At 37.9% G+C, this 72089-nt stretch overlaps 2 protein-coding genes across 5 annotated transcripts; one reads left to right on the top strand and one right to left on the bottom strand.

Moving 5' to 3' along the window:
* Nucleotides 1–22587: 22587 nt before the first annotated feature.
* On the top strand, nucleotides 22588–24202 carry LOC135599108 (probable cytokinin riboside 5'-monophosphate phosphoribohydrolase LOG4). Of its 2 annotated transcripts, XM_065093849.1 has the most exons (7): nucleotides 22588–22861; nucleotides 23167–23264; nucleotides 23339–23369; nucleotides 23459–23558; nucleotides 23638–23708; nucleotides 23787–23964; nucleotides 24053–24202. In XM_065093849.1, the coding sequence occupies exons 1-6, from the start codon at nucleotides 22727–22729 to the stop codon at nucleotides 23943–23945; spliced, it is 594 nt and encodes a 197-aa protein (XP_064949921.1). In that variant the 5' UTR covers nucleotides 22588–22726; the 3' UTR covers nucleotides 23946–23964; nucleotides 24053–24202. The 2 variants fall into 2 exon arrangements, with proteins under 2 accessions (XP_064949921.1, XP_064949922.1); XM_065093850.1 differs by having other exon boundaries at nucleotides 22721–22861; nucleotides 23039–23264; nucleotides 23787–24202.
* Nucleotides 24203–24804: 602 nt separating this feature from the next.
* On the bottom strand, nucleotides 24805–28415 carry LOC135599107 (guanylate kinase 1-like). 3 transcript variants are annotated; one of them, XM_065093846.1, is made up of 12 exons: nucleotides 28178–28415; nucleotides 27672–27708; nucleotides 27423–27524; nucleotides 27251–27327; nucleotides 27035–27164; nucleotides 26265–26627; nucleotides 26009–26130; nucleotides 25760–25895; nucleotides 25592–25637; nucleotides 25408–25513; nucleotides 25181–25324; nucleotides 24805–25066 (listed from the first exon to the last, which is right to left on the bottom strand). In XM_065093846.1, exons 2-11 carry the CDS (start codon nucleotides 27672–27674, stop codon nucleotides 25219–25221), a joined length of 1191 nt encoding a protein of 396 aa, XP_064949918.1. In that variant the 5' UTR covers nucleotides 27675–27708; nucleotides 28178–28415; the 3' UTR covers nucleotides 24805–25066; nucleotides 25181–25218. The 3 variants fall into 3 exon arrangements, with proteins under 3 accessions (XP_064949918.1, XP_064949919.1, XP_064949920.1); XM_065093847.1 differs by lacking the exon at nucleotides 28178–28415 and adding an exon at nucleotides 27916–28165; XM_065093848.1 differs by having other exon boundaries at nucleotides 24865–25066; nucleotides 28261–28373.
* Between the last annotated feature and the right edge of the window lie 43674 nt (nucleotides 28416–72089).

Raw genomic sequence — 72089 nt, forward strand, 5'->3', positions numbered from 1 at the left:
AATGGATGTTAAAAGCGCTTTTTTTAATGGCTTTATTTCCGAAGAAGTCTATGTTGAACAACCTCCTGGATTTGAAAATAATAGCCTCCCTAATCATGTGTTTAGATTAACTAAAGCTCTATATGGTTTAAAACAAGCCCCAAGGGCTTGGTATGAGAGACTTTGTTTTTTTCTTATTGAAAATAATTTCACAAAAGGCAAGGTTGATACTACATTATTCATCAAGAAATTTGAAAATAATTTTCTCATTGTTCAGATTTATGTATTTATGTTGATGATATTATCTTTGGTTCCACGAATGAATCTCTTTGTGAATCGTTTGCTAAAACTATGAGTCTTGAATTCGAAATGAGTTTAATGGGAGAATTTGTTAGGATCGAGAGCACTAAGAGGGGGGGGGTGAATTAGTGCAGCGGAAATCTTTCAGCGATTAAAAACGAAAGCTACGTTCGTTCGATAAAAACTATTTTGATGTAAAAGCCGATTCTAAGATTACTTATGATTAAGTGCAGTTTACGTCTAAACACAGTTTGCGTCTAAGCGCAGTTTACGCAGTTTCGTCTAAATGCAGTTTGCGTCTAAATGCAGATTGCGTCTAAGCGCAGTTTGCATCTAAGCGCAGTTTGCGTCTAAGCTCAGATTGCGTCTAAACGCAGTTTGCGTCTAAGCGCAGTTTGCGTCTAAGCGCAGTTTGCGTCTAGGCGCAGATTGCGTCTAAGCGCAGTTTGAGATTATAAATTGAATCAAAACGTAAACGTAAACTGCAAAGAAACTCGTTCGTAAAAGCGCATAAGACAGTTTGCAGTTATAAATAGAATCAAAAGGTAAATGTAAACTACAATGTAAATATCGTACGAAAACACCGATTTACGTCTGAATGCAGATTCGGAAAGATCAGAACTTAGAAACTTGTTCTTAAAAGCGCAGAGAGCAGTAGCTATGTAGGAGGTTTGCAGTAATGATAAAGTGCTCAAAATAAAAGCAAACCAGAGATTTAGAGTGGTTCGGTCAGTCTTGACCTACTCCACTTTTGGCTTCCTCCACCGACGAGGTCACCGACGTCAACTAGAGGCCTTCCTTCAATAGGCGAAGGCCAACTGCCCTTTTACAGTTTCACTCCTTTTGGCGGGCTTAGGAGACAACCCTTACAGAAGTTTTCTCTCCTCTCTTTACAACTCAAACTTGAAGAATAGAAAGAGGAGAACTAGCAGTTTTGAGCTCTAAGAAACACAGAAAGATAGCAAGATTTCGAGTGTGTTTTCTGTGCTTTCAGTGCTGAATGGGTGGGGTATTTATAGGCCCCAGCCCAGTTCAAATTTGGAGCTCAAAACGATCAAATCCCGGAATTCCGGGATCAGGCGGTTGCACCTCCTGACTGGAGAGGTTGCACCGCCTGGCAGAGCTCGAAGACTGAGCCTCTGGGCGGTGCTACCTCTGTCAGGGGCGGTTGCACCTCTCTGCCAGAGCTCGAAGACTGAGCTCGGGCGGTTGCACCGCCTGACTGGAGAGGTTGCACCGCCTGGCAGAGCTCGAAACTTGAGCTCTAGCGGTGCTACCTCCTGACAGAGGAGGTTGCACCGCCCAGTCTCGCTCGGAGACTGAGCCCTGGGCAGTTGCACCTCTTGGCTGGGGCGGTTGCACCGCCCAGTCTCGCTGGGAGACATAGCCTGGGCGGTGCTACCTCCCTGCCTGGGCGGTTGCACCTCCCACAGCAACCTGGGTCCGAATGGGTTGAACCATTCGACCCAATTTGAGTTCTTCAGGGGCCCAATTGCCCCAGGATTAAGCTAATGGGATCACCTCCCATTTCTAACTTAATCAAAGTGCTAACTATGATTATTTCCTAAGACATATTCTGCAGCTTGCTTCGGTGCGTCACTCGCTTCTTCCGGCGAGTTTCCGGCGAACTTCCGTCAATCATCCGATGAACCCTCGGTGATGCTCCTGCGGACTTCCGGCAAACTCCTGGACTGCGACGATCCACTTGGCAAGTTCCGACGAGCTCCTTTAGCAAGCTTCTGGACTTCTCGGATTTGTTCCCGCAGAACCTCCGACGACTGTCCGAACTTCCGTCGAGCTCTCGAACTCCCAACGTGATCATTGTCATGACTCCGGCGCAACTCCTGCTGCATGTCTTACTTTCATCGTAGTTAATCCTGCACATGTAAAACAAAAACTTCGATCGAGAAAATTAATCCTAAGCAATTAACCAAGTTGTCCGGAATGTCATTGGTCCCTCGACGCTTCGTCCGATTCTTCGGCGCATCATCCTTTCCTGTAGCCTATTGCCCAATCGGCCTGTTGACTCCGCAACTCCGATATCCTTGGCACAATACCCACTCTTCTTGGCCCGATGCCCGAGTCCACGACCCGAAGCCTTCTGTCGATACGTCGACCGATCCACCGGCCCGACGTCCAATCTTCTGACATGTTCCTCCGGCACAACATGATTTTCCTGCTTTAATTGTCTCATCCAGATCGAAGCATCCTGCGTCACTCAAAACGCAGATTAAATCATAAACATATATCAAGTAGTTTCATCATCAAAATACGAGATTCAACAATCTCCCCCTTTTTGATGATGACAACCACTTGATGACGGAGTTAAACTTAACTCCCGGAGTTTAAACAAACTCCCCCTATCAATATGCCATATTGATAGAAACTCTTAGATTCAAAAATCTAAGCAACATGTCATCATAAACGGATTTAACCTTAACTCCCAGAGTTTAAACAAACTCCCCCTATCAATATGCCATATTGATAGAAACTCTTGGATTCAAAAATCCAAGCAACATGTCATCATAAACTTATGCATAGCATGTCATGTCATCAACATACTTCTCCCCCTTTGTCATCAACAAAAAGGAGAAGTACCACAATCAAGTATTTGTGATGTAAGTTTAACTTATTGCATGAAAAACATAATATCTATTGTTATCATCATGCAAGTTTGCTATCATCAAATGGTAAGATATCAACATGTAAAATTGCGATTCAAGTTCTTGATATCTTAACATGATATGACATTCATAGCACCTATTCATATGAATGCTGCTTTTGATATCTCATCATAATATGTCATTTATGACATCTATTCATATTCTTCAAATATGGCACTCATAGTATCAATTTATATATTTCTCCCCCTTTGTCATCCACAACAAGGAGAACGATATAAGCAAATTTTAAATATAAGTGCGATGTCATAAGTTGGTTTATGTCATTTTCCAACAGAGAGTGATAGGATACCAATTATGCAAACATCTCGAGGAAAACATGACATGGAGATAGCTTTTATTGCTTCTTCCTTTTTATTTGTTATCTTTTTACATGAAGGAGGAAAGCCATATGTGAAGTTCAAATTGATAAGATATTAAAGCACACTTCATTTTTGCAAGGATTAAGATATGTAAGTGAGTCAAATCTTTGTATGTAAAAATATCTTCCTTTTATAAGAGGGAATCATCAAATATGTTTCTCGAAAAATATTTTTCACATGATAAGTGCATTTGCTAGATGATTCCATATGTCAAAAATCAATGATGTGAGTTAAACTTGATATGACATATGCTTGTTAAATTCGGAAGAGGATAATGTATCAAGAAAATCCAATTGTTAGGATCAAGAAAATCCGAAAATGAAATTTGACACTTTCATACATCCGGACAGGGTTTTACTAGAGATATTCAATTACAATCATGAAGGTAAAACATGCTTATTATCATGGAAATTTTTGTATTCAAGCACATAATTTTCAACATGTAATCATGGCAAGTAATTGTGTAAAATTATTATGGCAATCAAGTGATTTGATCATTTAATCAAAAAAGTCCGAAAAATAATTTTAACAGGTTTAATCATTCGGACAGATTTTTGCCATAGTTTTTCAAATATAATCATGAAGATAAGGCATGCTCATCATCATGGTAGTATGATAGCAAGTTTACCATATACAAGCTAGCAAAAAATTTCTACATTTTAAGGCCCGCAAGCTAGCAATTTTGAGATGTTCAAGAAAGCAACTTTTGCTTCTTGAAATATAAGTTTTGCTAGATGTGCAAGTTAACTTTTTGCTTCTTGAGATAGGCAAGACAGCATTCCTTGGTGATGTTCAATATAGCTAAGTTCTACATCATGCAAGCTAGTGAATTTTATAACATTTTAGAACATGCATAATCACCAAAGCATCATAAATTTTAATGATGTGCAAAATTACAAATTTTGCATGATTGCATTTGTGTGTCTTGAGATTTGCAAGATAGCACTTCTTGGTGATGTTCAAGATAGCAATTTCTTCTCTTTTGAGAAGTGCAATTTTTGCTTTCTTCTTGAATTGTGCAAGCTAGTTATCTCCCCTTTTGTCATTGTCAAAAAGAAGGGAAAAACCCTTTACATCAATTTTTAAATCATGACAAAGGTTAGTATCAATCTCATTTGTGCATCATTATATTTTCAAATTAAAACATGCACATTTTCAAAACATATAAACTCATTATTATATGCATGATTCCAAATCATCATTCATATTATTTCAATAATTATTTCACTCATCACTATAGCTTATCATGCATAATATGTAAAACCATCTAACATGATATAAACATTTATTTATTTAATTTTTTTTTAAGCATTCATGATACACATCATACATTATCATAATAAAAAGCATATGCATCATTCCAAATCATAAATATTTCAAATCATCATGGTATTAATTTGTCACATTGCATCCTACCATGCATGATTGAAACTTCTTATTTGCATACATCAAAATAAATTCATGAATATCTCATGCATTCATATCATCACTTGAGGAATATTGAAAAGAAATAATTGGGTGATGAGATAAATATTTCATGAATACAAAGAATTGCATAAAAATCATATCATGAATACAAGGAATACAAGTCACAATCATTCAAGAGAAAAATCATTATTCATTTTCAATTCATTCAATTTGATAAATCAAGATCATGATTTTGATAAAACTCATTTCAAATTTAAATCATCAAAATCATTTTTATGGCTCACATAGATTCATGATTTCATTGATAATATATTTTCCCCTTTTTTAAGTGTTTCATTTTAAGTGGTCGATTTCATGTTAGCATGCATTTTCATTTATGAAAACATGCATCAATTTTTTAAAGCCACTGTTATTATCATGAAAATCGATAATCAAGAATCATCATACATAATTTCAAAAATGTATACTCATTAATCATAACTTCAAATTGAACATGATTTCATATACTCAAAATCGAGAAATAACAATGGAAATCAACATAATACACATTATTACTTCTCAACCACATATAGCATGATTTCATAAGGTATTTTTAATCAAAATCATTTTGTTTATCATAAACATGTAATTTTCATGATTATTTTCAAAATTACTAGAATGATAAGCATGATTCCTAATTGTTTGTATTTTCATTATAAAATTATTAAACATGTAACTTTCAAGAAAATTAAATAAAAAAGAAAAATGCTTTATGAAAAGCATCATGTAATTTCAAAGTAATTTAAAGGTATTTTGATTACCTCAGCGTCGAAAGGCGTAAAGGCGTAGTTTGCCACCTCGCCTTTGTTGATTTTCTCCTCGTCTTCGGAGGAGCTTGATTCATCCCAATTTTTGTCCTTCTTCTTGCGTTCAAAGCAAGTAGTTCCGTTCTTTTTACTTTTTAATTTTTGTTTCATTTGTATTTTAAGTTCACCATCACTTGAGCTTATGCTCGAGTGGTCTTCAAATGTTCTATGTCCCAAATCCTTCCTGTTCTTTGGAAGGTGGTTCTCAAATTCTTCACGTGCATTGCACGTCATTTCATATGTGATCAATGAACCAATTAGTTCTTCAAGTGGAAATTGGTTCAAGTTTTTCAATTCTTGAATAGCAGTAACTTTTGAATCCCAAGTTTTAGAAAGTGAGCGCAAAACTTTGTTAACGAGTTCAAAATCCGAAAATCTTTTACTAAGTGATTTTAAACCATTGACGACATCCGTAAAACGGGTGTACATGTCAACAACGGTTTCGCTTGGTTTCATATGAAAAAGCTCGAAATCATGCAGTAAAATATTAACTTTCGTGTCTTTGACTCTACTGGTTCCCTCGTGCGTGATTTCAAGAGTGCGCCAAATAGCGAAAGCCGTTTCGCACAAAGAAACCCGATTGAACTCATTTTTGTCCAAAGCGCAAAATAAGGCATTCATAGCCTTTGCGTTTAAAGAAAAATACTTCTTCTCTAAATCCGACCATTCGTTCATCGGTTTAGAGGGAAGTTGAAAATCGTTTTCAACGATATTCCTTAAATCCAGATTTAGAGAAATCAAGAAAACTCTCATTCGAGTTTTCCAATAAGTGTAGTCCAATCCGTTAAAGAACGGTGGACGAAAGACCGAAAAGCCCTCTTGAAGAGCCATTTCTCTCGGGTGTAAATCCGAAATGAGAAATACCCCGCTCTGATACCAATTGTTAGGATTGAGAGCACTAAGAGGGGGGGGGTGAATTAGTGCAGCGGAAATCTTTCAGCGATTAAAAATGAAAGCTGCGTTCGTTCGATAAAAACTATTTTGATGCAAAAGCCGATTCTAAGATTACTTATGATTAAGTGCAGTTTACGTCTAAACACAGTTTGCGTCTAAGCGCAGTTTACGCAGTTTGCGTCTAAATGCAGTTTGCGTCTAAATGCAGTTTCCGTCTAAATGCAGATTGCGTCTAAGCGCAGTTTGCATCTAAGCGCAGTTTGCGTCTAAGCTCAGATTGCGTCTAAACGCAGTTTGCGTCTAAGCGCAGTTTGCGTCTAGGCGCAGATTGCGTCTAAGCGCAGTTTGCGGTTATAAATGGAATCAAAACGTAAACGTAAACTGCAAAGAAACTCGTTCGTAAAAGCGCAGAAGACAGTTTGCAGTTATAAATAGAATCAAAACGTAAATGTAAACTGCAATGTAAAGATCGTACGAAAACACTGATTTACGTCTGAATGCATATTCGGAAAGATCAGAACATAGAAACTTGTTCGTAAAAGCGCAGAGAGCAGTAGCTATGTAGGAGGTTTGCAGTAATGATAAAGTGCTCAAAATAAAAGCAAACCAGAGATTTATAGTGGTTCGGTCAGTCTTGACCTACTCCACTTTTGGCTTCCTCCACCGACGAGCTCACCGACGTCAACTAGAGGCCTTCCTTCAATAGGCGAAGGCCAACTGCCCTTTTATAGTTTCACTCCTTTTGGCGGGCTTAGGAGACAACCCTTACAGAAGTTTTCTCTCCTCTCTTTACAACTCAAACTTGAAGAATAGAAAGAGGAGAACTAGCAGTTTTGAGCTCTAAGAAACACATAAAGATAGCAAGATTTCGAGTGTGTTTTCTGTGCTTTCAGTGCTGAATGGGTGGGGTATTTATAGGCCCCAACCCAATTCAAATTTGGAGCTCAAAACAATCAAATCCCGGAATTCCGGGATCAGGCGGTTGCACCTCCTGACTGGAGAGGTTGCACCGCCTGGCAGAGCTCGAAGACTGAGCCTCTGGGCGGTGCTACCTCTGTCAGGGGCGGTTGCACCTCTCAGCCAGACCTCGAAGACTGAGCTCGGGCGGTTGCACCGCCTGACTGGAGAGGTTGCACCGCCTGGCAGAGCTCGAAACTTGAGCTCTAGCGGTGCTACCTCCTGACAGAGGAGGTTGCACCGCCCAGTCTCGCTCGGAGATTGAGCCCTGGGTGGTTGCACCTCTTGGCTGGGGCGGTTGCACCGCCCAGTCTCGCTGGGAGACATAGCCTGGGTGGTGCTACCTCCCTGCCTGGGCGGTTGCACCTCCCACAGCAACCTGGGTCCGAATGGGTTAAACCATTCGACCCAATTTGAGTTCTTCAGGGGCCCAATTGCCCCAAGATTAAGCTAATGGGATCACCTCCCATTTCTAACTTAATCAAAGTGCTAACTACGATTATTTCCTAAAACATATTCTGCAGCTTGCTTAGGTGCGTCACTCGCTTCTTCTGGCGAGTTTCCGGCGAACTTTCGTCGATCATCCGATGAACCCTCGGTGATGCTCCTACGGACTTCCGGCAAACTCCTGGACTGCGACGATCCACTTGGCAAGTTCCGACGAGCTCCTTTGGCAAACTTCTGGACTTCTCGGATTTGTTCCCGCAGAACTTCCGACGACTGTCCGAACTTCCGTCGAGCTCTCGAACTCCCAACGTGATCATTGTCATGACTCCGGCGCAACTCCTGCTGCATGTCTTACTTTCATCGTAGTTAAACCTGCACATGTAAAACAAAAACTTCGATCGAGACAATTAATCCTATGCAATTAACCAAGTTGTCCGGTATGTCATTGGTCCCTCGATGCTTCGTCCGATTCTTCGACGCATCGTCCTTTCCTGTAGCCTATTGCCCAATCGGCCTGTTGACTCCGCAACTCCGATATCCTTGGCACAATACCTGCTCTTCTTGGCCCGATGCCCGAGTCCACGACCCGAAGCCTTCTGTCGATACGTCAACCGATCCACCGGCCCGACGTCCAATCTTCTGACATGTTCCTCCGGCACAACATAATTTTCCTGCTTTAATTGTCTCATCCAGATCGAAGCATCCTGCGTCACTCAAAACGCAGATTAAATCATAAACATATATCAAGTAGTTTCATCATCAAAATACAAGATTCAACAGAATTAACATTCTTCCTAGGCTTACAAATCAAACAACTAAGCAATGACATCTTTATTAGTCAAACTAAATATGCTATGAATTTATTAAAAAAGTTTAATATGAATAACTCAAAGGCTATTAACACTCCTATGAGCACCTCCACTAAGTTAGAAATTGATAAAGTGGAGAAAGCTTCGATCAAAAAACTTATAGGGGTATGATAGGAAGTTTACTTTACCTCACTGCAACCAGACCAGACATCATGTTCAGTGTAGGACTTTGTGCTAGATTTCAATCAAACCCTAAGATATCTCATCTCAAAGTAGTTAAAAGAATACTTAAATATCTTAATGGTACCATAAATCTAGGATTATGGTACCCAAAATCAGAGAATCTTGAGTTAATGGCTTATGCTGATGTGGACTTTGCTGGCTGTAGACTAGATAGAAAAAGCACATCAGGATCATGTCAATTTTTAGGACATGCCCTTGTTTCCTGGTCATCTAAGAAATAAAACTCGGTTGCACTATCAACAACCGAAGCTGAATATATTGCAGCAAGTGCATGCTGTGCACAAGTTGTATGGATAAAAAACACCTTAGAAGATTACAAAGTTCATCTTAAAAATATTCCCATTAAATGTGATAACACAAGTGCAATATGCTTAACCAAGAATCCTATACAACACTCAAGAACAAAACATATTGATATTAGACATCACTTTATACGAGATCATGTTACTAATCATGATGTAACCATAGAGTTCATTGATACTAAACATCAACTAGCTGATATTTTTACAAAACCTCTGAGTGAAGAGCAATTTGATTTCATAAGAAGAGAATTAGGAATGTTGATGTGTCAGAATACATAAACTAGTTAAAATTATTTTTCGGACTTTATTAAATGCTCAAATCACTTGATTGCCATTACATGCCAAAATAACATGTTGGAAATTATGTGTTGAAATGTTTTGTCTTCATGATTGTATTTGAAAATCTATAGCATAGTCTTGTCCGAATGCATGAAAGAGTTCATTTCATTTTTCGGATTCGCTTAACAATTGGAATACTAAAAATCAAATTCTCTCATACACTCTTATGCAAAATATTTTTTTCTGAAATGGATTTGATGAAATGATTCCTGAATTTCATCTTGAAATATGGATGATAGTATTTTTACTTGCAAAAAGCTGTTTCACACACATTTCTTGACTCAAAGTAAACTCACAAATAGCTTTCCTCCTTCATGCAAAAAGGATTATAACAAAAAAAAAGATGAAGAAGTATTCAACGTAATCTACGTATCATGCCTTCCTTTATATGCTTGATAATTTGCTGGTATCACAACTACCATGCTTTTTGTTGATGACAAAGGGGGAGAAATATATGAATTTATGCTATAAACACTGATGCTATGATTATGCCATGCTTGCATCACCAAGAGATATATGAACAGATGCCATGCAATAATTTGCATTATGCCTTGAGTTGATATCTTACCATGTGAAGAAATACAATACGTGCTAAAATATTTGAAATGTATACATCATGTAATGATATCAAAATCTTACTTCACAGCTTTACATGTTGATATCTTACTATATGATGAATTGCTACTATTACCATCATTCAAACTTGTTATGTAAAATTTGAAAATGAATGTCAAGCCTTGACATCATCTTCAGAGAGATACATCATGATGGGAATCATGATGGGAGTATTGATAAGTTCAAATGATTTTAACTTATCAATATGTCTCTTGAATTCTTAGGTTTTGAATTCAAGAATGACTTATCTCAAGTATGGCATATAGACAGGGGGAGTTAAGGTTAACTCCATTATCAATTGATTGTCATCATCAAAAAGGGGGAGATTATTGAATCTCGGATTTTGATGATGAAGTCAATTGTCATTTGTTATCTAATCTATATGTTGAGATAAGTGTACAGGATTAACTACGATGAAAGTGAGACATGCAGCAGGAGTTGCGCGGAGTCAAGACAATGATCACGTTGGGAGTTCGAGAGTTCGACGGAAGTTCGGACAGTCGTCGGAAGTTCTGCGGGAACAAATCCGAGAAGTCCATAAGCTTTCCAAAGAAGCTCGTCGGAACTCGCCAAGTGAATCGTCGCAAGTCCAGGAGTTTGCCGAAAGTCCGTAGGAGCATCACCGAGGGTTCATCGGATTATCGACGGAAGTTTGAATGTTCGTCATGACTCTAGCACAATATTTGCTTCATGTCTTACTGCTTCGTAGTTAATCCTGCAAATTTTCTCAAAATATAGATTAGATCAAATAATTTACCAATTGATTTCATCATCAAAATCCGAGATTCAACAATACACGCAAGGTAGGGCCTTTAACAAAGGTAGTTGGATTTTGGTGAGAGCAACTCATAAGTCCAATTCTACCTCTTCTATAAACGTGACCCTTATTGGTAATGATTATATTCAAGGATTTGCTACCAACCTTAAACTTTTCTAAGGTTTCTTTGAGTAGCAAGATTTCCTTCTCGAGTGCCTCCAAGTGTTCACACTTAGTGCATGGAGGCAAAGAAGGATTATCATGCTTCAAATTTTCAAAATCAACATTTAAAAGGGTATGCTCCTTTTTTAAAGAATTATACATTTCAATCAAAGTTCTACATTCATCAAACAATTCATGTAAAATATTTAAAAGCATATCAAAAGATAAATTTGCAGCTAATGAACCACTTACCTTATCTCCGATAGCCATTAGTGTGTTGTTGGTGATCTCCTTAATGTTTTGTTCTTCACTTTTGCAATCGCTCGAGTCATCCCACAACGCTTTTATTGAATCTTGAATTTTAATGATGAAATCAATTGATGTGTTTGTCATCTAATGTGTGTTTAAGTGATGCAGGAAGCTTCGATCAGGGAGAGACAATTAAAGCAGGAAGAATCATGTTGGGCCAGAGTGGAACATGTTAGAAGATTGGACGTCGAGCCGGAGGATCGGTTGACACATCGGCAGAAAGCTTTGGGCCATAGGTTCAGGCATTATGCCAAGAAGAGCAGAAATTATGCCAAGGAAATTGGAGTTGCAGAGGTCAATTGGCCGATTGGGCAATAGGTCGCAAGAGAGAACAATACGCCAAAGAATCGGACGAAACGTCGATAAACCAATGATATGCCAGATAACATTTGATTAGCTTAGTAATAATTATCTAGATCGGAGTAAGTTTTAAGTGTGTAGGATTAACTACGATAGCGATCAAAGCATAAAGCAAAATGAAGTCATAGAGTGAAGAACCATATTTCGTTGGGAGTTCGAGAGTTCGTTGGAAGTTCGGACATTCATCGGAAGTTCTGCCGGAATTAACCGAGAACTCCAAGAGCTTGCCAAAGAAGTTCATCGGAACTCGCCAAGAAGATCATCGTGAAGTCCAGAAGCTTGCCAGGAGTCCGTTGGAACATTGCCGAGAGATCGTCGGAAGTTCGCCGGAAGCACGTTGGAAGAAACCTAGACTTACCGGACTTATTTAGCTTAGTGTATGCCTTAAAATTTATAGTTAGCATATAATTGGGTTGAAATTGGGCTAACTTAATTAGGGGCTAATTGGGCCCAAGATTATGCTGTGTTGGGCCAAGTAAAAGGCCCAAACAGTGACCCAACAAGTGGAATCATCGTGGCATAGTCTCCGAGACTATGTCAAGTAGTGATACCACCAGTCTAGGTAGTGGTACCGCCTAGACACAGTCTCCTCAAGTGGTGGTATTGCCAGAATAGGTGGTGGTACCACCCAGTGGCAAGGTGTCAAGCAGTGGTACCACTAGACTGGGCAGTGGTACCACCCAATGTCAATGTTGTAGGCGGTGGTACTGCCAATACCCCGAAAATCGGGGATGAGATATTTTTAGGCTCCAAGTATGTGATGCTTACTGATGCAGGGAAACTAGAGAGTTACCAGGAAGCAGTTAACAGTGAGCAGAAAGAGAAGCAGTTGCAGCTTCAGAAAATTCACACAGATGACAATGGAGCAGACATGTTGACAAAGACTTTACCAAAAGAAAGACAGGAGATATACCGACAGCTGGCCGGCATGGCTTCACATTGAGAAGTCATGGGACAGCCTCCTTTATGGGCTGAAGGGGGAGGTTTTTGAGCTGACAGCCCATATTCAGCCTAATGTGGGTTTTATCAGCCCACACCCCCTCTTAACCTAACCCTAGATCAATATAAGGGGGGTGAGGTGGCTGCATTTTGGCGTGAAGGTGGCTGCATTTTTTGGGCAGAAAAGGGCAGCAACGTGGAGAGCTTTGCAACAGCAAAGAGGAGAAGAAAAAGGCAGAAAAACAAGAGAAAGAAAGGGAAGAAAACAAGGACAACGCAGAGAGACTGTTCTCAATCATCTAGCAATGTTCTCATCTCAAGTTAGATCAAATCTATAGTAGACTCTTTCTGTAATTACTTGGGGAGGTTTTAGATATTGTGGACAGTGATGTGATCCTTGTATCCCAATTATTCTCTTGTGATTGTTGCTAGGGTTTAGGGCAAGAGATTGAGATTTGTATATTCATTATTCTCATAGTGGATTATCTCTAGTTTGCCCCGTGGTTTTTACCCTTCACATTGGAGGGGTTTTCCATATATAAAGATATCTCTAGTTTGATTGTGATTTCATTTAATTCCGCTGTATATCATGGCCTGCTAGTATTTGTTCATATACAAAAGTTATTCCACTTTATATCTCATCATCCTCAAGTGGTGGTACTGCCAGAATAGGTGGTGGTACCACCCAGTGGCAAGGTGTCAAGCGATGGTATTGCTAGACTATGCGGTGGTACCACCCAATGTCAATGTTGTAGACAGTGGTACTACCAGTACTCCGAAAATCAGGGATGAGATACTTTTAGGCTCCAAGTTTGAATCCACTTAGGCCTATAAATACCGTTCTTATCCCTGGTTAACATACACAAGAATTGAGTGCAAAAAGAAACAAAAATGTTGTTATAATCTTGTGAAAACTCCTCTTAAGCTCTAAGTATTAGTCTTGTTTAAGAGAGGAGTGAAGGAGGTTGTAAAGGTTCTCTCGTGAACCTATCAAAAGAAGAATCTATTTGTAAGGGTAGGACCGAACCACTATAAATTGGTTTACATTTTTGTTTTATTATTTACCTTTATTGCAATCTACTTTATATTGTAAATTGATTTCTTACTCTCACTACGCTCTCATACGCTTTCAAGTTAACATCTTCCGATATTGGTTTTAATCGTATGAAAGATTTTTCAAAACCAATATTTTTATCCACTGCACTAATTCACCCCTCTTAATGCCAACTTGATCCTAATAGTTGGTATCAGAGCCACGTTTTTCTCGTTTGGTTTAACACCCAAGAGAAATGGCTCTTTTCAGCTTTCAAGAGGGCTTTTCTATCGATCGTTCTCCCATGGTCAATGGGACGGACTATACTTATTGAAAAACTCGAATGAGAGTTTTTTTGCTTTCCTTGAATCTCGATTTATGGAATATTATCGAAAACGGATTTCAAAAGTATTCTCTTCAATGAACGATTAGAATGATTTGGAGGAGAAGACTTTCTCTTTAAATGCCAAAACTATGAATACTTTATTTTCCGCCTTAAACAAAAATGAATTTAATCGTGTTTCTATTTACAAAACTGCACACGATATTTGGCACATACTTGAAATCAGCACTAGTAGAGTTAAAGACTCTAAAATTAATCTTTTGATGCATGATTTCGAGTTATTTCATATGAAACCAAGTGAAACCATTGGAGACATGTACACCCGTTTTACGGATGTTGTCAATGGTTTAAAAGCACTTAGTAAAAGTTTTTTAGATCTTGAACTTATTAATAAAGTTTAACGATCTCTTTCTAAAAATTGGGATCCTAAAGTAACGGTCATTCAAGAGGCCAAGGATTTAAATACTTTCCCTCTTGAAGAACTTATCGGGTCTTTGATGACCTAGAAAATGACTTATGTAGCACATGACAAACATGAAAATAACTTTCTAAAAAATAGGAAGGATTTTACATTTAGAACAAAAGAAGACTACTCGAACGAAAGCTCAAGTAATAGTGAGCTTAAACTTCTCACAATTAAGCTTAAAAAGTTTTTAAAACATGAAACTAAGAATAAAATTGAACTTAAAAAGAAAAAGTTACCAAAGAACAAGAAAGCACTCCAGGTGACTTGGGACGAAATGAGTGTATCCGAAGACAAGGAACAAATCGATGAAGACGAAGTGGCGAACTTTGCTTTGGTGACTCTCGACAATGAGTTAAATAACTCAAACGAAACTCCTTTACTTTATTTTGAAATTACTTGATACTTTTTTATGAGTTATTTTTAAATTATTTATTAAAATAAAAAAAATATAAAAAAATATATCATGCTTCTCTTTCTAAGTGATTTTAAAAAAATTAAAATTTGAGCATGACAATTACATGTTAATTCCTAGCACTAAGCATGAAAAGTTAGATTCACTTAAAAAGAAAAATGCATTACTATAACAAACAAAATGATTTTGATTGAAAATATATTATGTTCAATGAAATCATACTTGATGTTTCAATGACATAATGATGTAAGACATAATGAAAATGTTAAAAAATTTGAAATCATGTTTGATGAGTTTATATTTTGAAATTATGCATGATAATCTTTGTGATGATGAACTTTGCTTTTAAACAATGATGAATGTTTTGATTTAGAATAAAAACTTGGGCATGCTCGTAAGAAATCAAATCACTTAAATTGAAACAACTAAAAAGGGAATGCATTTTAAAATTTTCTCTATCTCTATCTTATTAATTTTTTTCCCAACAAGAAAATAATAAATCTATATATGTGATTGTAAATTTCTTGAAAGTAATTTTGATGATTTGATAATTTGAATGAGTTTTATCTATATCAATTCTTGGAATCAAAACTTGATATTTTTTTTAATGTGAATCAAGATCTCTTCTTTATTCTTCTATGTTTCTTCTTACCATTTACTAAAGAGGAGGTTTTCTATATGAATCATAAGATTTCTTATGCATAAATTGAAATCGTTTTTCTCCTATGATTCTTTTTGTGATTTACTAATGAGAAAATAAATGATGAATATTTGGTACCAACAATCATGAAGTGATAAATGCTTAAAAATATTGATTTAATGTTTGGTATCATGAATGCTTTAGTATCATGCATGAGAAAATAAATAATGAATGTTTTGTATCATTATCAAATTATTGATTTAAAACATGAAGTGATAAATGCTTTAAAAAAAATTTAATGTCTTAGCATCATGAGTGTTATGCCTAAAATGATTTATCATGAATGCTTGAGTATCATGTATGATATGCCCATAGTGATGATTGATTTATTTTTGGTATCATGCATGAAGTAAGGATGAAATGTAAGGTCTTGAAATTGTGCATGTTTTAATTCGAAATTATAATGATGAACAAACATATTACAATAAGAATGACACTTTATCTTTATCATAATTTAAAAATTGATATAAAAGAAAATAAATTATACCATTATTTTATTATTCTCCTCTTTTTGCCAATAATAAAGGGGGAGAAAAGAATTGCTAGTGTGCATATCTTAAAAGAGAAAGATTTACTAGCTTGCACAATTCAAGAAGATGCAAAAACATGCTAGCTTGCTCATCTCAAAAGAGAAGCAAAGATTGCTAATTTGCATATTTCAAGAAGCAAATGTTACTTTCTTGAATATCCCAAAAATTACTAGTTTGCAAGCTCTAAAATGATGTAAAATTTGCTAGCTTGCATGTTCTAAAATGTTATAAAACTTGCATATCTCTAAAACTTGATAATTGCACTTCTCCTTTTTGTTGATGACAAAGAGGGAGAAGATATAATGATATGAGAATCATATATGGTAGGATGTAATATACTTTGATATTTTGATATCATGATGATTTGAATGATGTATGCAAAACTTATGATAATGATGCATGCAATGCAATGATATGCATATAATGTATTACAAATATTCATGATGAAATATTGCTTTGACTTGAATTCAAGGTTCTATCAATATGACATATTGATAGGGGGAGTTAAGGTTAATTTCGTCATCAATTGATTGTCATCATAAAAAAGGGAGAGATTGTTGAATCTCGGATTTTGATAATGAAATCAATTGATATGTTTGTCATCTAATATGTATTTAAGTGATGCAGGAAGCTTCGCTCAGGGAGAGACAATTAAAGGAGGAAGAATTATGTTGGGCTGGAGTGGAACATGTCAAAAGATTGGACGTCGAGCCGGAGGAACGATCAACGTATTGATAGAAGGCTTCGGGCTAAGAAGAGCGGAAATTGCACTAAGAAAATCGGAATTGCGGAAGTCAACTAGTCGATTGGGCAATAGGCCGCAAGAGAGGACGATGCGCCGAAGAATCAAATGAAGCGTCGATGAACTAATGACATGTCGGATAAAATTTGATTAGCTTAGTAATAATTATCTAGATCGAAGTAGGTTTTAAATGTGTAGGATTAACTATGATAGCGATCAAGGCATCTAGCGTAGAATTATTGAGGGAAACCACTAGTGTCTCTCAACTTTCTAGTAATGAACAAAGAAGTAACAATGCTTATAACTCATCATTAAGAGAGATTTTTATAGAAGATAACTGGTTAGTAATACTCTGCATTTTATTCAAATGCTCAGTAATAGAAGCACCTACTTTATATTTTAGGTTCACAAGTTTTTTGATCAAGAAAGCTTTGTTGCCAACCCTTTTTCTTTCATAGAGATCTTCCAAATTTTTCCAAAGAGAGTATGCATAAATTTTAGTAGAAACATGGTGAAAGATATTGTCATCGAGTCACTATCAAATAAATTCGACTGTTTTTAGATCTAGCCTCTTCCACTCATCATCTGTCATAGTCGTGGGCTTTGCACTATCCCCTTGTAAAGGTCCATACAAATCTTTACAATATAAGAGATCTTTCATTCTTTATTTTCATATCATCTAACTATTTCTGTTCGAGCTAATCATGCAAGAAACATTACTGACCTTAATGTTCGAACATAAAAATTAAATCACTAAAACCTTGCTTTGATACTAGTTGATGTGATAAAAAGATAACTTTGTATATGAACAAATACAAGTAGGTCGTAATACGCAGTGAAATTAAATGGAAATCACAATAAAATAGAGTACCAAGATTTATATTGAAAACTCCTCCAATGTAAAAGGTAAAAACCATGGAGTAAGCTAGAGAAAATCCATTATAAGAATAATGAATATACAAATCTCGGAGTCTCTTAAGCCAAGAAATAATCACAAAAGAATAACTAGAATACAAGGATTATGTTACTGTGCATAATATCCTAAATCTCCCCAAATGATCACAACAAGAATCCACTATAAATCTAATATAACTTGAAATGAAAACACTGCCTAGATAATTGAGAACAACTTTTGTATTATCCTTGTCTTCTTTCCTTTTCTTCTTCTCTTGTTTTTCTACCCTCACAACAGCTTCTCTCTTTTTCACAGCCATTATTATCCTTTTTTAAATCTTGATTAAAAGAAGAAAAACTTATGACTAAAATAGGCTGTGTTATTAAAGTTCAGGTCTGAACTAATGTTTCATGTGCCAACAATATTAAGCCATGCTCACGAAGAAAAAAAAATTCCGTTTGATCTCTTAGAACCAACACTACCCTTTTTTTTTTTTTTAATGTATATAAAGATAACAGAGTTTCTGCTACCAAATCAATCAAAAGCTAGGGATTATTCAATCGACCATAATTGACATGTACTTTTCAAACCTCATTTTTTTTTTTTCGGGGGGACAGAGAGAGAGAGAGAGAGAGAGATCCAACTTGTTGTTCATATTTTATCAACACCGACAAAAAAAAAAAAAAGTTGATGTCCGTGAAGAGGATGGTAGCCACTACCCAATGTTTATGGCCTTCCTCTTATTAAACATCAACTTTAATCCTACTTATCTTGTTTCAAGAGTGATATGACTCGACTGCAGAAAATTAAAATAATCTAAGTATTCAGATGAAAAATTCGTTTCAGTTTCAGCAATATTACAAGTAATTGTTTTAGTTGAACTCAGACCTTTGTTTTCTTTCCATTTGTTAAAGTCTACTTTTTTTAATAAACAAATTAGAATGCACTATCGTTATATTAAATATTATAATAATATATTATCACACATATACTCGATAACAATATATTATCAATCGATATGCTAACCAACCCAAATGTCTCGACAAAAACGATTAAAGTGGACTGGGGATGATGTAATGTATTAAGAAATCAAGATAAAATGATTAAAAAAATAGTTATTATTTATTCTCTTTCCCATCTTTCAAATGATTTACAAGCAATTACTCCTATCTATTAATTAGAGGTTTTTGAGTTGATGTTGCAAGAAAAGAAAAGAAAAGTGTAGAATGCCAGAGTAAAAAACAAAAGTGCACAATTGAAGATTGTGTATAGAATTATATTTGTTGGGAGGTTGTGTATGGTCGCATAAGTAATATGTCGGTCTCTCGTATATTATTTAATATAATAAAATATTTTATTTTTTTTTTTAAATATGTATATATTTAATTGCACCAAATATATGATAAAATATGAGATGTAATTATAAAGTATATTTAGATAATGAATTTTGATAACTATTTATACACATTTAGCAGAAAAAATTTTCTTCAAAAATTTCTTCGTATAGATGAAAAAATCTTATCTGCTATCAACTATATATATATATATATATATATATATATATATATATATATATATATATATATATATATATATATATGAATCCTTCAGGGTTAATTCAGTTTTATGGCCTTGATGGCCCAGTAGTCATACTAAAGATATGTAGGACAAGTCCAATTATAGTGATAAAACTCCATTTGCAATTCTATGCATCATGTAAGTTAGCGTCTCATGGAAAGAAGAAGGAATGGATCCTTCACGCTCTTGTATAATTTTGTATGGTATTTATGATGCTCGGTCAGCCATTTTAAGAAGCTTAATTTGCCTCTGTAGTGAAGATGGAAATCAACATATGGTTTCTCTCAAAACCAAAATATACAGATGCAGCACAACCCAAGAACAAGTCTCAGATAATTCAAATCTCTAGTCAAAATATGCCATCAATTACATCACTTTTCCTTTTGCACTCCACATGAGTATTCAGTCAGTGGAGATGCTTCCAGAAATATTTACCTGTTAAGCCGACTGACTGGATGTTCAAGATCAAGTCATAAGAAATAATTTTTTATCCTTACAAAGATAAAAGACTGCACATATAGATTTTTTTGTTTTTGTGTTTTTTTCAGATGCTTCTGCATTACTTTGATTCTCCTAAATTCATCTATCATTTACTAAATAATCAGATGGTCCGGCAGCTAACCTACAGATTATGTGGGATTATGGCTGACACAGTTTATTATTTCTGTAAAAGATGGCATCAACATATCGGTGAGTGGTGTCTTTTCAACTTGGTTGACCTGTGTATCATGCCTCCTCGAGCAATCATAGAAGCCACCAACATTGGAATAAGTTATGATACGGCCATTTATCCTCCATGCCAGTGCTTGTGGACCTATTGAGTGGAGCTCCATGGAGCTCTATTCCAAGGCCCTACCAACTCGACGATTCTGAGAATCTTTCTTTGCTGATTGAAGTTTTGGCACCTTCACATATCAGAGGACATGCTGATTGATTTGTCTTGACTTCCTAATCCAATCTTATTATCCATCTCTTCTTCCTAGTGTCTTCCATATAATTAATCCGTTGAGCGTAGGTTATGCAGATAAGCATAACCTCCGAGCAGGAGAGCTTGATATGCTGACAGTGGATAGATAAATCACAACTTAGTAATTGTTTAGATCCAGATTAATCAGGTGACTGACCCATCGTCCAAGTACTTTAGGTTAATTCTCTCACATGATTAATAATGTGAGGTATTATCTAATCTACTAGTTTAATTTCTATAGCCATATTCAATTACCAGATGGTTTAGATGCTGAGTGTTGGTTCATCAGCTTAATCTTTATCACATCCTCTATAGGAATGTCTTCGAAACTCTGAAATCACATGAAAGTTCTCATTACTGCAGGTATAAATATTATGCAAATATAGTGAATGCAACTCCACTAATCTTTAGGGAAATTCTCTTTGATGTGATATTTAAATGATTTATGGTTGTTAGAAATCAAACAATGAATGGAGGCTGAACATGCATTGAGCTAAACAGGTACTAGCATCCAGAATTTATAGTGGAAGGGGAAGAAATAGTGGCACATTCTGTTCAACAAATAAAAATCCAGCTGCAAGAATTGTCTGTTTGACATGTACTAATTCCCAAGCTTGATGCTTCTTTCTTTGTCCTCATTGATTTGCATAGCACCAAGGCAACCACAAGAGTGGAGCAGCATGATCCTATCAAAGTGCCCCACTAACAGAGTAAGGTGTCCCATGAAACTACTGTGGTTTCATTTGAGATCAATTGAAACATCTTTTGAGTCTAAATTCAATCAGAGAGAGAACACCATAACTTGTAATTCTATGTCCGTGGGCGAAGATACAAATGATGCTATAGGAACATTGCAAGCAATCAGAATCAACTGGATGCTAGCAATCTTAACTTGAAATATATATATATATATATATTGTTCCTCAAATCCACATGATGCAGTTCATAAATATCCTAGCTTTAGTGGAAACAGTGTATTGAGATTGGAAGAATGCATCTGCATAATACTGGATCTGTCACAGGTTTTCTCCCACCTTGCATGAGAACCTCATCAAAAGAATGGCATTGATCAAGCGAATACAATATCTTTTTCTTGGAGCAAATGGTGGGCAAAAGGAGTGGATAGAAGTTTCTTCCATAGTGTGATTTGAGTTCATCAATCTCCTTAAATCTATTACTGAGGTAAAGCAAACTGTTAAGCAGGGTCCATCCTAAACATAAGAATCACTAAATCTGCTTCTTGCTTCACTGAACTAAATGGTGTGCTTTGTAGACATAGCCCCCCATCTTCTGTATGGCTCACATTATTCCATCCTTTCTTTAGCTCCAAATGTACACATCAAGCAGAAACCAACAACCACAAAAACACCAAGCAGAGCACCATTAAGAAAAATTTTGCTGGGCCCTCTGTGAATGCAGCATCCCTTCCTGTATCATTCCAAAACCAATCACTGTTTGCTTTCGAGTCCCTGAGCTAATCCACTGTGTGCTTGTAAACCAAGTGTCCAAGAGAAGAATTAATTAAGGTGGAAGTCGGAAAGCCCTTCTGCACTCACAAATCCACTCTGCTGGAATGGCCTACATGTTATCATTGTAATTCACATATAACAACATCCTCTGGGCTGATAATTTAATTTGCTTCTTTGGTACATGATCTGATGCTATTAGTAGCACCGGTTGTCCTTGATAACAACAACAATTACCATGTGTGAAGTTACTGGAATTTGCTAGAGCTCCAAATGTTCTTTTGTGAAGATTGCTGAGTCTTTCCCTAGCGAAGACTTGTTTAGGTGGTCATACAAGATATGCGAGACATGATGTCCTTTAAGAGAAAAAACTAAGGTTGCCAAGTTCTTTGCTTAAAGGTTATATAAACAGAATATGTCAGGTTTAGACTGTGGAAGAATGAGGTCAGTCTATACAGTACAGTGAACCAAAACCAAACCCAGTGCACTGATTGGATAAGCATAAAAAGAAAGTCATTTGTATGGTTATTCTACTAGATTCAGAATAAGGAACACAGAGAAGAGAGAGAGAGAGAGAGAGAGAGAGAGAGGCAACAAATAGGGAGGAGCAAGGGATAAAGGGAGGTGGAGAAGAATTCATGTTGGTATCATCTCCAACACCAAGTACTTGGTTTTTTTGAGCAGGCAAAAGGAGCTACTAGGGATAAAAGACTGGGGAGGAGGGAGATAATAAGGTGTCGGCTTCCATGCTTTGATATTAATTCTCTATTGCACTTGCGTTAGCCTCCCTTGTCTTCCCTCTTCTTTATCTGGCTTTGTGCATTGCTCCTGCCTCCATCTCTCTTCTCTCTCCTCTTGTTGTGGGGATGGAATCAAATCAACCAAATGCAATGGGATGTGGCGGTAAAGGGAGGTTCAGAAGAATATGTGTCTTCTGTGGGAGTAGATCAGGAAACAACCCCTCCTTCGGTGAAGCAGCTATCGACCTTGGGAAGCAACTGGTGAGACCACTTAGCCATCCAAGTGCCATGAACAATAACTCCACCGAGAACAATGAAAATTTCCTTCGCTGAGAATTTTGTTGCCTGTATATATGTCTATACTTGTGTGAGTTGGTGACATCTCAAGAAATGCTCTGACGCTTGGAATCTAATGATTGTTCTCTCTGTCTTGTGAAGAATGGCTACATGGAAGCAGCTCTTCATTGCTGCAACAATATATGATTCCTTTTTCTTTCCACTCTTTGTTCTCATGTGTTGTTCCTCGCGCTACAATCTTGTTTGCCGGTGCACTGTCTCCTTTTCAGGTAGAGAGGAAGATAGACTTGGTTTATGGTGGAGGAAGCGTAGGGCTGATGGGTTTGATATCCAAGACTGTCCTCGATGGTGGCTGTCATGTGCTCGGGTGAGATTCTCAGTCCACTTATCATCATCATAGATGGAAATCGTTTGCCTTCTAACTCACTGCTTTCATCACAGTGTCATTCCTACATCGGTCTTGCCAAGTGAGGTAAAGAACCACAGAGCTCCTCTCCTTTTTGCTACTTACTACTGAAAGTTCAGCAGCAGCAGCAAACTGAGCTGGTGAATCTTTAGCAGGTATCGGGAGAATCCATCGGAGAGGTGAAAGTAGTTGCAGACATGCATGAGAGGAAGTCAGAAATGGCCAAGCATGCCGATGCCTTTATTGCCCTGCCAGGTGAAACCGAGTCGAACTCCTGCTGAAGCCCCAAAGCCTACATCTTGATCTTTACTCTCCTAAACATGGATCTCTTCAGGTGGCTATGGAACCATGGAGGAACTCTTAGAGATAGTGGCGTGGTATCAGCTTGGGATCCATGACAAGCCAGTGAGTAGTCAGCTCATTCGGCTGGCGCCCTTCCACCATGACATTGAGCTACATGAAGGATTGTGTTGTGTTGTGCAGGTGGGGTTGCTGAACGTGGATGGTTACTACGACAGCTTGCTTGCGCTGTTCGACAAGGGAGTGGAGGAAGGATTCATCGAAGGGTCGGCGAGGCACATTGTGGTCTCAGCAGAGAACGCAGAGGAGCTCATCAGGAGAATGGAGGAGAACGAGACATAGCGCAGAGGAGGCTGCAGGAGTTAGTTAAATGCATTCATTTGCTGAAATCTAGAAGAACATTTGCTTGTAGTGTTGCATCATATGGCTGGTTGCTACATTATTATTAGGTGGGTGGACAGGAAGGTCTTATTTTGTGGGAGACAGGAGCAGAGAGGGTTGCAGGGTAAGGCAGCGAATGATGCGTTGTTGTCTCCACCACCCCATGACAAGCATTGGAAGTGGACCAGCTCTAAAAAAGTCTGCCAAAGTTGGGCATACTTTGATGTCTTGTTCATCATCACTCTGTACATTATTATGGCGCAACATTACTGCTGCTGCCGCCTCCTCTGTGTCGTGAACTCGTGACTGATCTCTAAAAACTCACTCTCGTCCTCATTTAACCATGCACGCGCAGGAGGCATCAAGTGAAGCTGCAATGTCTCGGTTCAGTGGATTTGGCCATTTGCAGACTATGCCATCACCATATAACCCAACAATTGATTTCAATGTTGCAGCAGAGTCACCATCCTTTTACCGTGAGATGGACTATTAGAATTTATCTCGTTCCCTTCTTTCGTCCTCGGTGACAAATTACAATGCATGCATCTCTCGGTTTATTTAAGGTTGATTCCTGGATTGTCGTAAACAATGGACATCGATCATTGACAGTGATCGAGTACTGTTTGTGATCACAAGAAAGCACTCGTTGATTGCTATCTTGTACAAGGAAACAGAGGAGGGAAAAGCCTTCCTTGATCAAAAATGTGATTATCTTTTGTTTTGTTTCTTTTTTTCCATCTGGGTGAAGAATGCAAATTCATTCTATAAATTCTTTGAGAAATTCTTCATTCAGTCCATTTCAAATCTAAACTAAAATCACTTGCAATGCTAAAAGATCTTTGGCCGTGTTTTTCTCATTAATCAGTAAGAATCTAAACAATGATTCAGAAACATCTTGATTAACATAAATCTTTCACTCTCATCTTAAACAAACTAAAGTCACCTTCAAACAATATTGAACAAATAGACATATTCAAATTATCTCTGATGAATGAGGACATAAAGCTGGTCCATAGAATCCCAATTCCGCAAACAATGCCCGGCTAAAGTTCTTCACCCTTACAGAGCATAGGAGCACCTACCTGAATGCAAATTTTACCAGAAGAACATATTTCTCAGTGTAAGAGCTTAAATACTAACAACTCTGTAACATAGTCTAAATCATTCCAAAATCGAGTCAGCGCTTGTGCAGATACCTTCTTCTGCTTTCCTAACTCATAAAATGTCAAAGTTGTCAGATCCCGTTAAGACCATCACCTAGGGATCCAAGTGCATATACACCGAGTCCTCTTGTTCGGCCAGGAGCCCCTCCTTTAAGTGATGATGTGTCAAGCATAAGCCTACCGGAATAACAAGCAGACAAGTCAAAAACGAGATCAGTTGTCGTTAATGTGCAATCTGGTAAAACAAAAGGATAACTTACAAACTATGTGTTGCTGCATTGGTGCCACTAGCGCTACAATGTATAAGAGTTCTATGATCTGCTTTTGATTCCATTCCGGACACATGGGCTTTCAAGATCTTCACAGCTGCATGAATGAAATAATTTATATATACCTATTTCAAATAGTATAATCCTACAAAAGTGTAGGTAGCTAGTAACTTACATGACTGATATAAAGGATCAGCAGTTTCATCTGAAGCAAGTAATTTCTAACATGAATAAACAATCCAATTAGACATGGTTTCATTCATCATATATTACATATCCCAAAAAAAAGTAGAAATTTGGACCAGCACAGGTGATGCTCTTGATGTAAAAGAGAAGGAAGCACCTTAAGATTCTCATAACATGATTCTAGGTCATCATTTACCAAAATATGATTGAAAAGACCAGGAGATTTTGCTTCATCAAGCTCAGCTCTGGCATTTCTTAGTCTCTTCTGGACCTGTTCCTCAGTTTCTGTTCCACTGTGTAGTTTGACAAGAGAATCATTGTGATAGTCTTCCTAGCTTCATTATAAAAGATCTCTGGCAACTGTACGAGTAGAAACATTATAAATTTTTCAAATGAGTTTCCGTACCGTGCACGCAGCCGCTTCTCAAGTTCCTCAAATGATGGAGGAGTAATGAAGATAAATATTGCATCAAGAGAACTTGCCCTCACGGATCTAGCTCCTTGAACATCAATGTCAAGGATGCATCTCTGGAAACACAAAGCCTTCCATACGTTTATATAAAATCAACACCAAACAAATTGTGTAATTGAACTATTGAAGTACCAACATTATATTTGTTTATAGGCATGTATTCACAGAAAACCCGGCAAATTCACAATACCTTTCCAGAGTCTGTAACAACTTCAACTGCTTCAATGCTTGTCCCATAAAGATTTCCATGAACTGATGCGAATTCAAGAAACTTGCCATATCTTATATCTTTCTCCATAATACTTCGCTCTGTGAAGTGGTAATGAACTCCATCCAATTCCTTCTCTCTTGGTGCTCGAGTTGTGTGACTTACAGAAAACCCATATCTCGATGGAAATTCCTTCATAAGTTTGTTTATCAAAGTACCTTTACCGACTCCAGAAGGACCACTGATCACAATTGGTTTTGGGGCATTGCCAATGACACCCTTACTCCAGGCAACTACCTCAGTTCCAAGTATCTTCTTTTGCTCTTTAACAAAAGGGCTATCCACCTACCAAATTATCCAATGAAAAGGTTACCAACAAAAGCAAAATGGACATATCTGAATTCTTTGAGCATGTGTACATAAACAAAGTTTTGCACCAAAATCATTCCAAACGTATGGCACAATCACATAAACATAAGTAGTCCATGAGGGATGGATACCGACTATCCAAATAATGGTCCATATACCAAACATAGATCGGCACAACATGCTAATTTGTCCATATTGTTGTTGAGAACTTCACCCATCTCATTCACATAACATCATTAAATAGCCTAAGAATGAAAGAAATTATTTCCTTGTATGAAACTAAAGCATGTGGTTAATCATTAAAGGAATTCTGAAAAGAAGAGATGTTGAATGATAGTATACAACATAAGAGCAACTAAGAAAACTGAAAACCACATTCTAACCTCAAGAAACCAGATGCAACCGTCCAACGTAGAATCCATCTTGACAATCAATAGCTGTCCATTCTTCAAAAGAAGAGTTGAGTGGCCTTTCAGTTGGACAGGTTTGATACCCAATACAGTAGGAAACACCCTGCCCGATCCAGTATAAGAATTTATCGATCCAATTTTAGGAATAACCTGAGTGACAAATATTAGAACGGAGGATACAGATCACACCATGATCTTGTTAGCTTGTCAAAAATTTTGACGTTGATCCATGACTTGCTTCCATCCTCGGATCCTTCAACTACATACTGAACATGGAAGTAAAAGCTATTAGATCTTGCAAGATATATATTACATTAACCATAAAATTGGCAGATTTATAAAAGCCAGAGTAAAGTATTACCATCTTATTACCAACAATGGTAGCCGTCCGGCAGCCTGTGGATTCAGAATCGCAAGCTGCAAGCTCCAAGCTGTTCAGAACATACTCAGGTGCCTCTTCCCCCTGATGATCAATTTCCAAAAGATCAAACATTACTGCACATTTCTTAAAACAAGGCATATTTGAAAACACCAAGAAACCAATCATGCAAGTAGCAAGGCCGTCATAGTAGGAAGATGAAAATGTGAGTACCACAAAGAATTAACTTACCATCAAATTTGTGCTGCTTCTAATGCGATCTTTGCCCCTGGACAAAAAGAAAAGGGAGCGAAGCCAATCATCAACACAGAAACAGATCACACGGACATAACTAGAAAAATTCAAACTCTATTGCCTGAGCCACAAATAGTCAACAAATCAAATATTTGAACAAACAAATTGCAGATTGAACTAACGAAGAACTATTGCTCCTTAAACTGTATGACAAAAGGCCTAGTTATCGCTGAAAAAACACCTCGGATCAACGAAAACAAAGATCCTATCTTTTCCACACCACGACGGCCGAGTTTCCTCCTTTTCACCAAATCCAGATTAAGAACCGGAAACCAGGCTGAAAATTCCTAAAAACGAAGATATCTTTTCTGTCCAATGTCAATGTGACCTATTACTGAGAAAACATCCTTCCCCCCCTCCGTATTCCAGAACCAAAAACCCCAGCAAAGACACAGAACCAACAACGAAATGATGTAAAACCTGAATCCGAGGTCAGAACCTACCTTGATCTGTCTGAGGGCTCGGAGATTAATTATTTGCCTAAAGGAAACAAAAAATAAAGGGCAGGAAAAGGGTGTCTCAATACAAAGGACGCTGTTGGGTGTCTCGATACAAAGGACCGAAGGCTGGAATGACGAGAAACCGCTCACGAACAGCGAATCGTTTGCTTCTTCCGGTCAATTTCCTTCTTTATACGGACGCTGTTGGGTTTTCTCGAAGAGGAGGCGCTCTCTCTGTGTGTGTGTCTCTCTCTCTCTCTCTCTCTCTCGAACCAGAGAGAAGAGGGGAAAAAAACCGAAAGTGAACCGCCTCCTTTGGACGTTAGTGAACCGGAATATGATCGGCCCAGAGAAGACAAAGCCAAGCGCTGATGCAATCCCGACCGTCGGTCTAATTCGTTCTACTTTGGAGTTGGTCTCGTGAACACAAAAATCGTAGCGTGGTAGAATGGACGGTTCAGATTGACGAACGATGACATGAAAGTTCGTGACGTTTGATGCCTCTTCCATAAACAAATACTAAAAAAGGCTCTCTTCCCAATGCAATGAATTGGAATTTAATCATTGATAGAGAACCGATTTAGAAATAAGTTAAATTTTGAGGAAAGAATGAATCATCATCACCACATCATTATAAAGTACTTTTGCTTGAAACGCGTGATTTAGACAAATGATAAGTATTTGGATGGAAATTGGTGTAATGAGCCAACGTTAAGTCTCAAGGTTTTGTACCCACGGAAGGATGGTCTGTGTATACGATTACGCGAAGGATGTGCTTCTTGATATTATTTGTGAGGACAAGAAGACATAATATTTTAATTTTGATTAACTTAGCATTATCAATTACGTACTATCATGGGGACCATGTAAATTATAGTACTGAGCATCCCTCTAATATAAGGATTATAAGAACTATATATACCTTTCTTCTTTCTTTGATAATATTTCGATCTTCCACGCAAGATCAAAATCAAGATACTAATGTGAAACTTCTGGAAACGTATAACAACATACCCAAAAATATATTCATAGAAATAATTGAAAAGCATTTCTTTGTTACTAAAAGATTGATGAGGATCATATCATGTATAATATATAATTTATATTTAACTTTTTTTTTGGATTACATCTATGATAATTTCCACTAGTAAACTATATATATATATATATATATATATATATATATATATATATATATGATGATTACTATGACATTCGAAAATAAGAGTAATGGTGTCCGGAGAGGACAAGTAGCAATCGATCGGACCCCAACTTTAAGCTACCAAGTTGGGGGAGGGAGGGTACTGAGTTCCCTCGCTGTGCTGCTGTGCCCACCAAGTGATGTGATACATGACATGAAAATGTTGGTGAACGTGAAAAAGGAATTCAATAGAGTGCTGAACTCACCACTTGAGTCCTTAGAATAACCCATTACCATATGAACCACAAACACAACACGGTTGTCCGTCATTTATGTGGACCAGAATTGTGCAAGCTTTTAGTTACTAAGTTTTCATCAACCATCAAAATGAAATTTTAAGAATTCCTACAATAAAAAAAATAAATTTTTCTTGAACAAAAAAAAAAGAAATACCAAAAATTTGGATTCTCTTGTGTTAATGCTAGTTTTAGTTGTGCGCACTTTATTCGATCAAATGGTCCACCAAATTTACTTTTTTATGATTCATTAGAGAATCACTTGTGTTATTAAAAAAAACGTACTTCGGATGAGATGACGTACCTATAGAACTAATATCGAGTTGAGCTTGACATGTAAAAGTTTAAATAACCTTTCATGTTTAAGGTTTTGAAATATTAAGTAAATTTATGTAATGATATGAACATATGATAAACATTAATTTTTATGATTATACAGAATACTACACTCGTAGAATTATGAGGTTGTTATTATCTTGGTGAGTTAGTTTTAGATTTTATGATTCATCGAGTAATACGGTATATAATTTTAAACTACACATGTCTTACGAATTATGAAATTATGGATGTAACTTTAATGTTTTCTTAGTGTCCTTATTTGGATTTTAGAATGAATTATTATTGAATTTTAATATTATCAATTTGGAGAGCATGATATAGATGGTATAAAGTGAAAATGTTTATAACCATTTGAACAAGACCAAAATCTAAGAAATAAAAATAATAATCCTAATGGTATGGCAACATATTATTTTCTTTTGTTTCTTCATCAGTAGCAATGCTATATGCACAAGCAGCAGTGTGGCACAAAACACACAAGCAATGCTCTATGCACAAGTCGAAAGATTTTTCTTCTTATGTTTCTTGATGCATGTCAATGTACCATCTCAGCACGTAATCCATGTTCTCTGTGCAGGTGAGTATGCTAGGGTCCAAAGAGAGGACAAACAGTTCTTCAAAGTGCACCACACATGCCCATGTCTACATGAGTGACAACATTTCTTTGCTTAAGATAAGTATCATCAGTACTTGAATAAGTTTTTCTTTTTCTTTTTTTCTTTATGAAGGACAAGTGGTTGTTGGTATGTTTTTGTCAATGCATGAGTGGCATCTAAGAAGAGCATTTTGGATTAATCCTTCTGGATAGATAGATAGATAGATAGATAGATAGACAGATAGGTCAAATGACTAGCAATCTGAGGCAAAATTGAAGCATATATTCCTCCAAGATTAGTAATTTTGCATTTACCTCTCTTCCAAATCAACATTTCTATCCTTGCAAAATTCAACTTGCCCATATGTCATAGGAGTAGTTAATGATGCTACAACTTCAATTAACACTAGTATCATTAAAAATGGAATTTCCGGGAAAAAAAAAATTCATTTTTAGTTTTTCTCACAAGGGTCCCTTTTTATTTTTTCCAAACCATAATCATCTTTTTTTTTATCCCAAAAATGGATCGATCCATAAGGTAAATCGGTCTAATTTATTTTTTCTATGTAGGCTTATGGTATTTTTATGGAGATGTCAAAAATATCGTAACCTTGTTCAATAATACTATAATTGATATAGAAGTTTTTTTTTTTTTAAACCAATAAAAATATCTATTTAAAACTCTACTAAGGGTAATAGGTTAGTTTTTATTATATTTTGAGCCGTTATTCCTCAATTATACTAATATTTATCAGTGTATATAGAAGTCAAATTTTTAATTATTTTTATTCCCAAACCAATAAGAATACATATTTAGAACCCTAAATATTTTATAAATTATTAATAAATTGAAATTGAGATACAGTATTTTGAAATAGAGTTATGTGTTTTTTTAATTCAGTAACAAGAAACATAGTAACCTATTCAAAACATTATAATTTGATTTGGTTAAACAAAAAAATATTATAGCTTTATGCAAAAGCACTAATGAGTTTCTTTTAGATGGGTGTTAATGAGGGTTGACATATTTGTACACAATTAATTTTAAGAAAGTAAATAATAATTAAGCTTATCCCATCATTAGTTAGCCAATTTACTTTTTATGAGTTCTCCTACCATGAATAACACACCAAAAATTAAAATAATTAATCAATAACATTTCAAAGATAAAAGCATTAACCAATTAAAGTTTCCCTTATTAAATATATATATACATATTTTAACAAAAACCCCCTCAAAACTCATATTATGCAATGACTAACCACAAAAGCAAAAAACAAAAGTAAACGCTTTCCAAAGTGATTAAAGTTGAACCATCAACATCGACCGAAGACCTGCATCGTGATTTAATATATAGAACAGATTTAGGTTTCCATGGATAGGAAAAAGTGTTTGGAAATGGTCAAGTCAAAAGGATTCTTAGAACATAAGAGAGCTTCGTTACGGCTCTGCTCTCTGCGCCGAGACAGGGGCCAGCCTGTTTTCCGCATAAAGCCGTGCCACGGCCATCGGGTTTCGCTGTCGTTACCGTGACCAGAAACGTGTGAGAGGAGAATGCTGAACCCTGCTTCGACCGAGGTAGGAGAGCAGGAGCATCTTCCTGGGTGCCAAGTTGACTGGGAAAAGGATAGGCCGGAGAAGAAAGAGAATTGTTGGCGGGCATTATGCTCTCTTCGATTCTGAACAGCAACCATATTCGACAAATTCATATGTATATCATCTTTTTATATTTGATCAAATTTGTCAGTATGTTAATATATATATATATATATATATATATATATATATATATATAATGTAGTGAAAAGCCAATCATATTATTTTATTTCACCTTTGTGAAAAGCGACCTGAGATCTGATTTTGAATACCATGAGTATGAAAACATTTTCTGCTACTTGCCAGCGATTGAGATGGATGTATATAAGGTGTGTTGGTATGCTGTCTCTGAGAACGAGGAGGACAACCGGGAGAAGTGAGACCGGCCATATCATCACCATCCCTCCTTCTCTCATACTTTTCACAGGCAGGCGAGGTGAGAGGGATGAGATATTAAGATTGATGTACATTTTATTATACGAGAAACAATAATGATGTGTGCAGTACAATATGTGCTTTGTGCAGTCAAGAAAGCTACGTTTAAAGTGAACCAAGTTGGTCGTTTCAGTACAGTACGATGAGTGCTGGGTGCAGGACATATTTGTTTGATGCTGGGAAATGCACAACATGGTCATGTCTCCTGTTGCTCTCTGCTCGGTCTCCGGAAGAACAGCTGCTGCATTCCCTGTTGAGTAACTCTCCAAGGTAATTAAATACCTCATGCAAACACAATGATTCACATCGAAAGAAATGACCTGTGGGTTATTAAGGACATTTATAATTTCAGTCTCGTATAGCTTTGATAGGTTATGCTTTGTGAAAAGATAGGACTTGATTTAACTCTTAGATGTATGCTACAATTTTCTGTTTAATACGATCACTCTCTTCTATAAAATCTCTTGTTACTTCCCAATAAATTTGGCACTGGGTCTTTTCTTTCTATAAAATATGTTGGCAAACACTCCTAATCAAGTTCTCATCTTTGAGGGAGAGTGTTATAATGATTAGAGTAGTCAAATGCAAACCCTCTTGATCTCCCAAGACCTTTGGGATGTGGTTGAAGATTAACCACCACAAAATTAAGAAGATGAAGAAGAATGGACAACAAGACAAAAAAAAACATATGGTGAACATAAGAGGGATGCAAGTGTCCTTTGATATAATCAAGAAGAATTGAGTAGATTTATCTATCCACAAATTTTTGGTGAAAAAAGGCAAGACAAAAAATGAGATATCTTGAAAGAAAAGTTTCAAGAAAATTAAAAAAAAAATGATATCTACAAAACTACAATCACTTTGGAGGGAATTTAATAACATGAAAATGAAAGAAGTTAAGGTATAACTTACCAAAAAAAAAAAGAAGTTAAGGTATGCAAGGGTTTCTTACAAAAGTCATTGAGATTGTCAATCAAATTAAAAATCTTGGAGATATTATTGAAGAAAAATGGTTATTTATAAATTTCTTAAAGTCTTCACACCAAGTATGTTCATATTGTAGTAGCAATAGAAGAATAAAAGAATCTGTCCACATATATATTTCTTAAATTGATGAGTTCTCTTCAAGTGCATCAGGAAAGAATGAACAAATCTTTTTCCAATCAATCATTGACCAAGCTTTTCATTCTAAACTGAATTTTAATGAGAAGAATCAAAAACAAAACTCCAAAGAATGATCATTTCACATAAAATGAAGAGGACAAGACAACCAAAGTTTATATATATATATCAATAAAAGAGTTCAAATACATGTTATAGAAGACTAATTATGATACAAAAGATTATGGATTCAGATGCAAGAGATGTAGAATTCCCAATCATTATTGGCATCAAGAGAATGAAAAGGAAGAAGCCAACTTCAAAAATGAAACTAAACAATTCTTCTTGTTTGATATTTGAATAGCAGTTGCAGCAATTTTATGATAGAGATTCAGAAGATTTTTATTAACTTTGATTATAACTTTACTTTTCAAGTAAAACTTAGAGATGAAAAATTTAAAGTATTGATTCTTATACTCACCCCCAAGGAGGCAACAAAAAGTCTACAAGTAATTTTCTTTATCTACCAAATTTGACTTAATCTCCTAGGCATTGGTCAACTTTTACAAAAGGAGTATTCTATTATGTTCAATAATGATCAATGTAGAATTTTTTATAAGAAAAATAATTTTACCATAGCCATTATTTCTCTAAGTTCAAACAAGGTTTTTCCTTTTATTATGGCAATATTGAAATATGATAATCTTAATCAAGAGTTTACAATTACTCAAGCAAAGGAATATGAAGCTCGGACTTCCTTATCTCCAGGCAAGCAAGCAAATTTGTGAAGATTATATTTACGAGAAGATGCATAGACTTTTATTTCATAAAACTTCTTGGAGAGCAAAATTATATCTTGAATTTATTTATACTGATGTATATGGCCCTTTTAGAACTACATCAGTCAACAACAGAAGGTATTTCATTCTCTTTGTTGATGAATTTATCATAATGATATGAGATTATTTTTTGTATGAAAAGTCAAAGATTTTTTTTATATATTTCAATATAAGAATTTTATGGAGAAGTAAAGTGGTTTTCAAATAAAATCCTTAAGAACTAATTGTGGTGGAGAGTTCAGCTATATACTCTATTTTTGTGTACTATTGCAAAAATATGACATTCAAAGACAGTTTACTATTAATAAGAGCCTGGAGCCAAGAGAAAGATCGTACTATTGTGAAAATGTCAAGAAGCATGCTGAAAGGTAAAGGTTTATCTATTACTTTTTGGGCAGAAACTGTTGATATTGTAGTTTATATTCTGAATAGATCTCTTACAAAAGCTGTGTTTAATACAAGTCCATATGAAACTTAGAATTAAAGAAACAAAAAAAATCAATGATTGATCATCTCAAAGTATTTGGTATCATTTCATATGCCCATATTTCATCTAAAAATAGAGACATATTTGACGAAAAAGATGAAAAATGCTGTTAACTGGATATACTAATGAATTTAAATGCCACAGGTTGTTCAATCCAAAGACTAACAAGCTTGTGATATTAAGATATTACAGCCTAAAATTTGAAGGAAAAAACCCAGCACCAATATCTATTATTCAAGAGTTATCATAGCCTCGTTCAAGTCAAAAAGAGAAAATACAACCTCCACGGCTACAACTTCAAACACTAATCATTTAAACTCTTTGGAATCAAGTTCTTCAAGCCAAAAAAAAAAAAAGAATTCAGATTATAATTCATATTTTCCTCCGAGAAAGGTATGTTTTTTAGTAGATATTTATGAATCATGTGAACTTGAATTCCTTAATGTAAAACCTTAGAATTTTGAAGAAGCTATAAAGGAAAAGGAGTGGGAAAAGTCTATGGATGCTAAGATAGCATCAATTGAAAAGAACAAAACTTGGAATGTTGTTAATATACCGAAAGGAGGGAATGTCATTCTATTCAAGTATGTTTATAATACAAAATTTAGTACTGATGGTTCAATCCGAAAACACAAGACAAGGCTAGCTGTAAAGGGTTATTCACAACAACAATGAAACTTTTGCTTCAGTGACAAGGATAAAAACTGTAAGAATAGTTCTTACATAGTAGCTCGGTTGGAGTTAAAAGTATTACAGCTAGATGTAAGATCAACATTTCCAAATAGTGATCTTAAAGAAGGGATCTCAAGACTATGAAGTCAAAAGTAAAAAAGACGAAGTCTATAGACTCTTCAAAACACTTTATAGTCTAAAACAAGCTATGAGAACTTAAAACAGTAAGATTGATGTATATCTCTGTAAAAGTAATTTTCAAAGATACCCGAGAAATTCATCATTTTATATAAAGAAATATGATGTGTCTAACTTATTTATTATGTATCTTTATGTTTTATGTCAATGATCTTAGTTATATGAGCACAGATATGAAGTTAATGCACGACTTCAAGCAAAGCAGGATGAAAAAAAAAAGGGAGTAATAAATATCTTTTTTGGAATTCAAGTGAAGCAATTCAAGGGTGAGAATTTTCATTTCTCAAGAGAAATACATTGAAAATTTCTTGAAAAAAGTTCCAATTGACAAATGCAAACCAATATCTACTCCCATGACTTTAAATAAAAATCTACATAAAAAAGATGATTCAACACTATTTAGAAGCCTAGTCGATTCCTTAATTTATCTTACAAATATAAGACCCGATAATATTCTACATGCTGTAAGTATGATTTCAAGATTCATGAATGATCCTAGCAAACTACATTATGCAACACTAATTTAAAAAAAAAATATCTTCAATGAAGCAAAAAATGAGACATCAAATATCAAAAAAGAAGAAGATAGTTATTAGGTTGATATGTGGAACATAAAATAATTACTTTTTGTTATTTATCCAGCTTAGGTACAAAGGTGATACATTTGTCAAGTTATTCGGTTAAGAAGAATGCTCACTGATTTGCAGTAGCACTAACAAAAAAAATGTTATCTTCCATGCATGCAACGTCAAAGCATATTGAACTTCGTCATCACTTTATTACAAAGTTGATGAATAAAGATGAGATATGTTTGAAGTCTACTAGTACAAGTAATCAACTTTCACACTTCCTCACAAAAGCAATCACATTGGAGAGATTCAATAATTACAAGTTAGGAAAGGGTGTTAAGTACTAATTTATAATTTCAACATAAGTATTATGCAGTTTTGATAGGCTATTAGTGGGTGCAACTATATAATTAGAGAAGCAGGTTATTAGATCTAAAAATTTCTACAATATACTCTCTTTGGTGTAAATAGAGAACTTGACCTAACTCTTAATTGTATACTAAAATTTTCTCTTCAATACAATGAATCATTCTAGTCTTTAATGAAATTCTTCTTTCTTCCTAGTATAGGTTTTGTTCATTATGTGAGGAAGGCCAATCGTGTTGAGTAAAACTATAAATCAATCTTAAGGATAGATCTATTTGATATAATGAAAGTGAAATTATAAAGTGAAAGAAAAGTATATTCCAATTAGTATCATATAATGTCTATTTATATATGGTGAAAGAGAGGATTTCCTCAACTGAGCAGCGAGATTTTCTTATGCAGTTGAGGAAATCTCATCTGCTATGCAGTTAAGGAAATCTCTCTCTATGTTATCATGCCCCCACAAGATCGAGCTCCTGTCAAGGATACCGATCTTGGATCGATACAACAAAAATAGTTTGCGGGCTAGAGGCTTCGTGAGTGAGTTTGCTAGTTGATCAGTTGTATGGACATGAGAGACACGAAGTTGATGTCTAACAACTTGATCTCGCACGAAGTGAAAGTCGATGATAATGTGTTTCATGCGTGAGTGGAATACTGGATTAACACATAAGTAGGTAGCTCTAACATTATCACAATATATTATAGGAGTAAGGGTAGAGCTAACTTTAAGTTCCTTGAGGAGATATGTAACCCAATTGAGTTCAGCAGTAGCGGTAGTAATGACACGATATTCGGCTTCAGTTGTAGACCGGACGACTGTCTTTTGTTTCTTAGAACTCTAACTGATTGGATTAGACTCAAGAAAGATGACATATCCTAACGTAGAGTTTCTATCATCAAAGTTTCCTGCCCAATCAACATCAACAAAGGCATGGAGATGAAGTGGAGTGGTTTTGTGAAGAAAGAGACCATGATTAAGGGTCCCTTTAAGATACTACAAAATTCGTTTAACCGCAGACCAATGCATAGTAGAAGGCTAGTGCATGTATTGAGATAATTTATTGACTATAAATGAGATATCTGGACGGGTGAGAGCCAAGTCTTGTAAGGAGCCAAGTACTTATCGGTATTGAGTTGAGTCCGTGGTAGGGCTGCTATCACATAATTTGAGTGATTCATTAGTAGAGAGAGGAGTAACAACTTCTTTCACATCTTGCATATTTGTCTTTGATAATAAGTCTTGAATATACTTTCTCTGTGAGAGGAGGAGACCTGAGGATGTAAATGTTGCTTCCATTCCCAAAAAGTAGCTCAAGGGTCCTAAATCTTTGAGGGAGAATCGATCAACCAATTGCTTTAGAAATGTCTAAAATTCTAAGGGATCATTGCTTATGATAATAATATCATCTACATACACTAGAAGATATATTATATTTCCATGTTGTTGTCATAGGAATAAAGAGGTATCAGACTTGGAGTTGATGAAGCCAGTTGACATCAGAAACGATCCAAGTTTAGTATACAAAGCTCTTGGAGCTTGACGGAGTTCATAAATAGCTTTTTATAATTTGCAGACATGTCTCAGATACTGATGATGAACAAAGCCAGGGGGTTGCTACATAAAGATATCTTCAGTTAGAGTCCCCTATAAAAAAATATTATTAACGTCTAATTGTCATAAGTGTTAGCCTCTAGAGATGGCCAAACTTAGAATAAGCCGAATTGATATGAGTTTAACTACAGGACTAAAAGTCTCTGTGAAGTCAACTCCTGGTCATTAATGAAACCCTTTAGCTATTAAACATACTTTATATCGAGCAATGAGGCCGTCGGGGTTCCGCTTCATTCGGAAGACCCATTTACACTCATTAATATTTTATGTATGATGAAAAGGTACACGAGTCCATGTGGAGTTATGGAGTAGAGTATCATATTTTTCACATATGGCTTTATGCTAGTGTGAAGATTTTTGGGCTTGAGTAATTATGGTGGGTTCATTAGTCTTAGGAGAGGATTTGGCGATAGCGTGTAGGACGAGAATCTGATGTGATTTAAAGATACCACTTTTTAAGCGTGTTGTCATTGGATGTCTAGGAACTATAAGCTGTGTTATTGGTATGGGTGGTGGAGAGGCATCGACAAGAGTTGGGATAGGTTGAGAAACATCAGTGGCACTAGGTAAAGAAGGTTGTTGTGTTTCTGAGGATATTACTTCAGTAGTAGGGGAGGCTAGTGAAGAAGGAAGAGGAGAAGGAATGGAAGGAGTGGGGAGCTATTGAATCGGGAGAACAAAAGAGTGTGGATCTTTAAGGAAAGGATTGGATGGTGTGGGAAGATGTTCATTTGAGGGGATCGATGGTATACTCCAGTGATGTATATTTGTTAGAGTGGCCTGCATGGTAGGAGACTCATGGTTTTGAAATAAAAAGGCAGACTCCACAAAAACAACATGATGTGAAATAAAGACTTTTTGAGTTTTTGGTTCGTAGCATCGAAAGATATTATGTTCAAGAGAATATCCTATGAAGATGCAAGGTTTAGATCTTGACGCTATCTTGTGTGGAGTATAGGGACGTAGCCACGGATAACATAAACAACCAAATATTCTGAGTTTTTGAAGGTTTGGGGATTTAAAAAATAGTTTTTCAAATAGAGACTAGTATTGGAGAACTGGAGTGAGCAGATGATTAATAAGGTAGATGGCAGTTCGAAAGGCGACAGACCAAAAGGTTGCTGGCATGGAGGCTTGATGTAGAAGTGTGAGACCAGTTTCTACGATATGTCAATGTTTGCGTTTAGCAGAGCCAACTAGTTGATGAGTGTGTGGGGGTGACTTAAGATGTTAGATGCCACAGGTTGAGAGGTTGGATGTGAGGGCTTGATATTCGCCCCCACCATCAGATTAGACTGTTTTAATTATAGACTGAAAGAAGTTTTCGACCATCTTTTTAAAGTTGGTGAAGATTATTGAAACTTTTGATTTATGACGGAGAGGGTATATCTATATGTACTTAGTAAAATAGTCTACAAAAATAACATAAAATCGAAACTTATCAAAGGAAGTGATGGGAGCAGGACCCTAAACATCAATATAAATAATTTCAAATGATTTAGAACATGATATAGAGAAAGGACCAAAAGGGAGTCTATGACTTTTATTACTGAGATAAGTATCACAATAAGTGATAATGCTATTATTTGTAGGAGTAGGAAGAGAATAACGAGAAAGTAATTTATTTTGGATAGAGAGGGAGGGATGATCGAGATGATGATGCAGCACATCGATTGGAGTTGCCACTAAGAAGTAAATAGTGGGCTGTTTGATTTATGGAATTGACGGCCATTCATAAACATTGTCCTTACTCTGGCCTTAGACCAAGGATGCCCCTGTATTCAAATCCTTGACAAGAAAAGAGTTAGGAAAGAATTCAATAGATGTATTATTTTATTTATAAAATTGAGAAACAAAAATGAGATTTCGTTTAATGTGAGGTGCACACAAAACATCATCGAGTGTAAAAGTTGTGGCAGGTGAATTAAGCATTGTGAAATCAGTATGAGTAATAGGAAGTCCTTTACCATCATCGATGATGATGTCATCATGTCCACTATAGTTATTGTGGATGGATAAGTTCCATAGATCAGATGTGATGTGGTGGGATGCGCTAGAGTCTACGAGCCAATTATGATCAGTAGTGTTTGGAATAGTCATGAGATTTGCTTGAGGCTAATGTGATTGTGCAGGAAGTCTAGGTCGAGATCGATAGACCTTTGTAGAGTGACCGACTTTATCATATAATTGGCAAACAACTCTTCATTGGTTTGTGTGATGAGGGCACCAGGACTGCTGATGATTGAAGTAGCCACCTTGATTGTTGTGATTTAAATGTTGATAATGTGGAGGAGGGATGGTTTGGTTGGAGCTCAAGAGGTGGCATCGTGGTCAAACCTTTGTTGACAGTCTTATTGTACACATTACCCCTCCTCGTAGATTATTGATTGATTTAAACTATGATAGATGGTCCTAGCAATTTGTCTTTATGCTTGAGATATATCTCAAAGCCAGTCAGTTTGTCATAGAGTTCTTCGAATGACACTGGTGAATCACATGCCCGTATTGCTATTGTCAATTCCCTGTACTCGTTGCCTAGGTCGTTGAGGATATGGATAGTAACTTCTTCATCACTAAGGGAATGACCTATCAAGACTAAGTTATCGATAATAATCTTTATATTGTGTAGATAATCAGCAATAGTATTTCCCTCTTGTTTTATTTTCATGAGATTAGATAAGAGACTAAGTATACGAGTGCGTGAATGATTTGCCAGAATGGTTTGTAACTTGCACCAGGCTTTGGCAATAGTATCACATGAAGATATGAGTGGGGCGAGGGATCTAGTGACCAAGGCTTGAATTACTTGAAGGATGAGAAGATCCTGGCGTAACCATAGTTTATGGTCTGGATTTGATATTGGACTAGATGCTCCTAGGATATTGAGTATCGCTGGTGGATAATGAAGAGAGCCATCGACATAGCCTAAAAAAGCCATTGACATAGCCAAATAGGAGATTAGAGAATTGGGGGCAATGAAAGGGGGTGCGACAAATCCGCCTAGTGGTTGCGGCGGCGAATGGACTGCCACAGACGAAGAGAAAAGAGTTTCTCGGCATTGACTCGATGTTTCTCGGCATTGACTTAATGGGGTGCTACTACAGCAGTAGCAGCGATGGCTCCTTACAATTGCTGCTCTGATACATGGTGAAAGAAAGGATTTCATCAACTGAGCAACGAGATTTTCTCGTACGGTTGAGGAAATCTCATATACTATACAGTTAAAAAAATCTCTTTGTTATCAGATAAGACTATTGGATGCATTAAAATAAACTCTAATCACTTCAAAACCTCTCTTAAATTGAGACGTAGCATTGGGCAAATACAATAAAGAGTTCCAAATCTGGAGGGCTAAAGAACTCCATGGATGATGTGTCTTGTATATTGAGTATTGTCGTAAATCAATTACCATTTCCTTTTCAGAGCTGAAGGGCATGCGAGGTGACTTGGTATTCGGAATCTCTTTGCTTTGGGGGCGGAGAAACTAGAAATCGATGTGTCTATGCAATATCCTTATCTTTCTAGTTTTACTATGTGGAGCTCGTCTGATGCTTTCTGTAGTGATAGTGTCTTGTTCGAGTTAACAACGCAAGGTGCGCAATTATATATCTTCGTTCTTCCTCCTTTACAATCTCGAGACATTGAGACAAAACAACTACTGTGGAAGCAAGGTTATTTGGTGTGATCTCATATTGTAAGCTTTAATGATCACTAAACTTAAAAGATATGTAACCCAATGTGCAGTGTTGTTACACTCATCGAAGTAATGTAACAAAAAAAAAAAATTGGAATCTTGAAGTGTAATAATAGATGTCAACAATTAAGTTCTTGATCTGCCATGGTGGAGGATGATTGCCCTCGATATAATCTTGGATAATCTTTGAATTAGTGCACAATAGGCTTACACCCAGCGAATACATGGTGTGACAAATCCACAAGCACTGTTAGAACCCTTACGGATTCTAAGTTTGGGGTTGATCTCTTAAGGGACCAACCTTCTTGGGACTCTATAAGGGGTCCTTCCTCCATGTTGCTGCTCAAAGGCTGCTAAAAAGATTAATCTATTCATTGAGAAAAGAGGATGAATACATAACTATTTATAGGGATTCTAAATCGTAACTTCTAATAGGACTCCTATTCAAGATTCATACTTTTAACTAACTCCTAATATGACTCCTACTCAAGACTCCTATTTCTAGCTAACTCCTAATGCTTCTTTAAGAAGCAACCTCCAAACTAATCCTAACCTTAGCCGGCCTCTTCACCTCTTTAATAGGGGTCGGCTAGGTAGGTTTTACATAAATGTCTCTTTCAATGAAACTCAATTAAGACTCTCCTAGCTAGAGTCCGAACAAACCCGCCCTCTTCAAATCAACCTTATCCTCGGGCTGACGCTCCATGAATTCTGAAAATTTGATCTTCAAGTTTTTATAGTTCTCCCAAGTGACATCTTCTACTAGTAGGGTTCGCCCATTGTATTAGCACTTCAATAGTGGTTCATCGTCGTCGAGTCACAATCCGTCGATCAATATGTTAGGACCCTTTTTCTAAGCTTTTGAATAATGTTTGTTGAGTATGTTTAGTCCAATTATTTATTGAGTCGGTTTGGTTCAATTAGAATCAAGTAGAGGTTTATTTAATATTTATTTATTATTAGAGTTCAAGTCCTGATGTACTTTGGGTGGAACTCTATAAATAGGGATGTAATTGCTTCTTTTCAGTAATAAATGAAAAATACTATTCTATCTTTGGACAAACCCTAGGAGGCCGATCCCCTCGAAGAGATCAAGGAGGGCCGATCCCCTCGAAGCGATCAAGAGGCCGATCCCCTCGAAGCGATCATTATTATCCTCATTTCTCCCCTTTCTTCCACGATAAGACTTTAGGGTCTTATCATTTGGTATCAGAGCCTACGATAAGACTTTAGGGTCTTATCATTTGGTATCAGAGCTTACAATAAGACTTTAGGGTCTTACCATTTGGTATCAGAGCCTACGATAAGACTTTATTTGGTATCAGAGCCTACGATAAGACTTTAGGGTCTTATCATTTGGTATCAGAACAGCGATCCTTGGCGTTCTCGCTGCAACGAAGCTATAAAAAAAAAAAAAAAAAGAAAGAAAGAAAGAGAAAGAAGAAGCAGCAACCGCAGCCACGCACCCGCAGCCACGCACGCCTGCTTCCCCTGCTTCCGGCCAGCCCACCCGTCGCCCGTCGCTTCTTTCCGGCCAGCGCCCACCATCGCCCCGCTTCCCGGCCGGCGACCACCGCCGCCGCTATCCCCCGGCCAGGAGACGACGCTGCCAACGTCCATCCCAGCCCTACTACCGCCGCCCGCCTTCCCTAGCGTCGCAGCGCAGCCGCTCGACCTCTCCTCCTCGGCGATCGTTGGTGACGCTGCTCCCAGCCGCGCCACCACCGCTGCCTCTCCACTGCCGCCCGCCTTCCCTTGGGTCGCAGCCGCAGCGGCCGATTGTCGCCCTCCTCGCGGCGACCGAAACAGGGCAACTCACGGATTGCCCTTGTTCCCAGCCGCATCGCCTCCGCTCGATCACCTGGCCAGCGACCTCTTCTCCTCGCGTTCCCATCTCGCTCGATTGAGGTTGACCGCCGGCACCACAGCCGCAACCGCCGGTTGCCGCAGCCCCTCCTTGCAGCGGTTGCAGAAACAGAGCTTCCTCTGTTGCCGCAGCCCCTCGTCGATCGCAGCCACGCCTCGAGCGCCGTCGCCTTCCAGCCGACCCACCACTACTGCCAGCCACCGTGCGGCGACCGCTGCTCGCCTCCCAGCCGCCGCTCCCCGTGGCTCGGGCGAGAACGACCGCCGCCACTCCCCCTTGCTCTGGCCCCTTGGTGACCGAAACAGGGCAATCCTCTTGCTGCTGCGAACGGTTGCCACCACCGTCGCCGCTGCTGCCCAGCCAGCGACGACGCCGCTCGCCGCCCAGCCTGCCACCGTCGATTCCTATTTTCCCCTGCAGCCTCAACCTCGGCAACACCACCGCAGCCTCCCTCCAACAGCACACGCAGCAAGCTCCGTTTCGGTTGCTTCAACGACACCGTTGTGTCCTCAACCGCACGCGATCCATCGACGTCACCAACGCCTTCATAGTGCGGTAGAGACAGAGCAACGCTGCCTTCCATCCGCACCGCAACCACTGCAGTGATAGGCCCTTGGTGACGCTGCCCCCAACTGCAGCCACATCAACGCAGTCGCCTTCCAACCTCGGCGCTCTCACCCCACGCCTCGATAGAAACAGGGCAGCTACTCTTCCTCCAACGCAGCGACCGCAGCACTGCCCTTGGCATCCACCTCCTCGGTAACTTCGCATCTACAGTGTTGATGCCCTTGTCCGACACCAAAAATAGGAGTTGAGATTACATATTTGCAGTCTTACGCAATGGCCACCGATAACTCAGTGAAAGCACAAATGGAAGCATTGGAAATTAGAATTGAGAACCGGTTACAAAAAGTACTTAATGATTTCAAAAAGGACTTACTGGGGAGCATTAGTAAATTTCAACAAGGTGGGAGCTCAAGTTCTACGTTGCACAGATATGAAGATACAGGAAAAGGCCCCCAAGATTATGACACAAATTACTCACACATGAAGATGGAATTTTCGAGATGGAAAGATGGAGATCCGACCAATTGGATCTCTAAGGCAGAAAATATTTTCCGTTTTCACAGAACCCCAGAAGAATCCAAGGTAGAAGTGGCCTCAATCCAACTCGAGGGAGATGCACTCCAGTGGTACGATTGGTATGAAACTTTTCACGGAGTTCCTTCGTGGGAGCAGTTCAAAAGAGGGTTTCTTGTTCGCTTTGGCCCATCCGAATATGAGAATGTTGATTGCCAGCTCGCCAAAATTCATCAAACTTCTACAGTGTTAGAATATCAGAGTAAGTTTGAAAGATTATCAAATCAAGCTAGAGATTGGTCGAACCGACAACTTCTGGATACATTTATTGAAGGGCTTATTCCAGAGATCCGGTGTGAAGTTAAGGCTCGTCAACCCCGTACTATGATAGCTGCGATCTCATTTGCAAATCTACATGAGAAAAAAATTAGCAAGGAAAGATCAGCAAGGGGTTTGTATTATGATGAAAAATAGAGTATGGAGCACCGATGTAAACAAGGGCAACTTCTGATGATTGAACCAATTGGAGAGGAACCGAAAGCTAAGAATGTGGACTCCGATCATGAAGGTATAAATTCTAATGAAGGTGTTGGACCTACCATATATACAATGCATGCATTAGCCGACTACTCTAACCCGCAAACTATGGAAGTTGGCGAAACTCTGGAACATAAGCCTGTTATAGTTTTGATTGATACTGGTAGCACTAACAATTCTATGGACAGTGAGATTGTTGACCGATTGGCCCATCACATTAAAGACTGTGACAGATTCAAAGTAAAGATTATTGATGGATGGATTTTCACTTGTGATAGCAAAGGTTCAAAGATAAAATTGATTATACAGGGCCAGAAGTTTCATGCAACGATTACTACACTGAAAAATCAACCTGTTGCTTACACTCTAAAAAAGTGGAGACCATACTTACTTGATCAACGGGTTGTGATGCGTTGCAGATAGTCTATGGCTAAAGTGCCGAAGAGAAGCTCCCTGAGATTGATGCTGCTCAGCCTTGAGGACAAGGCTGATTTGAAGAGGGAGGAACTGTTAGGACCCTTTTTCTAAGCTTTTGAATAATGTTTGTTGAGTCTGTTTAGTCCAATTGTTTATTGAGTCGGTTTGGTTCAATTAGAGTCAAGTAGAGGTTTATTTAATATTTATTTATTATTAGAGTTCAAGTCCTGATGGACTTTGGGTGGAACTCTATAAATAGGGATGTAATTGCTTCTTTTCAGTAATCAATGAAAAATACTATTTTGTCTTTGGACAAACCCTAGGAGGCCGATCCCCTCGAAGAGATCAAGGAGGGCCGATCCCCTCGAAGCGATCAAGGAGGGCCGATCCCCTCGAAGCGATCAAGGAGGCCGATCCCCTCGAAGCGATCATTATTATCCCCATTTCTCCCCTTTCTTCCACGATAAGACTTTAGGGTCTTATCATTTGGTATCAGAGCCTACGATAAGACTTTAGGGTCTTATCACAATAATAGTACTCGGTTGGGTTTGGAGTTCCCCTTGGGTAGTCATATTTGGTAGATGACTTTGGGTTGTCTCGTTTTATCTCAGCTTGAGCTTTAAACATGATACATGGAAGATTGGATGGATTTAGGAGCTGGCGGGTAAGTCCAATCTGTATGCTACTGCTCCGATGCACTCCAAAATTTGGTAGGGTCTATAGAACCGAGGTGAAAGCTTCATAGATGTTCTGGTCTGGATTGATGTTTGCTTATATGGCTGGAGCCATAGGAAGACCCAATCTCCTATTGAAAATTCTCTTTTGTCTTTGTGTTGATCATATTACTATTTCATCTTTGCTTGAGCTGTAGTGAGATTATCTTTTAGTAACTTCCATATTTTGTCTATGTCCTATAGTTCCTTGTCTACTTGTTCTACTTTAGAGGTGCTAAACACATATTTTGGGATCATAAGGGGAGGTCGGCCATACATAATCTCAAAGAGAGTACATTTTGTGGATGAATGATAAGTTATATTATACCACCACTCAGCTCAAGAAAGCCACTTTGTCCACTCTTTTGGTTGGTCACTAGTGAAGCATCTGAGGTATGTCTCCAAGCACATGTTCACCACTTTAGTCTAGCCGTCGGTTTGTGGGTGATACACCATACTCATTTTCAGTTTAGTGCCCTGCATCTGGAATAACTCTATCCAAAATCTGCTCGTGAAGACCCAATCACGATCACTTATAATAGATCTTGGTATCCTATGCAATTTTATAATATTCTCCGTAAAGATTCGAGCAATACTAGAAGCAATGTAGGGATCACGAACAACGTAACAATGAGCATACTTTATAAGGCGATCAATCACGACAAGAATTGTACCTTTTCCTTATGATGAGGGAAGCCCTTTGATGAAGTCCATTGATATATCAGTCCATATTGAGTTCGAGACGAGTAGATGTTGCAGCTTTCCGGGACTTGCTATTGTCTCGCCTTTATGTCGTTGACATATATCGCATTATGCTACAAATTTAGCAATAGTATTTTTCATTCCTACCCAATAAAAATTTTGTTTAATTCTCTTATAGGTTCTAAGAAACCCAGAGTGCTCGGTCATAGGTGTGGAATGCATCTCTTGAATGATAGACTTTATATAAGTAGAATTTAGCACAAGCATAATGCGTCCCTTATAGTGCAATTCTTTTAAGTCCTAACTGTAATGAGCCATGAAGCTTAGTGCTTCCTCTAATTTTTTTGTAATCTTAAGTCTTTGGATTTATCTTCCATTCCCTCTTAATATCCTCAAGGAAGTCGCTAGTCGAAAGTGAAACGGTCGAAAATTCAGCTTGCTCGGGTAGCCGCGAAAGCATATCTGCAATAACATTCTCTTTCCCCTTTTTATAAGTTATTTCATAATCATATCTAAGAAGCTTTGTTACCCAATTTTGCTGCTTAGGGGAAGATATCTTCTGTTCTAAGAAATATTTTAGGTTTTTCTAGTCGGCCTTGATTTGAAAGCGTCGCTCGATCACGTACGATCTCCATTTGCCCACCGCATGCACAATCGTGAGCATCTCCTTATCATAAATAGTCATCTTGAAATGGGAAGGAGATAACACTTTACTGGTATAAGCGAGGGGGCGGCATCTTGCATTATTATAGCACCAATTCCGAATCCGGAGGCATCGGCTTCAATAACAAAAGTCTTACCGAAGTCGGGTAGCGCTAGTATGGGCGTTGTCATCGTTGCGGCTTTAAGTTTGTCGAAGGCGGTGGTGGCTTTTTTCAACCATTGGAAAGTATTTTTTTTTAGCAAGGAAGTAAGGAGTACACTAATCTTTCCATAGTTTTTCACGAACATATGGTAGTAGCCTATTAAACTGAGAAAGCCGTGTAGCGACTTTATATTCCTTATGGTTGGCCAGTTCTACATTACTTCAATTTTGGAGGGGTCCATTGCCATACCTTCCTCTGATATGATATGCCCATGATATTCCACCTTCTGTTGAAGAAATTTACACTTCAATTTTTTGACAACAAGAACTTGTTCTCGTAAAATCATCAAAATAAGTCATAAGTGTTGAAAATGACTTTCAAGAGAAGGGTTATAAATAAGGATATCGTCGAAGAAAACTAGCACAAACTTACGAATATATTTCCAAAAAATATCATTTATAAGACTCTAGAAGGTGAAGAGAGCATTGGTGAGACCAAAAGGTATTACCAAAAATTCGTAGTGGTCGTTGTGTATTCGAAAGGAAATTTTCGGTATGTCTTCTTCGCACACTCGTATTTGATGATACCCGGATCGAAGGTCCAGCTTTATAAAGACTCATGCTCCTTTTAATTCATTAAGCAATTCATCTACTACTGGAATAGAGTATTTGTCCTTGATGGTTATGCCGTTGAGAGCTTAGTAATCAACGCACATCCGCCATGTTCCATTCTTCTTTCATACGAGGAGCACCGGTGAAGAGTAGGGGTAGTAACTTGGCCGAATAACTCCTATTTGGAGCATCTCTTTTACAATTCTTTTTATTTCATCCTTATGGAGATGTGGATACTAATATGACCAACTATTTGCTAGAGGTTTGCCCGAAAGAATCGGTATACAATGATCATGCCGACGGGTAGGAGGTAGGTTGCGCGGTTCGTCAAATATATCTGAAAATTTAGTAAGCAAGGGAAGTATGTTTAGATCTTCAAATTCTGCTGGCTTTCCCTTAGTTTGCTACTCAAAGTTATACCAAAAAGCTAATGCATACTTTGTGCAAATCTTTCTCTATTCGTTGTGTGGAAATCGCCATTATGGTACCATCACGTTTCCCATGAAATATCACTTGTTTCCTCTTACTGTAAAATTTCATAATTAGTTTCATAAAATTTTAAAAAATATTATCTAATATTGTTAGCTATTCGATGCCGAGCACGGCCTCATAATCATCAAGAGGGAGGAAGAAGAAATCTATAATTATCTCTTGGTCCTATAGCAATAGTTTCACGGGCACCTATAATCACACTTCAAAATTCATCCGTCGGTGACCTTAACGTCAAACCTGTTATAATTCTTGATAGGTAAGGCCCTCCGAACAACAACCTTGCTGTTCATAAAATTATTAGTATTCCTGGTGTCAATAAGAACTGTAATCACATCAAATATTTAAGTTAAGAATTGATTTTCTTTCCTTACTTGTTATTATAATTTAAGGAAATCCTAATCTACTTCCTTGGGAAATCCTAATCTACTTCCTTGTTTGTTGATATGAATTAAGGAAATAACTAGTAAGTATTCCAAATATGATGATATCATATTTGGTAGTATATTAAATGGAAATAATTTATATTAAACAAATACAAAAATTAAAATTTATTTCCCTTAATAGAGGCTCACCTCCTCCTATTTAAAGGGGAGGGATTTCTCTCCTTCGTTCCTTACCTAGTCGAGCCTAGCAGCGGGAGGAACGAGGAGTTACACCCTGTTGACAAGAGAACGAGGAGTTACACCCTATTGACAAGAGGTAGGTTTTCCCTACCTTTCTTAAAAGTTTTAGCTTTTATTTTGATTCTTTAAATGTTGAAAGTTTTATAGTTTGAAAAATGTGTATTAATTCTTTAAATGTCAAATTTTTTTTGTATTAAAGTAATCAGTTAAAGTTTTCAAAATATTCTTTGACCCATGATTAAGGTTTTTATTGTATAATTAAATATGTTAAAAAGGTATATATTTTATATGATATATTTTCTGTATTACAGTTTATCTTTAATCTTATCTGGATTAAAATCTTGTTAGACTAGAATATGTTATCTAAAATCCCTTTTTGATATCCTTTGATCTGAAATTTAAAATATATTATTCTGAATGATTTAAAATATGACTAGAATATGTTGATATTTTATGTGTTGAAAACATGATTTTTATTTGAATTTAGAAAGCTATTTTCTTGTATTAAAACTTATCTCCTAGTCCCTCTTTTAATGTCTTATGATTTCTAGTCAAGTTGAGAATGTTATTTCTTTGTATTAAAGCTTTTCTCCTCATCTATCTTTTAATGCATTATTATGTTTTTATATATGTTGTTAATGGGTATATGCTATGACTAGTCCATGGGCCAAGGCTGGGCCAGTTTTATGTAATGCATGCTCAATCATGTATAATGCACATGACCAATAAATGGACTGGCTCAATCTAGCCCAATATTATTGTTGAACTTGAGCCCAAATATTGATTGAATTAAACTATACTTGATTAGTCAAGATCAATTCAGGGTGATTCCGAATTGATTGACTTATTCAAGTTAGTTTAACCTAAATTGAACTTAATCTAGTCTAAATTATACTAGTCTAGGGTGGTTCCAGACCAGTTAAATAAGGATTAGAGATCAGTTCAGTTAGGCTCTAGTAAATCGAGTTCAATTGAATCGATTAAACTAGAGTTCAAGTCAATTGAGGGTTAATTTATATTATTTGATATTGATGACTTTTGAAAGAGATGTTTTAAATATGTTATTTCATCCCGAAATGGATATGACCAGTGTGAGATTATATTCCTGCCGAGAGCAGGTAGGGCGATTCCCTTCGGGGATTAGCGGGCCGTCAGACGTGGCGGCTGGACGGTTCCTCCATCCGCTGTTGGGAGGAACGTGTCCCCACTTTGGCGGGTGTGGGACACCACTCCATCCGCTGTTGGGAGTGTGATATGAGTTTGCCTCCATCCGCTGTTGGGAGAACACAAACTCATCCCGTAGGATAAAGCCTCTCCATCCGCTGTTGGGGGAGTGCTCCTTCGGGTACTTGATATACGCCAATGGGATGATTGATTGAATTTTGATCATGTATTCATCTTGATTTGACTTTTGGGGTTCCTACTCAGCGTTGCTGAATTTTCTTTGTTTTTGATTTTCAGAGCAGCCTCCCTCTAGTACTAAATCGGATTCCAGTGGAGAGCGGACCTTCCTCTACCGCTAGGTAGAGCCACTTGGATGACTCTTGAAGTTAACTTTTCTATTTGTAATTTGATGAATAAATGAATTGTAATAAATGGTTATAGATGATGAATAAAGTGATGTTTATTTATTTGGCCTGTGTGAAAATATATGAAAAAAAAAAAAAATCCAGGATGTGACAATTTTTATGGTATCAGAGCATGGTCTAGGGCCTGTAGGTGTATTAGGTCCCTTGATTGACTTTAACCAATGATTGTCTTTAACTTATTATAGGAGTAATGGAGCCAATTCCAGAGATTAGTGGTCATGTCACTCGGGGTGCTCATGGTCGTAATGCTACCGGTGTACGCACTCGGAGAGGTGTTCAAACAAACAATAACTTGGAAGCTCCACGCATCGTAGAGCAAACCTAGTCCTCCCGTACACCTGTCACTAATTATGGGCCAGCTTCTCCGACTTCGCAGAATGCCCCTCATGCCCCAGCACCCGTCAATGCTCAAGGTGACGTACACGGAGTCCTCAATGCTATTAGAGGATACTTTGAGCGTCAAGAGGAACGAGACGAAATTCCACGGGGTAGGAATAATACTTTAGATCACTTTAAGAGATTGGGACCACCGGTTTTTGAAGGCAAGCCAGATCCAATCTTTGCTGAACGTTGGATTCGTCAAGTGGAAAAGACATTCGAAGCTATCGAATGTAGGGAAAATCAGAAAGTGCCTTTTGCTTCTTTCATTTTGGAAGGGAAGGCAGACACTTGGTGGACCTCAAAAAGGAGGATGTTAGAGGCTGGAGGTAATGTGGTAACTTGGGAGCAGTTTAAAGATGCATTTTATGAGCAGTTCTTTCCTGATTCAGTTCGCTTTGAGAAACAACAAGAATTCCTTAGCATCCACCAAGGAAATAGAACTGTACTGGAATATGATCATCATTTCACTGAGTTGGCTCAGTTCTCTCCACATATTGCTTTTAATGAAAGTCAAAGAGCTCGTCATTTTGAGAGAGGACTTCGATCATCAATTAGAAAGTCTGTTGCAGTACTGATTTTACCAACATATGCCGAAGTGTTAAATCGAGCTTTGGTGGTAGAGAAATTGGATAATGAATTACAACAAGCAAAGGATCGAAAGCGACCTTTTAGTGCTGCACCATTTACGTATGGGGGATCACATTCTGGACCCTCAAAGAAAGGAAAAGGCAAACAGTTCGGGCATCAACAAGCAGGAGCTCCTAGCAATCAAGTTGTTATAAGATGTTATTTCTGTGGGAAGACAGATCATGTTTCCACCTCATGCCCCATGGGACAACGCGTATGTTTTTATTGTCAACAACCCGGGCACATGTCGAAGGATTGCCCACGGAAGCAACATCAACGCCGAGCTCCACCCCAAACAACTGGACAACAACAGCTACGACCGAGAGAGGAAGGACATGCAAGAGTCTACGCACTGACTCACCAAGATGCTGAAGCCTCGGGATCTATTATTAAAGGTATCATCACACTCTGTGGTATGCCAGCATCTGTGCTTATTGATTCTGGTTCTACGCATTCTTTTATATCACCTTGTTTTGCTATGAAATTGCATAAGAATCGTGAGACAATGAATAATGCATTAATGGTAGTAACACCGGTTGGAAACTCTTTGATAGTTGATCAGATATATAGAAACTGTGTTATTACTATTGAAAGTCACGATTTGCTAGTAGATCTTATTCTACTAGAATTTCAAGATTTCGACGCTATCTTGGGTATGGACTGGCTTTCCGCATACCATGCAAGTGTCGATTGTTTTCGGAAGACTGTTACTTTCTCACCTCTAGATCAACCACCTTTCAAGTTCATTGGGATTCAAGAAAAGTTCCCTTCTATTATTTCAGCCTTGAGTGCTACCCAACTATTACTGAAGGGATGTCAGGGATACTTGGCCTTTATTTCTGGAGAAGAATCTAAGAAGCCAGTATTAAAGGACATCCCCATTGTACGGGATTTTCCAGATGTTTTTCCTGAAGATCTACTTGCACTGCCACCAAATAGACAAATTGAATTTACAATTGATCTTCTACCTGGTACTGCACCTATTTCTAAACCTCCATATAGAATGGCACCAATTGAGTTGGAGGAGTTAAAGAAACAGATCCAAGAGCTTTTGGACAAGGGTTTTATTCGACCTAGTGTATCACCTTGGGGTGCCCCTGTCCTATTTGTGAAGAAGAAAGATGGATCTATGCGACTATGCATCGATTATAGACAACTCAACCAAGTGACCATAAAGAATAAATATCCTCTTCCTCGAATAGATGACCTGTTTGATCAACTTCAAGGTACTCAGGTATACTCAAAGATTGATTTGAGATCCGGGTATCATCAACTAAAGATAAGGGAAGGAGACATACAGAAAACTGCCTTTAGAACAAAATATGGTCATTATGAATTCTTAGTAATGCCTTTTGGACTCACAAATGCACCAGCTGCCTTCATGGATCTCATGAATAGAGTGTTCCACCCTTATCTCGATAAATTTGTAATTGTGTTTATTGATGATATCTTGATCTACTCCAAAAGCATAGCAGAGCATGAACACCATCTTAAGACAGTTCTGGAAGTCCTGAGGCGAGAGAAACTATATGCCAAGTTAAGTAAGTGTAACTTTTGGCTCAATGAAATTATGTTTCTCGGTCATGTAATTTCGAGCGCTAGCATATCTGTTGACCCTCACAAGATTGAAGCTGTGATAAAATGGAAGCAGCCTTCTAATGTTTCAGAGATTAGAAGCTTCTTGGGTTTGACTGGATACTATAGAAGATTCGTAGAAGGCTTTTCAAAAATAGCAGCACCATTGACCAAGTTGACACAAAAGAACATAAAATTCATGTGGGATGATAAATGTCAACAAAGTTTTCAAGAATTGAAGAAGAAATTAACCAGTGCTCCTATCTTGGTGATTCCTTCAGGAGGAGAAGGTTTTGTAGTGTATAGTGATGCCTCACTACAAGGGCTTGGTTGCGTTCTAATGCAAAACGAGAGGGTAGTTGCTTATGCATCGAGGCAATTAAAGCCTCATGAAAAGAACTATCCTACTCATGACTTAGAACTAGCAGCTATCATTTTTGCACTGAAAATTTGGAGGCATTATCTATATGGACAGACTTTCAAAATCTTCACAGATCATAAGAGTCTCAAATATATTTTCACACAGAAAGATTTAAATATGAGACAAAGAAGGTGGTTGGACTTTCTAAAGGATTATGATTTTAATATCAACTACCATCCTGGGAAAGCTAATGTAGTTGATGATGCCTTAAGTAGAAATACCTACAGTCTTGTAGCCTATATGAATATTCAAAGGAATTCTATGATAACGGAGTTAGCAGACTTAAAACTTAAACTTTTATCGGAGACAAATAAAGGTTTTCTTGTGTGTTTGATGGCACAATCATTTTTGGTGGAAAAAGGTTAAAGAAGGTCAAAAGGAAGATACATATCTTCAAATAATAGTTAAGGAAATAGCTCAAGGATCTAGACCTGAATTCCTCCAAGCCGAAGATGGTTCTATTACATTCCACAATCGACTTTGTGTTCCCGAAAGTCATCCAGTAAAGATGCAATTATTAGAGGAGGCACATAGATCAAAATTTAATATCCATCCCGGGACTACTAAGATGTATCGAGATTTACGACAAAACTATTGGTGGCATGGTATGAAGAGAGATATAGCAGAGTTTGTTTCTAAATGTCTGATATGTCAACAGGTGAAGATAGAACATCGAGTACCTACGGGAAAGTTGCAGAGGATTTCGATTCCTGAATGGAAGTGGGAACAAGTCACTATGGATTTTGTGACAGGATTACCCAAGACTGTGAAAGGATATGACGGAATTTGGGTAATAGTAGACAGACTTACTAAATCTGCTCACTTCCTTCCTATTAACAAGAAGTATTCATTGGATAAACTAGCAAGCTTATATATTAAGGAAATCATTCGATTTCATGGGGTGCCAGTTAGCATTATCTCAGATAGAGATCCAAGATTCACCTCTAAATTTTGGGGAAGTCTACAAAAAATCTTTGGGCACGTAGTTAAAATTTAGTACAGCTTTCCACCCCCAAACTGATGGCCAATCTGAAAGGACAATACAAACTCTTGAAGATCTTTTAAGAGCATGTGCTTTAGACTTTGGTGGGAGTTGGGATATGCACTTGCATCTAATTGAGTTTTCTTATAATAATAGTTACCACTCTAGCATACAGATGGCTCCATTTGAAGCTCTTTATGGAAGAAAGTGCAGATCACCTGTATATTGGGATGAGGTGGGAGAACGGAAGCTTTTGGGGCCTCAGTTAATTCAAAAAGATGCTGATAATATTCGAATTATACGCCAAAGATTATTAACAGCTCAAAGTCGTCAGAAAAGTTATGCAGATCGAAGGCGAAGAGATCTAGAGTTCGAAATTGGTGAGCACGTCTTCTTAAAGGTGTCGCCAACCAAGGGAGTTATGAGGTTTGGTCAAAGGGGAAAGTTAGCCCCAAGATTTATTGGCCCATTTGAGATCTTACAAAAGGTTGGGCCTGTAGCATACAGATTGGCATTGCCCCCGACTTTGGCTAGCATCCATGATGTATTCCACGTGTCAATGCTTCGAAGATATATCAGGGATCCATCACATGTCATATCTTACCAACCTCTACAATTACAAGATGATGCCACTTTTAGAGAACAACCAACCCAGATCTTGGAAAGAAAAGAACATGTTCTAAGGAACAAAATTATACCTTTGGTAAAGATTTGTTGGCAACACCATTCAGACCAAGAGGCAACATGGCAACACCATTCAGACCGAGAGCAGTATCCTCATCTATTCTATTAAGGTAAGCTAAATTTGGGGACCAAATTTCCTATAGGAGGGGAGAAATGTAATCACATCAAATATTTAAGTTAAGAATTGATTTTCTTTCCTTACTTGTTATTATAATTTAAGGAAATCCTAATCTACTTCCTTGGGAAATCCTAATCTACTTCCTTGTTTGTTGATATGAATTAAGGAAATAACTAGTAAGTATTCCAAATATGATGATATCATATTTGGTAGTATATTAAATAGAAATAATTTATATTAAACAAATACGAAAATTAAAATTTATTTCCCTTAATAGAGGCTCACCTCCTCCTATTTAAAGGGGAGGGATTTCTCTCCTTCGTTCCTTACCTAGTCGAGCCTGGCAGCGGGAGGAACGAGGAGTTACACCCTGTTGACAAGAGAACGAGGAGTTACACCCTATTGACAAGAGGTAGGTTTTCCCTACCTTTCTTAAAAGTTTTAGCTTTTATTTTGATTCTTTAAATGTTGAAAGTTTTATAGTTTGAAAAATGTGTATTAATTCTTTAAATGTCAAATTTTTTTTGTATTAAAGTAATCAGTTAAAGTTTTCAAAATATTCTTTGACCCATGATTAAGGTTTTTATTGTAGAATTAAATATGTTAAAAAGGTATATGTTTTATATGATATATTTTCTGTATTACAGTTTATCTTTAATCTTATCTGGATTAAAATCTTGTTAGACTAGAATATGTTATCTAAAATCCCTTTTTGATATCCTTTGATCTGAAATTTAAAATATATTATTCTGAATGATTTAAAATATGACTAGAATATGTTGATATTTTATGTGTTGAAAACATGATTTTTATTTGAATTTAGAAAGCTATTTTCTTGTATTAAAACTTATCTCCTAGTCCCTCTTTTAATGTCTTATGATTTCTAGTCAAGTTGAGAATGTTATTTCTTTGTATTAAAGCTTTTCTCCTCATCTATCTTTTAATGCATTATTATGTTTTTATATATGTTGTTAATGGGTATATGCTATGACTAGTCCATGGGCCAAGGCTAGGCCAGTTTTATGTAATGCATGCTCAATCATGTATAATGCACATGACCAATAGATGGACTGGCTCAATCTAGCCCAATATTATTGTTGAACTTGAGCCCAAATATTGATTGAATTAAACTATACTTGATTAGTCTAGATCAATTCAGGGTGATTCCGAATTGATTGACTTATTCAAGTTAGTTTAACCTAAATTGAACTTAATCTAGTCTAAATTATACTAGTCTAGGGTGGTTCCAGACCAGTTAAATAAGGATTAGAGATCAGTTCAGTTAGGCTCTAGTAAATCGAGTTCAATTGAATCGATTAAACTAGAGTTCAAGTCAATTGAGGGTTAATTTATATTATTTGATATTGATGACTTTTGAAAGAGATGTTTTAAATATGTTATTTCATCCCGAAATGGATATGACCAGTGTGAGATTATATTCCTGCCGAGAGCAGGTAGGGCGATTCCTTTCGGGGATTAGCGGGCCGTCAGACGTGACGGCTGGACGGTTCCTCCATCCGCTGTTGGGAGGAACGTGTCCCCACTTTGGCGGGTGTGGGACACCACTCCATCCGCTGTTGGGAGTGTGATATGAGTTTGCCTCCATCCGCTGTTGGGAGAACACAAACTCATCCTGTAGGATAAAGCCTCTCCATCCGCTGTTGGGGGAGTGCTCCTTCGGGTACTTGATATACGCCAATGGGATGATTGATTGAATTTTGATCATGTATTCATCTTGATTTGACTTTTGGGGTTCCTACTCAGCGTTGCTGAATTTTCTTTGTTTTTGATTTTCAGAGCAGCCTCCCTCTAGTACTAAATCGGATTCCAGTGGAGAGCGGACCTTCCTCTACCGCTAGGTAGAGCCACTTGGATGACTCTTGAAGTTAACTTTACTATTTGTAATTTGATGAATAAATGAATTGTAATAAATGGTTATAGATGATGAATAAAGTGATGTTTATTTATTTGGCCTGTGTGAAAATATATGAAAAAAAAAAAAAAATCCAGGATGTGACAAGAACGGTGATAGGTTATTATTTTAGAAGTCCTCCCACTTTCATCGTTTGTGGGTTTGCGTAACCGGCAAGGGCATGTATTATAATATCAATCGGTTGCTATTCTTCATCCGTGACCACTTTCTCATGCTCCTAGACATCCTCCTCCATGTCTTCAATGCTAGTCATAGGTGCCCAGCAAGCCAATCACGTGAGTGATGGCACGTGTGACTTGATACAGAATCTTTTTGCTTATTATATTTTGGCGTATATCACTTTATAACTATTGCATACATGCATACATATATTGTGATGTCCTTGGATTTGTGCAATGGGAATCAGATCGTGATGAGATCACGATAATGAGATCAATTCACCTTTAAACACATATCCTAAATAATCCCGGTCATAGGTTACTCGAGAGGGACATCGTGATAACCGGATAGACTGGTGTGCTGTATACCCGTCCATATGATGGATGCAGCTGGTCTCATAGCTGCTCGTGTAGGGACACTAGGGATACAACACAGGTGCTCATTGGAGAATGAGTTCACTGATTGATCCGCTTACGGAATGCTGGATGGTTGATGATGCCTTATTGTCAGACAGCGATTCCGTAGTCCTAGTGGTGTATCTGGTCCTTAGACTTGAGACACCAAGGATGTCCTGTATGAGTGCTCCACTCTTTGATACCAGACTTATAGGTTTGGCTGTCCCAGATCTAGTACAACTGGTCATTGGGAGTGGTAGTCGACCTTACGAGGGCTATTGAGTGTCGATAGAAGATCATCCACTCTCGGTGTCATGAGAGGAATATCCCATGTGTTCTTGCTCAGACAAATCCCTGGCCAGGGTCATTCGGGTTGAGAGAGAAAGAGTTCTCCGGGAGAATCCGATTAGAGTGAGACTCGAGTAGAAACCGTATGGGTCTGACAACACCATGCTCGATATACGATCTTTGGGATATTAGATGGATGAGGGATTATAGGTACACGGTAACTGAGGACAGACAGGTCCAATGGATTGGATTCCCCTGTATCGTCTAGGGACTACGGCGTAGTGGCCTAGTACTTCCGTAGTCGATGAGTCAAGTGAATTATTACAGAGATAATAATTCACTGAGTTAGAAGGAGTTCTGACAGGTATGACTCACGGCCAGCTCGATATTGGGCCTAGAGGGTCACACACATATGGTAGGCATTGCGATGAGTAGAGGTTCAGATATGAGATATCCGACGGAGCCATTGTCTTATTGGATGCAGATCCAATACCCACTAGGGGAGGACCCATTAGGGTTTGACAGGGGACCTCTATAAATAGGAGGGATTCAGAGCCTCATAGGCTAGAGCCTTTGCTTGCCTTTCGTATTCTCCTCTTCCTCTCCACCTTAGATCAGGCCTGGAGTTTTTGAGGAGCGTCGTCGCAACCCTGCTGTGTGGATCACCGCTAGAGAGGAGGACGCTTAACCTCCTTCACCCTCTCCTAAGGATCTGCAAGGAAACAGGGATATACGATCTCCCTAGGTAACACAATCTACTCTATACGCAGTTTCATGTTTCACGGATTTTTGCGCACCAATCTTCGCACGACGATGAACATCTTTTTGGGAATCGGGGATTTTGTTTTCTTGTTCTTCTGCTGCGCATGTGATGTCGCCTCCAAGATTTCCCAACATTCAAGAGGTTCAATTAGTAGGAGGCGGCCCATTTTGTAGCGATGATCATGGTTCCATGGCTCGTCGCAATGCCAATAAAGACCCTTTGTTGATCGGTCACATAGTTTTTCTCTTGTCAATTTTTTTGGCAGTGAAGGATGGCTAGGAGCAGAAGGAGGTTTATATTTCATGGGCGTATGAGAGGTTCTCATCATCCAAGCATCTTGGTTGAGCCGTTCTTCTTGTATTCGGGCGAAAGAAATTGCAACTATCATGATACGGGACTGCCACGCCTTAACCTCCCCTTTTATCTCTAGCTCGAGTCCTTCGATGAATTTTCCTAACAATTGATGGTTAGTCCAATCATGAGCAAGGTAGGATAGCTTCTCAAACCTGGTTTGGTACTATTGAATCATAGAGGTTTGTCGAATAACGTTCGACGTGCGAAATCCACCCTACCGGGTCTCCTTCTTCCCATTGCAGGAAGTCCACCCTCATGCATGGCTGAAGCATGTCCAAGGGCTATCCCTCCTTCTCTAGAGGCCTATTTGAACTTTCTATTTGTTGAAATTTTGTTGGACTTGACGATTGTCCAATTCTGAATTCTGCAAACAAAGCGCGCAATTTATTCTCCAAGCGTGATTCAAGCCTCGATTCAATCCGAGACTCCAATGCTTCAAATTTAGCATCAATTGGATCTTAAGAAGCCATAGCATATGCCTGTAGATAAGAAATATCCCTATCTTTTTTTTATTAATGGGTTAATGGCATGGGGTGGTGGAAGGTTTGGAAAAATTGAGGATCACGGAAAGGTACTGTAGTAGATTTTTACGTCTAAAGTGGAGTAGTTTGGATGTAAAAGATCAGTAGTTTATATTAAAAATTTTTTGACAAAACCAAAAGGAAATCCATTATTAGAAAGTGTCAAAGCAATCATAAAAATTTTGTAGAGATTTAGATAGAAAAAATACAGTAGCAAGATAAAATAAACTGTACTATGCGGTTAAAATTCTGTAGTGCATCTTTTGTCGTAGAGATGAAAACTTTGGGACGAAAATTTTGTGCAGCAATATAGGAACAATTTTTTTTTAATTTTTGAATAAGGAAAATTACATTATAGTAATAGTAAGGTAGGAAATTAGAACCTGTTGTAATTCATGGAGAGATTAAAAGATGATCTATGGTGGTGGAGATGATGGCGGAATTTGCAACGATCTTTTAAGCAATTATGAGAATTGCTTTGGGCAGCTATGGAGGGCTAATGGATAGCTGTAGAAGGGCACTAAGACACCAAGAATGCTGCTCTGATATCAAGTATTAGAACCCTCGAGGATTCTAAGCTTGGGGTTGATCTCTTTAGGGGATCAACCTTCTTGGAACTCTATAGGGGTTCTTTCCTCCAGATTGCTACTCAAAGGTTGCTAAAATGATTGATCTATTCATTGAGAAAAGAGGATGAATATATAACTATTTATAGGGCTTCTAAATCTCAATTCCTAATAGAACTCATACTCAAGACTTATACTTTTAACCAACTCCTAATAGGACTCCTACTCAAGACTCTTACTTTTAACTAACTCCTAATGCTTCTCTAATAATTAATCTCCAAACTAATCCTAACCTTAGCTGGTCTCTTCACCTCTTTAATAGGGGTCAGCTAGATAGGTTTTACATAAATATCCCTTTTAATAAAATTCAATTAGGATTCTCCTAACTAGAGTCTAACAAGCACCCTTTGTAGAGGGAGAGAGAGAGTTTTTAGTGTTGATATTATGAAAGCCATGTGGAGGTTTAGTACAATATGATCAAACTAGAAATAAACAAATCTCAAACCAGAATGTAGTTTTCTAGAAATAAGCCATGTTGCTTTCCTCCAAATCCCAATAGCACTAGTTCTTTTGTGTAAGAAAACTTATCATTTCTGGTAATCCAAAGACCAAATAGAATGTTAGCTAATAAAGCATGAAGAAACTCGTGATGGGGTAAATTTTCTCCCTCATTAATCTCACTCACAGCTATTCACCCAATCATCGAAGAACTAAAACTAAAATCCTAGATTATTTGATTCCAAGGACCAAACAGAAGTTAAAAAAAAGATGTTCAACATCATATTATAAGGAAAGATCACAAAGAGCATAATTTTGATATGCAGTGATGTTGAGCCTAGCAAGACAATCAAAAGTGGGGAGTCTTAAATGTAAAAGATTCCATCGGAAGATATGGATTATTGGTGTAACATGTAGATTCCAGATGGTACTCCTACTGTCCTAAGGACTCACAAGTGATCCAGAATTAGAAAAAGAGAACCTATATGTGACTTTGGTACTCGCAAAATCAACTTCCCGAATCCAAATATGATTATTTGTAACTTAATTTAAAAATCATCCTAGTAATTCTATTCAAGAAGGGGCCAAAATTATTTAATAGCAATTGGATATTCCAACATCCCACTTGAATCAAACAAGGTACCCTCTTAGAGTCTAGATAAAATTAAATATTTTTACGAGTGGGATGGGGAAAATCCAGTTATCACAGAGAATATTGGTTTTAGATCCATCAATAATATGTTCAATAAATCCATGACGAGACAAAAGATTGATTTTAAGAAGAGCTTTTTAACACCAATTTATATTTTTTTGGATAGTTTTGACCCCATAAGTCGACCTACCAATATTCGGCATGAGTAATTTGTTAGGACCACGTCAGCACTAAGAGGGAGGGAATTAGTACTTATCTAAAATCACATTGATTCGAAAACTTCATTCGATAAAGCTCGTATTGGAAAGATAAGTTTAACTTGAAAAAGTTCATAAGAATGTAGTGAGCAAATAAAGCAGTTTGCAATAAAGGTAGATAACAAAACAGAAATATAAACCGAGTATTATAGTGGTTCGATCATCATGACATATGTCCACTCCTGATTCCTTTTCAGTTTGGGCCACCGGCTTTCACTACCGATCTTCTTTCAATGGGCGAAGATCAACTACCCTTTTACACCCCTTTATAACTACTCACCCCTCTTTTAAACTTCACCCAACACTTAGAGCTTGAGAGGAGTTCTCACAATATTACAACAGTATTTTCCTTACTTTTTTTTGCTCTCAATTGATGTATTCATAGAGCAGGGATGAATGAGGTTTTTATAGGCCCCAAAAAGATCTCATCATGGGTTTTTTGGGTACTGGTGGTACCACCGCTAGTAATGGGCGGTACCACCATCTAGTTTGGTGGTACTATCGCCTGACACATTGGCAATAGGTAGTATCACTATCTAGTCTGGAGGTATTACCGCCTGACAGAGCATTAGAGATTAGGCTCTGGTGGTACCACAGCTTGATAGGGCGGTACTACTTCCTGACAGCCATTTATGGCCAGCGATAGCACTGCCCAAACCTCCTAGGAGGCTGAGCCTCAAGTGGTTCCACCACCAGCTTCGGCGATGCCACCGCCTAACATGGCTTTGGGTCACTGAATGAGCTTTTCTCTTGGTCCACAATAGCCCCACTTTGGTCTCAATTAGCCCTTAATTGAGTTGGCATGGTTATACCCGAAACCAACTTAATTAGCCCTCTAAACTACTTCGATCTAGACAAATTATTACAAGTAAGAATACTAAGTTGTCCGATATATCATTGGTTCATCCGGCTCTTCATCCGAACCTTCAGCACATCGTCCTCTCTTATGGCGTATTGCCCAATCAGCATATTGACATCTGCAACACCCGATCTCCTTGGTGCAATGTCCGATCTTTCTAGCCTGATACCCAAATTCATGGCACGAAGCCTTCTACCAACATGTTGACCTTCCTCCGATCCGATGTTTAATCTTCTGACATGTTCCATTCTGGCCCAACTTTTGATTCTACTAGTTTAATCAATTTATCCTCCTTGATCGAAGCTAGTCCTGTGTCACTCAAACACACATTAGATCATAACTTTATCAATTGGTTTCATCATAAAAATCCAAGATTCAACAATCTCCCATATTTTGATGATGACAACCAATTGATGATAAAGTTTAACTAAACTCCTCCTATCAATATGCCATATTGATAAAATCTCAACATGTCATATCAAAATAATCATGTGCAATAAGTCGTTACATTCATCACTCAAAATCATGAGTATTGCATATATAATACCAATTCATCACGTCTATTTTCAAAATCATCATTAATGCATGATTCCAAATCATTATACATAATTTCAAATCTTTATTTTAGGAATAATATGTATAATTATTATCATACCTTCTATTAAATCTCATATTTTGATGATGAAACTAATTGATAGTGTTTATGATTTAATATGCTTTTAAGTGATGTAGGAAGCTTCGATCAAGGAGAGATAATTAAAGCAGGAAGAATCATGTTGGGTTAGAGAAAAATATATCAGAAGATTAGATGTCTAGCCAGAGGATTGGTTGACATATCGGTAGAAGGCTTTGGACTATGAATTCGGGCATCGGGCCAAGAAGAGTGAAAATTACGCTAAGAAAATCGGAGTTGTAGAGGTCAACTGACCGATTAGGCAATAGGCCGTAAGAGAGGACGATGTCTCGAAGAATCAGATGAAGTATTGATGAACCAATGATATATCAGATAACATGATTTAAGCTTTATAATAATTATCTAAATCGAAGTAGGTTTTATTTATGCAGGATTAACTATGATAACGATCAAGGCATAAAGCAAAATTAAGTCTCGGAGCCAAGAACGAGATTTCGTTGAGAGTTCAAGAGTTCATCAGAAGTTTTGTCGGAATTGACTAAGAAGTCCAGGAGCTTGCCACAGAAGCTCATCGGAACTCACCAAGAAGATCGTCATGAAGTCCAGGAGCTTGTCGGGAGTCCGCTGGAACATTACCGAGAGATCGTCGGAAGTTCGTCGAAAGATCACCGGAAGCTCGTTGGAAGAAATCAGACTTATTTAGCTCAATGTATGCCTTAAATTTCGTAGCTAGCACATAATTAGGTTAGAATTGGGCCAACTCAATTAGGGGCCAATTGGGCCCAATGTTAGGTTGTGTTGGGCCAAGTGAAAGGCCCAAACAGCGACCCAACAGGTGGCACCGTCGTGGCACAGTCTCTGAGACTATGTAAGGCGATGGTACCATTGGTCTGGGTGGTGGTACTGTCCAGATTCAGTCTCCGAGATTGTCAAGCAGTGGTACCATCCAAACATAGTCTCCTAGGCGGTGGTATTGCCAGACTAGGCGGTTGCACCGCCCAGCACAAGCGATGGTACGCTAGGGCCCGGGAAACCCAAGATGAGATCTTTTTAGGCTCTAAGTTTGAATCCACTTGAGGCTTATAAATACCCCTCTCATCCCTGGTTAACTTATATAAGAATTGAGAGTGAAAAAGAAAGAAAACGCTATTGTAATCTTGTGTAAACTTGTCTCAAACTCTAAGTGTTAGAGAAGCTTAAGAGATGAGGTTGTGAGGGTTGTAAAGGTTCTCTCCTAAACCTATCAAAAGGAGAATCGAGTTATAAGGGTAGTTGATATTCGCCCGTTGAAGAAAGATCGTTAGTAGATGCCGATGGCCTCGATAGAAGAGGATTTAGCGAAGTGGATGTAGGTCACGATGACTGAACCACTATAATACTCGATTTGCATTTCGTTTTGAGCAATTTACCTTTACTGCAAACTGCTTTACCTTCTAACTACTTTCACTACACTCCCATACCCTTTTAAGTTAATATTTTTATGAAACAGTTTTTGTCGGAATCGAGTTTTTATCGTACAAAGATTTTCAAACTGAAGTAATTTTTCTACCACACTAATTCACCACCCACCCACCCCCTCTTAGTGCTAACTTGATCCTAATAATTGGTATCAGAGCCACATTATTTCTCATTTGATTTAACACCTAAGAGAAATGGCTCTTTTCAGATTTCAAGAGGGTTTTTCTATCATTCGTCCTCCTATGTTCAATGGGACGAACTACACATATTGGAAAACTCGAATAAGAGTTTTCTTGCTTTCATTGAATCTAGATTTATAGAATATAGTTGAATTCGGTTTTAAAAGTCTTTTACTCCAATGAACGAATGGAATGATTTGGAAAAGAAAATATTTTTTTTAAATGCTAGAGCTATGAACGCTCTATTTTACGCTTTAGATAAAACTGAATTAAATTAGGTTTCTACTTACGAAATGACTTTTGACATTTGGCACATACTTGAAATCACACACGAAGGCACTAGTAGAGATAAAGACTTTAAAATAAATATTTTGATGTATGATTTTGAGTTGTTTCAAATGAAACCAAGTGAGACTATTAAAGACATGTATACCCATTTTACGGATGTCGTCAATAGTCTAAAAGCTCTTAATAAAAGTTTTTTGAATCTTGAACTTGTGAATAAAGTTTTATGATCATTTTCTAAAAATTAGGATTTGAAAGTAACGATAATATAAGAATAAAAAAACTTGAACTATTTTCCGATTGAAGAACTTATTGGGTCTTTGATGACCTATGGAATGACTTGTATTGAATATGAGAACTACCTTCCAAAGAACATGAAGGATTTGACACTTCGAACAATAGAATACTACTTGAGTGATGACTCAAGTGATGATGATGATGCCCTTGAACTCCTCACATTATGGCTTAAAAAATTCTTAAAACAAGAATCAAAGAACAAAAATAAACTTAAAAGGAATACAACTACTTGCTATGAATGCAAGAAGAAGAAAGCACTTTGGGACGAAACGAGTACCTTAAAAGATGAGGAGCAAACCAACAAAGGCGAGGTGGCAAACTACGCCTTAACAACTTTCAACGACGAGGTAACCAAAACCCTCTTAGTTTATTTTGAAATTACATGATGCTTTTTCATGAATTATTTTTAAATTAGTTAATAAATAAAAAATAAAAAATTAAGATAATGCTAGTAATTTTAAAAATTATAATGACAATTGCATGTTTTATGAAAATACAAAAAAATGTTAAAATTAAATGCTTTATATTTTATAAACTCAATTTTGATGATTTAATGATATATAATGATGTAATGAAAATATTAAAAGTTTTGGCACAATGCTTGTTGATTGTATTCTATGCATGAGATTTTGAAGTTATACATGATGATTTTTGTGATTTGTTGATCTTGATGATTTTTGTGATGAATCTTGCACTTTCATTTTAAACAATAATATATGTTGTGGTTTGGCATAAATGACAAAGACATACTTGTATGAAATAAAAAAGAAATATATTTTTCTTGAAAACTTCTCAATCCCTTCCTTATCGAGTTTAAAAAAAGGAGATTGATGAATCTATTTGTATCATTTTTATGAATATCTTGGACTATGAAAATGATTTTGATGATTTAAATTTGAATGATTTTTATCCAAATCTTTCACATATTCTTGAGATTATGAATCAAAAACTTATGACTCCTATGCTTCTTGTTGTCATTTATTAAAGATGAAAATTATCCAAATGAATCATGAATGTTCTTTCGGTATTCATGAATTGATTATAACTTGTGATATTTTTTTTATATAAATCATCATCTTAATTTCTCGATATTTGATATATGAGATCTTTATATGAATCAAGACTCTTTTTTGAACTCCTATGTTTCTTCTTACTATTTATCTAAAAAGGAGAGATTAATGAATCTCCTTTTTTTTTTACAAATCTCTTGAAAATGATTTTGATTTGATGATTTGAATTTGAATGAGTTTTATCTTGATTTTTTGAGATTTATAACTTGAAATTTCTTATGCATGAATCAAGATATTATATCATTTTTTCTCCTATGTCTCCTTTTGTTAATTGCTAAAGAGAAAATAAATGATCAAAATGTTGATTTAATGCATGAAGTGATAAATGCTTAAAAATTTCAATGTCTTAGCATCATGAATGTTATGCTCAAAATGATGTATCTTGAATGCTTGAGTATCATGTATGATATGCCTATTGTGGTGAATGATTTATTTTTGACATTATGCATGAAGTAAGAATGAAATGTAATGTTTTAATTTGAAACTATGTTAATGCACAAACATATTGAAAAAAGATTATTACTTTAACTTTGTCATCATTTAAAAATTGATGTAAAGGGAAAAAGAATTATAACATTGTATTCTTCCCTTCTTTTTGATAATGACAAAGGGGGAGAAAAATTGCTAGCTCAAGGTACAAATTTTTTTTTAACTTTCATGTGTAAAAAGCTTGCTAGTTTGAGTATCATAAAGAAAAGCAAACATACTAACTTATACATATAGCAAAATCTACAAACTTACAAAACTTAAAATTTTACTAGCTTACATTTTGCAAAGGAAGCAAAAAATCCCACTTCTCAAAAGAGAAGAAAGAACATGCTATCTTGAACATCATCAAAAATTGCTAGCTTGCCTATCTTAAGAAGAAAAAATACAAACTTGCAAAATTTGTAATCTTGCATATCTTGAAAATTAATGATGATTTGGTGATTATGCATGTTGTAAGGTGATGAACAAATTTGCTAGCTATATGATATAAAACTTGCATGATGATAAAACTGGAGATTATGTTTATTATGCAATGATTTGAACTTGTATGTCTAAAAACTTGATAGTTGAACCTGTATGTCTAAAAACTTGATAGTTGCACTTCTCCTTTTTGTTGATGATAAAGGGGGAGAAGTATGATAATGTTATGCATAATTTTATCATAACATGTTGCTTAGATTTTTGAATCCAAGAGTCCTATCAATATGGTTGATAGGGCGTCTTTTGGCCCTATGTGAACCACCGACAAATGCTGCAGGCCGACGCAACACCGTATGCCTCCAGAACCACGGGGTGCATGCCACGTCAAGCTCCAATGGTGCGATTGTATGGCCTGACCACCCCAAGGGCTGGGGGCAGTGTCGTCTGCTGTTATGGCAGTGTCATTTGACGCTGCTCAAGCACCCCTGAAGACGCCACCTCATTAGAGAGGTTGTTCTGCCCCCAAAGTCAATGGCCACGTCGTACTAGGGCCCAACCAATTCCCACACATAGGTATAAATACCCCCGACCTGAACCAGGAAAAGGGAGGGGGGAGAAAAATCAATTGATCACTCTATTGTCTTGCTCGTAGGAGGGGTCTCATTGGGTGATCCCGACGAGGGCCATTTTTGTAGGAAAACATGACCATCTCATGAAGAGGAGCTGCCAACCACCCCGGAGAAGGAGAGATGCAGCATGACATACATAGCGCCCGGATCAGCACACTAAGGAACACTGATCAGCACCTCGTCGTGAGGACCCGGTCGACCTCGACATCCAGCTCAATTGGCAAAAGACTCTCGACATTGACCCGTGGACCAGGCCGTGCTGACTCATTAGCCACGGCACATTTGTTCACCAACATTTTGGCACTAGAAGGAGGGCCATTTCGCAGGAGCATCCCGCGGAGCTCTCCCCGAGGGAGAACTACCGGTCGGTCACCCTTCTATCGGGTCCGGAGATCAGCCCCTCCTCGTCCTTCAAGATGGGGGGATCCCGGCCTCGACGCTATATCGCTACTGGCGCCCGTTCAATGACCCAGACTTACCACGGGACCCTCGGTCATGTCGCCTGAGGCGTTCCTTAGCCTGACCAAGCAAGTACAAGCGATGGTAGGGATGATGCAGATGCTCGTCCCGCTTATTCACCCATCGTGCAGCTAGCAGCTCCCTCGATTGACCCGACCCGGCAGAGGCCGAGTAGGGAGCAGGTTGGGACGGGAGAAGCCCGAGACCAAACGCCGGACCCGAGAGGTCTGCCCGAGCAGAGCATACCCGCACCCTACCAAGTCGCACTACCCCACTTCGAGCATGACACCGTATCATCCGACTTGACGGATGACTCGCTTAGGACCCAATTGTCTTGGGTCAACCAACCTCTGGATGCGTTCCAGTGTGAGTTTCAAAAATCGTGAGACGAGTCTAGCGAAGGTGGCTCGGGCGGGTCCCCTTTCACTCAGGAAGTATAGGATAAGCCAGTATCTCTCAACTTTAGGCTGTCGACATTGGAGACATGCGATGGCAGCTCCGATCCCACGGAGCATGTCTCCACATTCCAAACTCAGATGGCCCTCTCTGGCACCTCTGATGCATTGATGTGCCAGGCATTTCCGACCACTCTAAGGGGACCGACACGAGCATGGTTCAGCCAGCTAGGCCAATCCTCGGTCTCATCCTTCGACCAACTCACCAAGGAGTGTGAGCAGAACTTCCTCGCCAACACGTGACCTAGGCCTTCCATGGCCACCTTGCTCGCGCTATCCCAACACAAAGACCAAGGATGTCCTGTATGAGTGCTCCACTCTTTGATACCAGACTTATAGGTTTGGCTGTCCCAGATTTAGTACAACTGGTCATTGGGAGTGGTAGTTGACCTTACGAGGGCTATTGAGTGTCGATAGAGGATCATCTACTCTCGGCATTATGAGAGGAATATCCCATGTGTTCTTGCTCAGACAAATCCATAGCCAGGGTCATTCGGGTTGAGAGAGAAAGAGTTCTCCGGGAGAATCTGATTAAGAGCAAGACTCGAGTAGAAACCGTATGGGTCTGACAACACCATGCTCGATATACGGTCTTTGGGATATTAGATGGATGAGGGACTATAGGTACACGGTAACTGAGGACAGATAGGTCCAATGGATTGGATTCTCTTATATCGTTTGGGGATTACGGCGTAGTGGCCTAGTACGTCCGTAGTCGATGAGTCAAGTGAATTATTACAAAGATAATAATTCACTGAGTTAGAAGGAGTTCTGACAGGTATGACTCACGGCCAGCTTGATATTGGGCTTAGAGGGTCACACACATATGGTAGGCATTGCGATGAGTAGAGGTTCGGATATGAGATATCCGACGGAGCCCTTGTCTTATTGGATGCAGATCCAATACCCACTAAGGGAGGACCCATGAGGGTTTGACAAGGGACCTCTATAAATAGGAGGGATTTAGAGCCTCATAGGCTAGAGCCTTTGCTTGCCTTTCCTATTCTCCTCTCCCTCTCCACCTCAGAGCAGGGCTGGAATTTTGAGGAGCGTCGTCGCAACCCTGCAGTGTGGATCATTGCTAGAGAGGAGGACGCTTAACCTCCTTCACCCTCTCCTAAAGATCTGCAAGGAAACAAGGATATACGATCTCCCTAGGTAACACAATCTACTTTATACGCAGTTTTAAGTTTCGCTGATTTTGCGCACCAATCTTCGCACGATGACGAACATCTCTTTTGAAATCGGGGATTTTGTTTTCTTATTCTTCCGCTGCGCATATGATGTCACCCCCAAGATTTTCCAATAGTGGTGTCAGAGCCAGGTTGTTCGTGTGAATGATTGGTTTTGAACTGCGTGTGTTGTGTTTAGGAAGAATTTTGACGTCAAAATCGTTGATGCAAAAACAAGGAAGGGCAGCAACAGTTGCTGCCCTCGATTTATGTGCGTGTAGCGCAGCCGAAGGTGGGCAGCACAGGGTCTGTGTCTGCAGCAATCGGCCGGTAGCCTGCTTGCAGCAGGCTTACGTCCGGCGTGGCTGGCAGCCCGCGGGTAGAGGCGCCTGCGGCCGCTTCTCCCGTTGGGTGAGGCGCCGCTGGCGCCGCTGCCGCCGCTGCTCCCGCGGGCGAAACCCCCCCCCTCCCCCCACAAGGGCGACCGCCCGACGGGACAGCACCGCCCGCGGGGGCGCCCACCTACAGCGGTAGCGCCGCCAGCAAGCGTGCCGCCTGCAGGCGAGGGCAGCGCCCTCGCCCCGCCGCATAGGCCACCGCCAGCAAGGTGGCGGTGGCGGTAGCAGCAAAAGGGAGTAGGGCATTAGAGTTTTATAGGCAAAAGATAATTTTGCCCCCTCGAAATTTGAGAAATTCCAGTTTCTGTCTTTTGTCCAAATTATGAAAATACCCCTATGAATTCAAAAAATCCCTATATGTCCCTGATTTTATAAAATACTAATTAATTAAAAGGTTTAGTTGATTATTATTATTTATCATTATCTAGTAGTCCTACATGATGATAATTATTTATACATGTGATGTATAATGTGTGGACGGATGATCATGGACATTGTGATGTGTGTACTTGTAATTAATATTATTGAGGTCTGCGATCCTCCATTATATTTTTCAT

Source organism: Musa acuminata, chromosome BXJ2-1 (genome assembly GCF_036884655.1).
Source record: "Musa acuminata AAA Group cultivar baxijiao chromosome BXJ2-1, Cavendish_Baxijiao_AAA, whole genome shotgun sequence".
Classification (NCBI taxonomy): domain Eukaryota; kingdom Viridiplantae; phylum Streptophyta; class Magnoliopsida; order Zingiberales; family Musaceae; genus Musa; species Musa acuminata.

Excerpts from the sequence above, each read along its gene's own strand:
- LOC135599107 (XM_065093846.1), bottom strand. Across the intron at positions 25,514-25,591 it reads TGATCCTTTATATCAGTCAT|CTGTGAAGATCTTGAAAGCC; the intron begins GTAAGTTACTAG and ends TCATTCATGCAG. Across the intron at positions 25,325-25,407 it reads AATGCAGCAACACATAGTTT|GCTTATGCTTGACACATCAT; the intron begins GTAAGTTATCCT and ends TTATTCCGGTAG.
- LOC135599108 (XM_065093849.1), top strand. The coding sequence starts at position 22,727 with ATGGAATCAAATCAACCAAATGCAATGGGATGTGGCGGTAAAGGGAGG. Across the intron at positions 22,862-23,166 it reads TCGACCTTGGGAAGCAACTG|GTAGAGAGGAAGATAGACTT; the intron begins GTGAGACCACTT and ends TCTCCTTTTCAG. Across the intron at positions 23,559-23,637 it reads TGCCTTTATTGCCCTGCCAG|GTGGCTATGGAACCATGGAG; the intron begins GTGAAACCGAGT and ends GGATCTCTTCAG.